At 35.4% G+C, this 72,089-nt stretch overlaps 3 protein-coding genes across 4 annotated transcripts; 1 reads left to right on the top strand and 2 right to left on the bottom strand.

Moving 5' to 3' along the window:
* Positions 1–832: 832 nt before the first annotated feature.
* LOC110736328 lies at positions 833–7,429 on the bottom strand. The gene is made up of 8 exons (XM_021916563.1): positions 6,663–7,429; positions 6,453–6,579; positions 6,283–6,358; positions 5,131–5,203; positions 4,593–4,688; positions 4,309–4,359; positions 1,882–2,256; positions 833–1,159 (listed from the first exon to the last, which is right to left on the bottom strand). Exons 1-8 carry the CDS (start codon positions 6,723–6,725, stop codon positions 833–835), a joined length of 1,188 nt encoding a protein of 395 aa, XP_021772255.1. The 5' UTR covers positions 6,726–7,429.
* A 31,668-nt stretch (positions 7,430–39,097) lies between these two features.
* Positions 39,098–50,461, bottom strand: LOC110720564 (tRNA (adenine(58)-N(1))-methyltransferase non-catalytic subunit trm6-like). Of its 2 annotated transcripts, XM_021899610.1 has the most exons (14): positions 50,177–50,461; positions 49,923–50,053; positions 49,712–49,845; positions 49,024–49,141; positions 47,846–47,927; positions 47,699–47,769; positions 47,551–47,592; positions 44,300–44,424; positions 42,143–42,236; positions 41,913–41,982; positions 41,647–41,831; positions 41,461–41,566; positions 40,174–40,260; positions 39,098–39,577 (listed from the first exon to the last, which is right to left on the bottom strand). In XM_021899610.1, the coding sequence occupies exons 2-14, from the start codon at positions 50,027–50,029 to the stop codon at positions 39,476–39,478; spliced, it is 1,323 nt and encodes a 440-aa protein (XP_021755302.1). In that variant the 5' UTR covers positions 50,030–50,053; positions 50,177–50,461; the 3' UTR covers positions 39,098–39,475. The 2 variants fall into 2 exon arrangements, with proteins under 2 accessions (XP_021755302.1, XP_021755294.1); XM_021899602.1 differs by having other exon boundaries at positions 49,923–50,460.
* A 936-nt stretch (positions 50,462–51,397) lies between these two features.
* On the top strand, positions 51,398–58,216 carry LOC110720553 (HD domain-containing protein 2 homolog). The gene is made up of 8 exons (XM_021899593.1): positions 51,398–52,476; positions 54,023–54,147; positions 54,241–54,278; positions 54,795–54,905; positions 54,989–55,068; positions 55,413–55,449; positions 57,677–57,718; positions 57,815–58,216. The coding sequence occupies exons 1-8, from the start codon at positions 52,207–52,209 to the stop codon at positions 57,898–57,900; spliced, it is 789 nt and encodes a 262-aa protein (XP_021755285.1). The 5' UTR covers positions 51,398–52,206; the 3' UTR covers positions 57,901–58,216.
* The last annotated feature ends 13,873 nt before the right edge of the window (positions 58,217–72,089 follow it).

Genomic DNA, 72,089 nt, shown 5'->3' with positions numbered 1-72,089 from the left:
TGTTTGCTGTGCAGTAAACCTTCGGCCCAACATTCCTTGGACCGAATCAATCTTCATCCGCTTCATTGGACCTTCGACAAGGTCCCATTGTTTTCACCCGAAACAAAAACTAAACTAAATTAAAAGACTCTTACATATACATGACCTATATATGTATAGGATACTTACCTTATGAAACTTACATATGAAAACACATACATATTTACATAGTTACGTTCATGGTTCCTTAGCCATCATCATGCTTTGTTCCTATATTGCTTATCCTATATTGCTCAAGTTCCTTATATTCTGTTCCAAAGATAACTTGTTCTTTCTATGCACAACTTAACAAACACGTTAGATAGATAATCATCATTAGTTTACTATCATCAAAACTTAATTACTCAACACTCTGTATTTTTGAGGATTGACTTAAGACTTGTTAATTGTTGTACTCCCTCCGTATTTTACATTTGCACTATTTCTATTTGCGCGGAGTTTTGGAGAAATAGTACTTTGTTGTCAGTAATAAAATATGATGGAAGTGGTTAATTAAAGAATAAAAAAAAAAAAAAAAAATCTTACAAAACTAAAAAAGTGAGTGTAGGTGAGAAAGAGAGTGAATATGAAAAAGATTATTCAGCTTCTATATACACATTGCTCTTGGAAAATTAGGCATATACCCTAAAGTTCAAGAAGAACGCAAAGCTTCTGGGTGGAAGTCAAAACAAAAGAAGATGAGTATATAAGTGTACATATAAAAAACGGAGATCCATCAGCAAGAGAGAAATAACCGAAACATGAAACAAGAAAACTCGACTCTGTTATAGCACTAGAAATTTGACATTTACATTCATTTCTCAACAACTGAAGAGGATATAGAAAATAAAGATCGATAGTCTTGCCAGAGAGGTAAATGTATTAGTAATTGCTTATGCAACTCGAATGTGTATTCTTTCCATGATTCTATAGCAGCAAAAAAGCAAGCCCAATCAAAATGAAATTCCCTGCTCACGGCAGGATATGAATCACAAAATGTTGTCTTAGTGCTCAAGAAAACAGATCTTAGCTCATGAACGATCTCCTTTTGTTCTGCAGATAATATTACAATATCACTCGTATCCATGGTAACTTCTGATTGTTGCAGGGTAGGCTGTTTCCAGACATAAAATTGTACAGCCTGTTTAGATACAGCAAAGAAAAGCATATAAAGTCAATCAAAGTGTATTGAATTCAGGAACCATAGGCATCGGGCTTATGAAGAGGTACATATAACATGTAAAATAGAGGATAATCAACAAACAAATTAACAATCAATGCCACAATTTATGGAGTTTAAAATTATGGTGACACACCGAGGCATTTGTGATGCAGAATTAAATACCCTAAAGAATCATTTGTGGGGGCTCAACAACAAAAGCATCTCAACAAATACAAGCCCTATATTTACACTGAACTAAACTGATTGAAGCTGAACCGAACTGAACTAAACTAAACTAAACTAAAATGAGCTGAATAGAATATTTTATGAGAGAAGGAAATTAGGAGTTGAACTGAACTGAACTTATTGGAGCTGTACTGAACTGAAGTAAATGTGAATAGGCCTAAGTTAACTACCCGCTATATTGCAAGATCGTAAAAAATAATTTAAAAAAAAAAAAAAAAAAAAAAAAAAATTCCTGTATATAGAAGCCATCAAACCCTAAACTGCCAAAGCTCCACTATTATCAAAGACCCAAAATAGCGCGTAAAGGACCATCCACCATCTCCCTCTCACTACCCAAAGAATGCTAAAACTTCATACCTTAAGTCAAACTGTGTTACTGTGTAGTCATGTCAAATCTTAATTACATTTCATTTCAGTACAAACATATATATTTCGGATTGAGTGGAAAAAGTTACCTGGAGGGCATGCAACAGGTTGGCAAATTCTTGGCAATATAAGCTGTCTCCCCTAACCAGCTTCAATGGTTTCATGAGTACATCAGAGCTCTCTAGCTTATGCTTTTCTGGAATACAAATCCTTCCTTGAGTGGTATAGATATTAAATCCCAAAATGAATAATCTTGCAAAGCATATGTCATAGCCTTGTTGATGACCTGAGCCCCGGTCTAAAGAAAACCAATACATATTGCTAGGTGCCGGTAAGGGAACGCATGGAGCAGGCTCGTTATCTAATATGCTCTGAGTCAAGAGTGAAACGAGTTTAGCATCTTCGTCAAATGAACTATTGCGGCTGAACCAGAGTGTTAATGTAAGTCGTTCTCCATCACTTATCTGCAATAAAGCCTTTTGTCATACACCCAAGCAATATTCAAATCAAAATACAGATAAGATCCCAAGGAATAAGAGGGAAACGTTGAAGGGTTCTAGAAAGATGAAAAAGATCATCACTTTCTAAATCCAGAAGTGCAGGGTATGAAGTTAAACAAACTAATCTTCATCCACCACCAACCAGTAACCAAAACCACAGCCACCCCACCCCAAGAATACACACATCTACACAACAACATTATCAAATCTAGAAACCCAATGGTGAGGTCGGCTGCATAAACCAAGAATTTATCTCTTGCGGTTGTCAGCCAAGACCTCTCTCTCTCCATGCCCTTCTTTCAAGTGCTATCTGCTTCTGTAATCTCATTTATTCGTATCATTCCTAACTCCGATCCCTCCATCCAAGTCATCTTTGGTATGTCTCGACTTCTTCTAAGATCTTCATGCTCCCAACTCTCTACTTCCCATCTTTTGGTCTCCGTCTTACCTGCCCAAACCATCTCAACATGCATTGCAACTCCCTTTTTTCTAAAACAACCCTTCCTAGATCAGTAGATACACACATTCCTGCCCATACAACATCGTTGGTTTAATGCCCACCCTATAAAATCAACATTAATAATTTTTTCTGAAGAGGAAACCATAATGGTTCTCATAGTCTGGTTACTCATTCAAGTCAAATAATCATGCATCTGAGGGTGATCTTACCGACTTGTTACAGAGACAAGATCTGATTTTAACACTAAGTCTCATAGCATCAATAGTAACGCGGAGTATAAAAATTTGAATAGATAGACGTTATGGTAAAGGCTTCACAGCAAAGGGAAGACTTAAGTGTGAATAATACAAAGAAGAGTATTAAAAGCAAAGAGACAGGGAATGAGGGAAGAGATCAAGTCAGTAGAAAGGATGTGAAATGTACAAGAGGACAGAGGATCAACAAGTACATTTTACTTTGATTTTTAGCTTAATTGAGTGGAAAACAATGATAATCATTTCCTCAAAATAATGTTACCAAAAAAATAACTAATGGTATACTGGATTTATGATGTAAAAAAATAAAATAAAAATGCAAGTCCTACCATACCCTAGATGGGCAGTATGTTGGGAGTGATTTGGGAAACAATTCATAATTGAGATACTTCATACTTGTATATAACTTTTTGGTAATATTATTTAGGTATAATATTATTTAGGTATATCATTCAGATAATGTTATTAAAAGAAGTTATGGAAGAATCAGAGTTAGCTTCCCCATAAAACAACCAATTATACCCCCCTTCCCAGGGATGTGGACTTAGCTTTTCAAAGTCTGCCCTGACTAAAACCAAGTGAACCAGTTTTATCCAAGTGCCATGTCTAATCAGATCGTGATGCAAAGATGCAGTGTGTAATATTTGGAATGATACATATTTTCTACATCCATGAAAAATCTTCCTATTACGCTTTTACAGGCATATTAAGAATTTTAGTAGGGTAGGATGAGAGTGTGAGATAAAGAAGTAGCGGAGGGGTCCACTTCACGTGGGTTGAGCAAAAAAGATTTCTGAATAAAGTAACCGGAAAATGTTGTGTACATCCTAAATAAGAATACATGAATATTAAATGTTGATAGGAGTACATTTTAGTTACATGGTGGCTTCCACGTAAATCTTGAAGCAATGCCATTGGCGATCAAGTAATCACACAATGTGCAGAGTTCAAGAAAAAAATTACCCTTATTTCTTGGATACAGTGTTCAAAAGTTTGGAATACAATTGATCCCAAAATATCTGCCACTCAATATATGCCTAAATATTAGTAATAGGGTGATTTTCATCTAAGCCTTGAATTACAGATGAAACAAGAAAATGAAATTGGTCTTACTGAAAAAGTGAAAAGGTTAGCAAATGCTTGCGCAGTAAGGCTACCCGAACAGTAAGGCATAAAACATTTGTGGCCTATAGAGAAATTTCCGAGGATAATAGGATTGAAAACTCGAAAATTTCAGAAAACTAATTATGGTTGTGCTTATGCATATACTAAATGTCTACATCAGATTTTATACTTATATACCTCATCAACACAATGTATGTTGCGGTTGTCAGCAGAGTAAACGACTAGATCCTGAAAGAAACATCAATCAGATGTCAAGATAGAGTACTTTAGGAAGCCAAATACACGAACAGTTTACTGGAAGCAAGACTGAGACTCTGAGAGACATTTTCCAAGATTCGATAAAAATAATCACAAGTATAATGGCTATAGATACTGACAGTGGAAGCAGATTGATATCAAAACCTTGATGCACCAGCACTCAAAATTAATTTAATATAAAGCAATCATGCAGATTGGCTTACCCCAGCCATTGGCAAATAATTTGTTGGCTCCCCATCCTGAAAGTGAAACACGCCACCACTAAAATCCTGCCCGTAGCTGTTTAAATAGCAGACTGCCTTCATAGAAATGAAGTATTGTGTCACTAACTCTTGATAAACATATATTAAATGGGGAAACATCTTAACAGTAACGGAACCAGACTAACCTATTGGAAGGGGATAAAAAGATCAGCAGAAAATTGGGGAAACTGTTTATAAGAATTGAACCTGCACACCCTCTCCTTAGTTTCTACATATATAATACAAAATGATGCATGACTGAATTGGAGTTCAGTGCTGCAGCAGATTCACTCATGACTGATAAGTGATAATCTAAGAACTGCTAGCCAATTTTGTCAGACAAACGCACATTCCCACCAAGACTAGGGTATGGATGAGTTTAAAAATGTCTAACAAAATTTCCCAGATGGCAGGTATCATGCAGATCAACTTCAAAAATACAATGTAGATAGCAACTCAAAACAAGCAATTATCAAGAAACAAAGGATTGCAAACACACCGTATAGTCACGTTGTTCGAGATAAGCTCTGTTATCATCACTATGCCACCCAATACTTGCTCCTTTATTCCAGCTGGCATACAAGAGTTTCATTACTTATACTAAGAAAAGATGCTCATAAAAAATAAAAAATAAAAATAAAAAAAAAAGAAAGAAAAAAATAATCTAGGAAAAGTTATAACTGTTTTCTCAACATTAAAATGATATTGACTGACATATAAGGATGGAGAAGAAACAAGATTAGCTAATTACATCTTGCTTGAGCTTCTGTTATTAGAAATGATTTCAGAATTAACAAATTTATTTCTCAATAAATAAATTTATTAGAAGCATAGAATGCTAAGTGTTCATTTGGTTAAACAAAATAGATTGAAATGGATTGGGATTTCCACAGGCCATACCATGTTAAATTTGTTTAGTTAAGATGGAATGAATGTGTAGGGATTACTGATTAGTATCTCTAATTATAATAAGTTCCTAATTAGCTGAAGATTGGAGTTTTGCAGATGTACAAAAAAAAAAAAAAAAAAAACTTGAGGAAGTACGTGTAAAGTCAAGACAAAATTTTGGGATGATTCAATTTGATCAAATAAGTCATACATGTATATGTTTACAAAATTCCACTCATTGAAGATAAATTACATCAAGTTTACAAAACTACAAAATTGAGTTCCCATATCAAAGAATTTAATAGTCAATGGATGAAACTCTCACATCAAAACCCTTGAGACAAACTTTAACCACAATTCGGGGAAATAGTGTTGGTTTGCTTTAGGCCTACAATTCTGTGAATGAACATACTAGTGCGCCAAGGAATGGCTGCCAAGTCCACACAACAACGAAGAAAACAAAAACAAATTATCAAGATTCAATTCTTAATTCAAATGCTCAAGCCGGTGCAAATTCCTTCCACAGTTCCACCCCAGGAAAGCGCAGAATGACCAACATACAAACCTTATTCCTTTTCCAAACATTCAATCAAACAGTAAAATATAAACGAATACCTACTCCCATTTGAACTCAATCCATACCAATATACCAATCATCCAATATATAACTTACAGAAGGGGGAAAAAAATGTAAGCCAACAAATTAAAATTGATACTTCATGAAAATTACAAGACCACTCAAAAATGCTAGTAAATAGCTCACCTAATCAAACCAGTGAATTCAATAAATAACTCATACTCACAATCAAACACTTCCTCAACCTTTTCCTTCAATTTCTCTGCAAAATAAACAATAACAAAGAAAACCCATCAATCAAATACACAAAAAAGGGGCAAATTAAATAGAAACAAAATCTGGGAACATATCAAAACCTCGAATTGGGATGAAAGGCATAATAAGATGGGCACAATTTGTGGCAATAAGATGAGAGAGAGTAGTAGAGAAGACATTTGGTCTATACCCAACTGTACAATTGCTCTTGTGAATGAATTCCAGCTCCTACAATTATCAATTTCAAGTATTTTGTGTAAATTTTGTGAAAAAAATTGAAGGGAATTGAAGAAAAGGGAATGAGGTGGTACCTTACAAACTTGTATAGGAATAAAATTGCGAATGATTTGGCGTGGATGATCGTTGGAGGCCATTTTTTATTGAGTTCTTAGTCTTCTTACTTGAATGTTCGAATGAATGAGTGCGGTGTTTGACTGTTTGGCGCTTTGGAGCTTCGACTTGGCTATAAGTAGTTGTTGCAAAGGATGAACAGATGTTTAAAGGCAAAAAGGTGGAAATACTAAATTGAAATAAAAACTCCGTAGTAATTACACTTTATTAATTTATTGTTAACTGACGTCTCAAGGTGTTCGTTAGCAACATCCGAATTTAGGGCATGTTCTCATGCGTTGAAATTCAATTCAATTCATATCAGCTCAGTTCAGTTCAGCTCATAATTTCCTTCTCTTATAAAATATTCATTTCAGTTTAGCTCAACTGAGTTCAGTCAATGAAAACAGGCCCTTAGGAGTACATGTTTGAACTTTAAATAGGGTCTGCTAGGTTACTCTCCGTGAAAAACAAGAATGTTTCTCTCACCACCCTACTTCATCTATTTGCAAGCCACGTGTATTATTTAATTTTTTAAACAAAAAGCTAAATTTGTCGTTAAAATAGACGTTTTCAGATCTGCAATTCATTATCGTCATCTTCTTCTCCGTTGCCATCATCTTCATCTCCTTCCTTCTTGCATCATCTTCTTCCTTGTCATCGTCTTCACCCTCCGTAACCATTTTCGGCGGCTTCGCCGCCAAATCAAACCAAAACCCTAAGAACAAAAAGAGAAATGAATGGCATGGTTAACCCTTAATGGTAGAAGTGTTGTCTTCTTCCATTAGATGTCTCCATTGGAGCCTGGTTGTGAGCCCCATTGAAGGAGATGAAAGCATACTCTGTTTATTTGATGTACCATATTTTAAAAGGCAAAAAACTAAATTAACATTTTGTTAGTTGAAACGAACACTACAAAAGGGGAGTGAATTGTAGGTGAGTTCCTAGTGACTACTTTTTGTTAAATATAAAACAGAATATAAGGAACTTTGCAATGCACACAAGATTTTACGAGGAAACCTTCCAGGGCTTAACTGGAAGTAAAACCTAGACCCTTATAATGGATTTCCAAACCAAATCAATTCACTATAATAGGGCAAACACCAAGTTATAATCCTATTATAAAACAAACCTTTACTCACAAGTTCTAAATTGAACTTGCTACACGATAGGACCATATCCTACCCAACCTAAGTTCCACACTTGGATTCACTCGTACTACTACAGTAATACTTCACAACTTTTCCCTCAAAGCTCACACACCTGTATGCAATATAAATTTCACACACACACACCCAATAACCCAACCAATACAGAATATAGAACACCTAGAATATGTTAGGCAAGCAATAATGCACAAAACTCGAAACTAATATGACAAGATTAAAAGCTTGGCAAACTTACACAAATTAAGCTATGAGATTTCTTCACGCATAAAATCATAAAAACCTTATGAAATGTGATCACTACAATTTATACAAGATTAACTCATATGGCAAGTAGGGTTTTTCAAAAGATAAATAAGTTAATTTAACTAAATCACAAAACATAGTTTTATGTAAATCATTTTGAATAAAATCTTTTCGGAAAAATAAGATAAAGAAAGATTTAACAAAAAGAATGATATCTTTTTGTTAAACGGATTTTAAGAAATAAAATCAATTAGAAAATCTTTACTTAAAATCTATCTTTTATCTTTTCCTTTTTAATTAGATTTGCCAAGCAACTTGTCACGCTTCTAATAGGTTTCATGTATATCTACTAAACATATTTAACAATAAATCTAGAAGATAAAATCTTAACTAAATAAATATTGTTGTGCCGTGTTTCTGTAAATGTGGACTACTTGGGCTTCACGCAGACCAGGACACTAAGTTCCTGTTGTCACTTATGCTCCAGTCTTCAACTGGAACTTCGCAGACTAAGTCCTTTCTAGAACTTACTGTCTTCAGCTTGCTATCTCCAAGTTCCTGTTAGGGAACATTCCTGTTAAGGAACTTAGTTCTTGTTAGAGAACTTCTCTTCTATTTTGACTAAATTTTCTTCAAAGGCCTCTTCATGTCTTCTTAGCTTAGGTTACTCTTCCACCACCAAAGTCTACTTCACCTGTACTAATCAAACACTAATACACCTTTATGAGTTGAGTTTGCTTTAGTTTAAGTTCATCATCACCAAAACCTTACTTTAAGCTTCAACAATTTCCCCCTTTTTGATGATGACAATTTTAAGCAAACTCCTTTGAAAAGTTAAAACCAATAGAAGGACGTATTTTTGGATTTTTTGTTTATTAACATAAAGTAAAACACACAACTGAAATTAAAAACAAAAACAAGAAAAACAAGAATAGACTGAACAGAAAATGAAACTAAGTTATCGGCATCATATCAGAAGAAATTTCTGATACTTTCTCAAATGGAACCCAGAAAAACTTCAGCCTCCAAGTTTGCTTCTTCTTTTCCCCCTTTTGACATCATAAAAAAGTCCTGCTTTTTCAAGGTATTAAGCATCTAGCCACAACCCCACAAGCAATTCATCGAGTGTGGGAAACTAAAGGCAGCGCTGCTAACTTCCCTTAAGTTAGTTCCACTTTCCTGCTTTAGATTTTATAATATACACAAACATGTATGCATAGGCAAAGTTCCAAAAGCATTCATTAAAAACCAAGAGATTAACATCCGGCTAGTTAAAAATTATTACAGACCAAAATATATTGTTCAAAAACATAAACTGAAACTGTGAAAATAAGAAAAGGCTAGACTAATTAGGAAGGCTGGTAAGGCAGGTTTGCTGGGTTAATTCTTCGGGAACTCCAGAATCTGTTTGTTGTCTTCCCTCTGATGTGCAGCAAAAGCATCCAGTCTGTCCTCAAGACTCTTAATCTTCTACTAGAACTCTAGCTTTTGTTCCTTTAGAAGTTTGTCTTGCCCCTGCACAGACTTCTCCAACTTCTGAATCCTTCTAGTTTCTTCACTGATTACATTTTCAGGCTTCTCATCTAAGCCCCCATAATTCCCTTTTAAAACCACTCTAAGACTCTCAAAGACTGTAGACAAAATAGCTCCATATCCCACCTTAGTCTATCCAGGGACACAATAATGTGCTAAATGCTGGTACATAAGTGCAGGAAAATTGACCTTCATCTTCCTAGATAGACAGAATATCACAGCCATGTTCATTAGACATGCTTCCCTTTTCTTTGCAGTTCTAGGTAGAATGGTTTTCTTGACAAGGTTGAACAATAACTTGTTCATAGGGCTTAGGTCATTATGACTCATTGTAGTCTTCCCCCTTTTTCCTCCTAAAGCTTCTACAATGTCACCACTCAGGTAATTTCCTACCTTAACACTTGACTTACCCTTAATGTAAGTCTCATACCCCTCAATTGGAGTTTTTCAGAATTTTGCCTAGGGTTTCAACATTAAACTCAATTTTTACCCCATCAATTTCACTAGAAATTACTCCCAACTTTGCTTGAAAATTTTGACAAAACTCGGTCATAGCAATTGGATACATGTAATTATCAAACGCTTTGGACAACAAATATTCCCAGCCTTGGAACTTAATCAAATCAAGAAATTCTAGGAACCTAGCTAGCTTTTCTACACCAAGATAAATCAATTCGATGACCGACAACATATATACCTCCCTGCTTGTGACTCAAGTTCAGCTTGATCAGCGATTTCCTCATCGTCCTCCTTCTCAGAATTTTCTTTCTAGGGATCCTCCAATTTTTGAACAAAATCCTCAACCTCCTTGATGTGTTCTTCAACTGTCTTTCACTTCTCTTTCATCTCTTTCCAGTACTCTTTCAATTTTTGAAGAATTGACTCAGAGTTTAAGTCCTATGTTTCAGCGGGCTTAGGGTTTTGCAAGTTAGAGGATGAGGTGGGTTCGGCTTGTGTTTCTTTGAAGGCTACTATCGGAAGTAAAAGAGACCTCTTCCTGTTCAGGGTGATAGGTGTTTTGAGAGTTTTCAGTAGAGCTGATGGAAGTAATGATGGCCATGGTTATCTCTTGAGGGTTTTAGGAAGATTGTAGAAATTTTTCACAGTGGGTAAATTTGATTTGATAGTGATGATGTAAGGTGGGTGAAGATGCTTTATATATTAAATGAAACGGTGTGAGGAAGTTAAGAGGTTTTCAGTCATTAATTGAACAAGTTCAATTTACTTTCCAAATTCATTTAAACAGGATGTTTTGCCGAAAATCTTTTTCTTTCTAAATTCATTTAATTTCCAAAAAAAATTTCTGAAAATAAAACATGTAATTTGGAACACACTTTCTACACACATGCAATGTACATTACTAATTACTTACGAAATTAAGTGTATAGTGAACTAACCTCTAATGATCAACAATGGTGACACTTCAGCTATGTTTAGCACACCAAGATTGTGCTAAATGCTCTTTTTGCTCTATTTACATTATTTTTGACTTTTCCATATCTTGGAACTTCAAACGCAATCAATTCAGCTTGATCATCCCAAGTTCCAGTCTCAATTTCTCAAATCTTTCTCGGTTCAAGGATTTTGTTAGAATATCTGCAATTTGATTTTTAGTTTGACAAAATTCTAACTTAATATTCCCTTGCTCCACATTGTCTTTTAGGAAGTGATGCCTAATGTGGATGTGTTTTACCTTTGAGTGTTGAACTGGACCTTTAGAAATACATATAGCACTGGAATTATATATCACAGTAAATAGGAACACGTTCAAATATAATTCCAAAATCTCTAACCTGTTGCTTTATTCATAGAACTTGTGAGCAACATGCTGTTGCTGCCACATACTCAGCTTCAGCTGTAGATAATGCAACTGTGTTTTGCTTCTTGGAACCCCAAAAAACTAAGCAAGGTCCTAAAAACTGTACCATACCTGAAGTGCTTTTTCTATTAACCAAATCACCTGTATAGTTAGCATCAGTAAAGCCAAATTTTTGGGAATTGCAAACTTTTATGTCATAAAATTTAGAAAGTTCATAAAATTAACTTGTTATTGTTGGTCATATTTGATTTAAGTGAGTTGCAACTTTTATAAGTTGAGTGAGTAAATTACAACTTTAGTATAAGTTCAGAGAGTTGATTGTATAGTTAACTCTTCCCAAATCACATTGGTCTTATTTTTATAAATTTCTAACAACAAATTCTCATTCCTAATACCAACCTCCATTATCCTAAATTCTACTCCCACCTAACAAACGTTCCGGGGAACTCTGTAGGGACAGCAAAGTGAAAGCAGAGAATGAGCAAATTCTTAGTCATTTATTCCACTTTGTTGTTGAATGTGAGTAGAACTAAACTGCGAAATATCTGATCCCAAATCATTCTTATTTCTCAATCAGCTTTCCTTTCACCAGCTCGGATAGGTCATGTGTCTCCTCTGTTAGGTATGTATTACTTCAGCATGTCCCCAATCTGTTGTTTTTTTTTTTTTTTTTTTGGATTTACTAGCAAAACTATAGTTGCAGAAAATTTGTTTCTGTTACTAGTATTAATTTTGTAATAGAAAATATTTAATATACAAGCAAAGTAATAGAAAATATTTAATATACAAGCAAGAGATAAAACTCCATACCCAATGGAAGAAAATCAGTAATAGATTTTCCCCATTTTTCAAATATTGCTTATTTTAGCTTACTTCTTTTACTACCCAAGAAAAATAGATACTTTGTTTTGTAGCTCATTTGAATGTGTAGATGGTGGGTGGAATTGTACGGGAGAATTGTGGTAGAGTATAAAACATACAAGTATAAGCCATCAACTTAAGCTTTGGTTGAAACAACCCTTTATTAGAGTATCAAGAGCCAATATGTTACAAAGATCACGGGTTCAGTGGCCCTATACTATTAGTTTAACCTTTTGGTTAAGATGGTCCTTTTTACTATTGTGAAAAGCTTTTAAGAGATGAAGGAAATTTTACACGATTTCCCAACATTTGCCATTTTATTGTAACTATAAATCACACAAATTAATCAAATAGGTTGTGTATATAATGTTAATTTTTTTTTTCCAATCTTTAGTTGAAGGTAAATGATGCTATAAGATAACGGTCTTCGATCTTATTTGTTCTAATATTTATATTCATTCATGGCTAAGCTGCCTAAATGTTGTTGGTTATTTCCTAACCCACATTCCATCATTGCTCGGATTCATTGTTACTCCATTAAAAGTTAATTATTTTCATATTTCTCTGTAGCTTGAAAATTTTAGTATGATTTATAACATATTTTATAAAATCTCTTGTAGTGTATGCAAATGTTTACGGTGTGTATGGATTGAAGGAAATGGAGGGAAAGAAAGGGAAGGGAAATGAAGGGGCTGATTATCTTTCATTTGGATAACAAATGAGAAAGGAAGGAAATTGGAAGAGTTGCGAAAAATTCATCTCTCCATTTTGGAAGGAAAACTCATCTTTATTCTCTCCCCTCCCCTAGCTTCCCTTCCCAGCCATCCGCTTATATCTGTAAATGGTTTTACAAAATTTCCAAACATCAAACTGCTTACCAATATTCACGTTTCCTTAATTGCAATTTTCAGGTTGAGTTTGATGCAAAATGAAATCTTATCTAATCGGGGTAATGCAATTTATCTGACTTTGCGTCAGAGGTATTCAAGAAATTTTGGGATTCGATTTTTATCCCCACTAGTTTTATGTAAGATTTTCCTAATATCCCCATTTATTTTTGTAAAACGAATCGTTATAAATATTTGAAAGTAAGTTGAAGAAATAATAAGTTATTTAACATTGAATTATTTAATATGGAAAAAATAATATAAAATTATTATTAATTTATCAATATTAATAATTATATGTGTCAATAATGTCTAATATAATATACACGTAGTTTCATGTAATTTGTTAATCTATAAATAATTATAATATAATTTATTTAATTTTAATTTAATTTAATTTAATTTGAACCCATTGGTATAAAATGCTAGAATCGCCATTGTATGGATGTGACACCGAAAAAGCTAAAAGTATCTATAGAGATTGCCCTAAACCTGTTGCATAAGCAGACAAATCGGTTTGCTATTGTCACAAACCAAACAATCTTATTGAAGTGATTGAGCATGACATCAGGATACTGAAATCATCAATATTATGGAATTGAAATCCATAAATGCACATAGTTTTTCAATAACCACGACGCATGTAATCCCCCATATTTTTCTAATATAATTATTTATTATTTTTACAATATTTTAATTTTAATTTTATAGTATGAATTATTTTGTTGTAAAAATAATAAGATTTTATTATTAGTAAGCTAAACTATAAAGTTTTAATTTAAATCACAAGTCTTTTTAAGTTAGTAGTCTAATGCTTAAATTCTATTTAAGCCCAAACCACACAATTCCTACTCCTAATAAAATTAGGAAACTAAAACCCAAATAAAAATACAAAAACTCTCACCTCTCTTCCTCTCTTTCACGTGAAATTGGAAAAAAAAAAAACAAAAAAACAAAACAAAACCCTCACTTCTTCTTCCTCCCCTTCACGTACTACTCACAAAAGAAAAAAAAAGGGGGGGGGGGGGAGAAGCTTGAATTGCGCAGCACCACCGAAACCACAGCCATCGCCGCCAGCCGCACCTCCGACCACCGTCAGACCAGCCGCCCCCCTGCAGTTCGAACTCGTTCTTCCTCCCTTGTTCTCACTCCTTTTATTTTGTTATTTTGATTTAAAGCTTCAATTTTTAGTTGATTTTAATTCTAAATTATTGTTGTTATGGTTTGATAGTATGTTTAATTTATAAAAGATTATAAATTTATGAGTTTTAGCATGTTTAAATTATTATATAAAATTTCAGATTATATATGTTGTATAATTTAGGGTTTAAACATTTTTTTTTCATGTTTAGGGCTTAAAAACGTACTAATCAAGTTATCTAATTATAATATGTTTAAATTTTGTTAAAGTATAATTATTTTGATCATATATAAATTTTCAGATTATTAAAGTTTCGATTTTTATGAGCAAGTTATGTTAATTTCATGTTTTTATGCTTCTAAGCCTACAAAATAATTATTGTGGGTATTTTATGATTAAAAAAGCTTTAAACTTTAAATTCTAACCTTAAAAATAATTTTTAGATTTCATACTTTTTATTTTGAAGCCTCTAATTGCATTGAATTAATATATTTTTGGGTTTTTAACACACTATCTTGCTATTATTTCAAGTAATTATGCTTATGGGGTTATTTTATATACTTAAACCAAATTTTCAGATTTATTTACTTACTTTAAAGTTGATGTAATTTGATATTAAACACTATATTTTCATAATTTTAACATATAAACTTATAGTTGGGATGTTATATTATTAACTTTGACTATTGGGGACAATTTAAAGGCTTTATTTTGATGATTTAAGAGGTTTTAAAGTAGTTTAGTATTGCTGTAAATTTATTTGCTTGGGTATTGATTTATTTCTCATTGTTTGGTTTAGGAGAGGACTTTGTAGAAGGCGACTTCTAGTTTTAAAGTGGCCAACCGGATTGTTTACACAAGGTACGTACAAGATACAAAACCTTGCTTGTAGGTGCATGTTTAAGGACGGATCAAGAACTTAGTATCATGTATAGGATTGATTGAGTTAAATTGTTTGGTTATACATTGTGAATTTCAAATGATGTGCACTTTTTTATATTGCAAGTATTATTTGTGCTCTAATTATGCAAGGTGCGCTTAGAGGCAAAGGTATGTGATTGGTGTAAAGATTAATTTATTACTCATTCATGATTATGCAAACAGGATGAGTAAAGGAAGAATTCAAGTCTTATAAGACGAGGTTAAGGTTTTGGGGTGCCTTATGCACTCAAGGTGTTTATACACCGAGGTAGTAAAGGAATAATTAATAAATGTTGTTGTCACTAATAAATTAAGAATTTAAATTGGAAACTTGCCTTGTTTGATTGGATTATGTTTGGAATGTTTGTATTGTAATGCATATGAGTCATCACCAAGTCTAAACTTGTAAAACATGTAAAGTGCAAGATGGATGAGCAATAAAACTCTGGATTGGTGCACGTCTGGAGTAATGACAATCAGGGGTTGGGGTACATGGGGTATTAGCCGTGTACTTTTATCGAGGCCGTCTGAACTATGAGTCTCCTATTTCAATTATTATTTTTAAAACTAGGAGTTAGGTGAGTACATACAAGCTGCGAAATAAATTAAGAAAATACCTAACATGCTACTAATAATCGAGCATAAGCATCATTAATTACAGACTCAACTCATGACTCAATTATTTATTTCATTGGATTTAGCAATAGACAAGGTTGTCCAACCCATGTCCCATTTGGAACATCAATAAAAGAAAAACCCCATGCCTCCTTTCGGAAACATCAATAAACATTCAACGACCACGGGCGCGACTCCATGACCGTAGTTAGTATGAGATCTCACCTAACTCCTAGTTTTAAAAATAATAATTGAAATAGGAGACTCGTAGATCAGATGGCCTCGATAAAAGTACACGGCTAATACTCCATGTACCCCAACCCCTGATTGTCATTACTCTAGATGTGCACCAATCCAGAGTTTTATTGCTCATCCATCTTGCACTTTACGTGATTTACAAGTTTAGACTTGGTGACGACTCATATGCATTACAATACAAACATTCCAAACACAATTCAACCAAACATGGCAAATTTCCAATTTAAATTCTTGATTTATTAGTGACAAACAACATTTATTAATTATTCCTTTACTACCTCGGTGTATAAACACCTTGAGTGCATAAGGCACCCCAAAACCTTAACCTCGTCTTACAAGACTTGAATTTCTCCTTTACTCATCCTGGTTGCATAATCATGAATGAGTAATAATTTAATCCTTACACCAATCACATACCTTTGCCTTTAAGCGCACCTTGCATAATTAGAGCACAAATAATACTTGCACTAAAACTAGTGCACATCATTTGAAATTCACAATGTATAACCAAACAATTTAACCTAGTCAATCCTATACATGATACTAAGTTCTCGATCCGTCCTTAAACATGCACCTACAAGCAAGGTTTCGTATCTTGTACGTACCTTGTGTAAACAATCCGGTTGGCCACTTTAAAACTAGAAGTCGCCTTCTACAAAGCCCTCTTCTAAACCAAACAATTAGAAATAAATCAATACCAAAGCAAATAAATTTACAGCAATACTAAACTACTTTAAAACCTCTTAAATCATCAAAATAAAGCCTTTAAATTGTCCCCAATAGTCAAAGTTAATAATATAACATCCCAACTATAAGTTTATATGTTAGAATTATGAAAATATAGTGTTTAATATCACATTACAGCAACTTTAAAGTAATTAAATAAATCTGAAAATTTGTTTTAAGTATATAAAATAACCTCTATAAGCATAATTACTTGAAATAATCATTATATAGCAAGTTAGTGTGTTAAAAACCCAAAAATATATCAATTCAATGCAATTAGAGGCTTCAAAATAAAAAATTATTAAATCTGAAAATTATTTTTAAAAATAGAATTTAAAGTTCAAAGCTTTTTTAATCATAACATACCCACAATAATTATTTTATAGGTTTAGAAGCATAAAAACATGAAACTAACATAACTTGTTCATAAAAATTGAAACTTTAATAATCTGAAAATTTATATATGATCAAAATAGTTATACTTTAACAAAATTTAAGCATAGTATAATTAGATAACTTGATTAGCACGTTTTCAAGCCTAAAACATGAAAAAGTTAAGGTTTAAACCCTAAAATATACAAAATACATAATCTGAAATTTTATTTAATAATTTAGACATACTAAACCCATAAATTTATAATCTTTTGTAATTTAAACATACTATTAAAACCTAATAACAATAACTTTATAATTGAAATCAAACAAAAATTGAAGCTTTAATCAAAATAACAAAAATAAAGGAAGAAAAAACAAGAGGAAGGAGAAGAGAGGAGGGGCGAACTGCTGGGCTGGCTGGCGGTGCAGGGGCGGCGCGGCGGTGGCAGCAAGGGTTTGAGATTTTTTTTTTTTCTCTCTTCTTGTACGTGAAACAGGGAGGAGGAAAAGAGAGAAGAGGGTTTTGTTTTTTTTTTTTTTTTCCAATTTCACGTGAAAGAGAGGAGAATGTATGAGGGTTTTATTTTATTTGGGTTTTACTCTCCTAGTTTTATTAGGAGTGGGTTTTGGGTAGGAATTAAATAATTGGGCCACTAAGTTAAGGAAAGGGTTATAATTTTAATAAAAACTTAGTAGTTTTAATTTGAAAATAATAAAAATCTCATTACTTTACCTCAAAATAATTCATGGTTATAAAATCAAAAATAGAAATATTTGTATAAATAATAAACTAATACATTATAATTATGTTGAAATTATGGGGGATTACATTACCAAAGTAATACCCATGTTCTTGCGAAGTGATTCCCATGGATATTCGAGAGCAGCGAAACAGACAACACATATCATCTATGAATTGGGTAACCGCAAAATCAGATTTTCACGCATTTGAATTCCTCATATAATAAATAATCTCTCTAGGTAAAAAACTTTTCTTCGAGTCAGTTTAGTAAGCATAGATTATATCAAGACACCGAGGAATGTGCAGTTTATCTTTCTTTTGCTCGTGAGTTGTTATTTCTGTTTCGAATTATAGTTCTAAGGCTTTTAAGGATAATCATGAGTTGCTAAATCTTTCTTTTGCTCGATGGTTTTTAATCCCATCTTAATATAATATAGCTTCCCTTTTTATGTTTAAAAAAAAAAAAGAGGAATGTGCAGTTTGAGGTTCAAAGAGATCTCATGGCATTATCTTTCTAAAGAGAAGCAAAACGCCCATCTTCAACAGAAGATGGTCTAGCTTTATTAGGTAGTTTAACATCTTGAGTTAAACATCTCCGTTGCAAGTCAATCAAAACCTTAATCATGACTGTGTAAGGGTAACGTTTTAACTGGTGTGTAGTAGTATCAGAAAGTGGCATGCTTTGAATCTCCCTTACAAGTTTATGATATTAATTTAATTGAAAGTCTTCCAAATTTCCAGATAATGTATCAATCTCGCAGAAGATTTAATAGCTGAACTAATGGTTGGTCAATATTGGTAAAAACAAATATTTGAAGAAATTACGGAATAGTGTATCAAATACTAGATTCGCCACTACATGGATGTGACACCAAGAAACAATGGCGGAGCCACATTAGAACAAGGGGGGACAGTTGTCCCCCCATTTTCGAAAAAAAAGTTTTTTTTTTTTAAAAAAAAAAATCAAGAAAATACAGTAAAAGGCTATAAATATCATATACTTACAGTAAATATCACAATATTGAATATGGTTTGGTGGTTGAGTCCTTAGTAAGGCTGTGCCTTGGTCTTAGGTTTGATTCCCTACTCTACTATTTTTCAGCTTTTTTGTTTTTTTTCCCCTACTTGTTTTTTGATTACTCTAATTTTCAATAGTCTTTTTAATTTTATTTTTCATTTCCTATTTCTTGTTTTAGGATTTTTAATTTTATTATGTGCTTAAACTCTATTTTTTTACATTTCTAATAAATAGATTACTATTAATTAATTGTTTGTAACTGTGTTTTAACTTTTATTAATACATACGAAATACATATGTAATAATATGATTGATTTGAGAAAGTTGAGTTTATTTTTTCTAATGTAACTCAAACCCAGACCCTTCATATCTACCATCAATTTGTTCTAACGATAATTATTTGACTTTATGATAAGGTAATTAATTCGTATATATCAATTATGTGATTACATAACGGGATTTACAAACATAAATTTATTCATTTTTGTTGGATAATTTTCTTAATATACAATAAAACTTTTTTATTCCTCTTTTGCCATATAGAAATAATTGGCATATGTGATTTCAAATAAATATTAAACAATTTAGGTGATCAATTTTTTTCTTGAGATTTTTGCCGAAACTTTAACCTCCAAAATTTGTCCCCCCGAATTATAAATCCTGGCTCCGCCACTGCCAAGAAAGGTAGAAGTATGTACAGAGCATGCTATTGTCTTGAAGCAGACGATCTTATTGAAGTAATTGAGCATGATATCAAGAATATGAAACCCTCAGTATCATCCAACACCTCATTGTGTCATATGTTGATATCACCAAAAAACTAGACCAAGCTTCATAAAATAAATGAACTGCAGAAGAAAATGGTTGGAATAATACTCAAACCAACATATTCATTCACCTTCAATTTTTTGTTAGTAACTCCAACAAACATCTCTAGTTATTAGGGAGGGAACCGAATGTCCAAATCATAATTGAAGAGTTAATCCAGTGGGAAAAATATAGTTATAACTAGGTTAGGTCCCGTGCCATGCACGGTAATTTTCAATAACTATTACTTCCTCCTTTTTATAGTTGCTATACTTTTATTTTCACGGTCTCCTTGACAATTTTTTAAGAGGAGAGAGATAGAGAGAGAAAAAAAAAAGATGGATCCTTGTGGGTAGGAGAGAGATAAAGAGAAAAGAATGTCAAAAATGGAATGTGTTGCAATTAATTAAAAATTTTCAAAATAGGAAAGTGTAGCACCTAAAAAAACAGAGGAAGTATTTTGGGTCTGTTCACTTTAGTTTAATTTCAGTCAAGTTCAGTTCAGCTCCAATCAGTTAAGTTAAGTTTAGTTTAGTTTAGTTCAACTCCTAAATTCCTTCTCTCATAAAATATTCGTTTCAACTTTATTCAGTTTAGTTTAGTTTAGTTTTAATCAGTTTAGTCCAGTTCAGTAAATGTGAACATGCCCTTAATTAATATTATACTTAATTATATACTTCCTCTGTTTCTCTTTAGTTGACACGTTTCTTTAATTGTTGATAAGCAAAAATTATAAAAAGTTGATATTTTGAAAATATATATTGTGACGAATCTAATAAGATTTCACACTACTATATTTTTCATTACGTATAAAACACAAAACACGGTCAAATGAGAGTGTATGAATAGTGCAAAAGCCAAAATATGTCAACTAATAAAAAAAACGGATGTAGTAAAAAAAATATGTCTAGCTAGGTTACTACTACGTATCAGGAATTTATTATGAAAGAGTCTATATTAGCAAAAATAGATATTTTAATATATGCACATATGTAAATTGATGTACAGTATATTTCACCTACAAACTTATATCATTTTTCTTATTATCCAAATGAATATCTAAACAATATGTATTTAACCCGTAAATAGTTTTAAAATCATTGAGTATGTTTCATGACTCCGTATCTCTTATGTAGTAAATTTTTTTCAAACTGACTTAAAATATTATTTTCATTTCTTTCTTACCAAGCTTTTCAAACACAATTACAAAAATCATTATAAAAAATTCTTGTTATAATATGGAAGAGTAGTTTATACTATTATGTTAAGAATTTGATTTTTTTTTTTTTTTTTTTTTTTTTTTTTGTAACTTAAGTTTATGACATCAATATATATTGTGTAAGAATACATTAAATCTTTTTATTCTCTTATTTATGTATACAATTTGAAGGCATGAGAGGGTTGGAAAGACAACACTTGTTGATTACATCCTGAATCACAAGGATGTACAAACCAAGTTCCCTCTTATATTATGAGCTTCCATGTCTGGTAACAATTTCTATGAGAAAGACATGATTTCTAGGCTTGTTGTGGTCTATTCTCAAGAGAGGCTCAATTCTAGGAAGAGAGTTAAGCTCAAAAACTGTGAGATCCATCTCTTGAACTATGATAAGTGGTTAATTATGCTGGACAATCTTGGAGAAGTTTCGTCAACTGTCTGGCGTGACTTTCAAACTTCTTATCTAACAACTGGGAGAAAACTTCTCATCACCACTCTCAGTCCTAGAGTTGGAAGAATGGCTCGAACAATTGTTCATTATTTAAAGACCTTGTAAGAGACACATTGTCAAGACCTGATCTGATATGAATTTATGCTTTCTTGCAACTCTTTCGTACCTTGGCCTTCTATGAGCAGCGACTTGGCTAGTAAATGTTACAGTTTTCCATTAGTTGCCCAATTCTTGGTTTGGTCATTGCCGGGCATTGTAGAGGAGTGTTGAGTCCCTTAGGTTTTGATTGATAGTTTTGAATGATGACAAACAGCTAAGGGAAACAGGTCTTTGAAAGTGTTCAATACAGTTGGGGGAACCAACTAAAATAGAACACTGTTTTCCTAGATAAGTTATTGATTATATGAGTTATCTATTGAACTAACTTATCTATATACAGGAAACAGTTAGATGATAAATGTGCTATGTACTGGTGGGGAACCAGTATGAACCGTTTTCTTGACTACTATGCGGAAAAGCAGTCACATACTCTTTATTGTGCATTAACCATGTTACATGTGCAGTAGTTGAGTTGATTCCAAGACTTGGAGCATAGAAGCCTTTCGAAGATATTTCGAAGAAAGATTGTTTGCTCATAATAGAAGTATTCAAGGAAGATTCAAGTCTTGAAGATTACATGAAGAAAAGACGATTTATGCTTTAATATGTTATCTAGGTTTTCATGTAATATGCTCCGTAGTATGCTTGCATGTTTGGGTTATATAAGTGCTTAAAAGTATATTGAAGTATGATATGAAATCTGGTACAAAGTTGGAACAGGTTTCATAACATGTTTCAATTCAGGGAACCAGGTCGGGGAACCAGGTTCACTGTACGAAATATTCGAGCTGCCGTTTTGGAAAAAGATTTTACAAAAAGATTTTTTCGAAAAGATTATTTTGAAAATATTTTGTGCAGCTGGAAATAAGATGAAATATTCTTGGTTACCTAAAAACTAGGAGTATTTATCTTAATTGATTCTATCTTTGTGATTAAATCAAATAAGATAAATACTTTCCTAAAATTACAATATATCTTATTCTCTAAGATTGTGTGATTTAAGGAAACTAGGTTTTAGGAATCTAAGCTTATATAAACTCATCTTATTTCACATATTTCGTGTGCCTCTCCAGAAATTAAAAAGAGCAATTATTTGAGAGCATATACTTAAGCACTAATCCCATTCATCAAGTCATATACAAGAGCATTCTAGTACAAAAACATTTTCTCTTAATTAGCTTCGTAGAAGTGAGATCAAAGGAGAGTTCTTGATTCTTGTATTGAGTCTTTAACAAAGGGGTTAAAGGCTGGGTGAGTGTTTGTGAGTTCAAACACATTGGGCTTACGAGTGTAAGTCGAGAGCACACTCGGAGTAGAGTGTGGGGTAGACTGGTTCCCGGAGTAGGGAAACAGTAGAGTGTTCTTTGTCTTTGTTTTTCGGAGTAGATTAATAAAGGACTTAGGATAGGAGGACGTAGGCCTGAGTTGGCTGAACCTCGTTAAATTTGTTGTGTTCTTTATTGCTTTGTTTTATTCCGCTGCATAAGGGAACCAGCACAACTGGTTCCTTACACATAATCCGAAAAGAAGCAAAAATCGCTAACGATTACTTAACACTCAATTCACCCCCCCCCCCTCTTGAGTGCCCATTGAACCTTCAATTGGTATCAGAGCCTAAGCTTCTCGAAAGAGTAACATCTAGAGGAGTTAAGAATGAGTACTCAAGAATTAAGTGCAATCGGTTATGACAACAAGTCACCCAAGTTTAATGGAAATAATTATGCTTGGTGGAAGAACAGGATCCAGAATGTTATCATGGGTATTGATTATGAATGCTGGCTCGTAGTTAAAAATGGTCCTAATATCATTCTCAAGACAGATGTTGAGGGGAACCAGGTTCCCAAGAAAGATAGCGAATTGGTCACTGCTGATCACAAGTTGCTGGAGAAGAATGCTAAGGCAATGTCAATACTACAACAAGCAATAGGTGAGACCGAAACAAATCGTATATCTGGCTGCAGTAGTGCTAAGGAGATATGGGACACCCTTGAACTTGCGTTTGAGGGAACCAGTGAGGTAAAACGGTCTAAAATTGATTTAATCATGTCTAAATATGAATTGTTTGCCATGAATAAAAATGAAAAAATCAATGATTGCTTTCGTAGGTTTATGACTATTGTAAATGATCTTAGATCTCTTGGTAAAAATTTATCTGACGAGGATCTTGTGAGAAAATTATTGCGTAGTTTAACAGATGCATGGACAGCCAAGGTAACAGCAGTATACGAAGCAAAGGATCTGTCTACCTTGTCTCTGGAACAGCTGATTGGTTCCCTTATGACTCATGAGATGCTGATTGACTCTAAGTCTGAGAAGGAACCAGCAAGAGGCATGGCGCTTAAGGGAACAGTAGAAGATGATGAAGATGAAATTAGCATGATTGCAAAAAGATTTGAGAGATCTCTTCGAGATCAAAGAAAGAATTTCAAAGGTAAGCATTTTAAAAACTATAAAAAATCTAACTCTAATTCTTCTTCTACAGGATGTTTCAAGTGTGGAGAAAAAGGACATCTTATTCGAGATTGTCCTAAGTGGAATGACAAACAGTCTAAATCCGGAGATAAACAAGCATACAAGAATGCCATGATAGCTTCCATGTGGGGAGACTCTGACTCAGGGTCAGATGAAGAAGAAGGATCACCCAACTCAGATGTTTGCCTAACTGCCTTTACAAACATCAAGGAAAACAACACTGGTCCAGGAACCAGAGGGGGAACCAGTACATTCAACAAATGCTTTATGGCAAAGAAGGATGTACTACATGAACGCAAGGTAAGCTTAGAGCAAATTAGAGAAGATATGCATGAATATGATAGAGAAAATATGCTTGCTTGTATTGGTCCTTACTAGATGAATGCTATAAATTAAGTGAAACATACATAATTTGCAAAAGAGAATTAAAAGAAAAAAGTGGTGAATGTAATATTGCTATTGCTAGCTGTGATCATCTAGAAGGAGTCTGTTATGAACTAAAAAATCAAGTAGCAGAACTAGAGGTTGAATTGGACAAGTGTAAAGTGGAACTAGAAAAGGAAAGATCGTTTGAACCAATTGATGGTGAAGAGGATCTGACCTCCTGGTTCCCTAGAGACTTATCAACCACTAGTGATACTCTTGATTTTTCAGTAGCTATAAGTAAAGCAAATTCATGTACTAGAACTTCCTTGTTGAAGGCCTTTGAAACATTGGCTTACAACCTGGAAAATTCTCACAAGGAAATTGCTTCACTTAAAGCTGCACAGTTCACTGTTTCCCCTACAGGTACCAGTGTAGATGTCAGTAATATGATTGATAAGTATGAAAGTAATATTTGTGATTTGCATGCGGAAATCAATCAACTGAAAAAGGACAAGCAACCAGTGGTTGTTGACATGTCTATTGACTGTATGGTTTCAAAGCTTAATCTACAATTCGAAGCTTTAAAAAGTAACTTTGATTTTCTTAAAGAGAAAAACGAATTGTTGACTAAGACACTTGAAACCAGAGAAAAAGAACTTAATGATAGTCATAGACATGTGGACAAATTATTGAATGCTCAAAAATCCTTAAATTACCTGACTTCATCAAGAGGAAACAGAGGAAAAGTTGGTCTCGGTTATACTAGACAGAGAACCAGGACTAACTGGTCTCCCAGAGAAACCACCTGGATCAAAGAATATCAACGAGGCAAGTATGTCATGACTAAAGAGATGCATGTGTGTTTTCATTGTGGTAAAAATGGACATAAGATACATGAATGTCCAGCTAAGAAAATTAGTGCTAATAAGAACAGCAAGGGTGCAAAGTGTGTTTGGAGAAGAAAGGATCAACAAGTTGTTAATATTGTTGAAAAGGGACCCAAGTATGTTTGGGTTCCTAAATCTAATGTTTGATTTGCTCTTGCAGGCTAGAGTGAAGGGAGACACCTATTGGTATTTGGACAGTGGTTGCTCAAGACACATGTCCGGGGATAAAGATCAATTCCTTTCACTAGTGGCCTTTGATGGAGGAAGTGTCACCTTTGGGGATAACAGCAAGGGAACCATCACTGGTTTAGGTAAGGTTGGTAAGACACTTTCTAACGCAATAGATGATGTTTATTATGTTGAAGGCTTGCAACATAATCTCTTGAGTATTTCTCAATTATGTGACAAAGGTAATAGAGTTGAGTTTCAAGCCAACCTATGTCACATAGTTAACTCACAAACAGGAGAACTTGTATGTGAGGGAACCAGGAAGCATGATGTTTACATCACCTTCTTAGATAAAATCCCTCAAGACAAGTCCATCTGTTTGAGAGCTGTTTCTGACAATAATCAATGGATTTGGCATAAGAGGTTTGGACATGCTAGCCTAACACTTCTAAACAAACTTAAAATACGTGACTTAGTTGTAGGCCTTCCTAACATTAAGTATGAAGCTGATAAAGTTTGTTCTGAATGTGTAAGGGGGAAACAGGTCAAAATTTCTTTTAAGCCTAAAACTATTATGAGTACCAGCAGACCCTTCGAAATTGTACATATTGACTTGTGTGGTCCCATGAGAGTACAAAGTCGAAGAGGTCATAGATATGTCTGTGTTATGGTTGATGATTATTCTAGGTACACTTGGGTAATGATGTTACACACAAAGGATGAAACGTTTGAAGAATGGGTAACATTGGTGAAACAAGTGGAGAACCAACTCACCCACAAGCTGGTCTCGGTAAGATCAGACCATGGTACTGAATTTGATAATGCTAACTTTATTGATTATTGTAGGGAACATGGAGTTAATCACAACTTCTCAGCCCCTAGAACACCTCAACAAAATGGTGTTGTAGAAAGGAAGAATAGAACTCTTGAGGAGATGGCGAGGACGATGCTCATTGAGAGTGGTCTCCCAAAGAGTTTTTGGGGAGAAGATGTTGACACTGCTTGCTATATATTGAATAGAGGTATCATTAGACCAAAGTTAAATAAGACTCCCTATGAACTTCTTAAAGGTCGAAAGCCCAACATCACATACTTTCGTGTCTTTGGATGTAAATGTTATGTGCATAATAATGGGAAGAATCAACTTGATAAGTTTGATCCTAGAAGTGATGAGGGAATCTTTCTTGGATACTCTTCTCACAGCAAAGCATATAGAGTCTTCAATAAAAGGACTCTTTGTGTTGAGGAGAGTGTCCATGTCATTTATGATGAATTTAACATGTCTTCTGAGATTGCGCAGGTACAACCTGATGAAGTGATTAGATTGATGGATTTCACGGGGAACCAGTATACTGGTCCCACGGATGAAGTGCAAGCAGATCTAGGCCTACCAAATACTCCACCAGATGATAATGATGAAGTGCCTAGAGAAGAAAATGAAGATAATGAGGACTCTGAAGGGGAACCAAGTCCTGATGGTTCCTCAAATAATAGACAGGTAATGAGTTCAGGGGGAACAGAAGAAGGTACCACCCCTGAACCTGAGGTAAGTAATGATAGAGGAAACAGCATGAATGTGAATCCTCCTGGCTCCTCAGAAGAAGGAGAGATCCATGAACATGCTGGTTCCCAACTTAATGAGAAAGCACAAAACAGTCTTAATTTTAAAAGTTATAGATATCAATCTTCTCATCCCACTGATCAAATAATTAGTGATATAAATAAGGGGATTCAAACGAGAACAAATGTTTTTCAAAACTTTTGTGCTTTCTATTCTTTCCTGTCTAATGTAGAGCCTACTGACTATAAAATGGCATTGACTGATCCTGATTGGGTACTAGCTATGCAAGATGAGTTAAATCAGTTTCAGAGGAACCAGGTTTGGCACCTGGTTCCCCGTCCCAAGGAAAGATCAGTCATTGGCACTAGATGGGTCTTTAGAAACAAGTTAGATGACCTTGGTACTATAGTCAGAAACAAAGCAAGGCTAGTGGTGCAAGGGTACAATCAACAAGAAGGAATTGACTATGATGAGACGTTTGCACCAGTAGCTAGGCTAGAGGCTATTAGGATTTCAATTGCTTATGCTGCTCACATGAATTTTAAGCTGTTTCAGATGGATGTAAAGACTGCCTTCCTCAATGGATATTTAAAGGAAGAAGTATATGTGGAGCAGCCACCTGGTTTTGAAGATGCACTGTTCCCCCAACATGTGTACAAGTTGGACAAAGCATTATATGGGTTGAAACAAGCTCCGAGGGCTTGGTATGAAAGATTGTCCAATTTCTTGATGGCAAATGGTTACAAGAGGGGAACAGTAGACAAGACCTTGTTCATAAGAACCAGGGGGAAACACTTGATTGTAGTACAAATTTATGTTGATGATATTTTATTTGGTGCTACTAATCAGGTTTTATGTGATGAATTTGCTAATCTTATGCAGAGTGAATTTGAAATGAGCATGATGGGAGAACTAGGATTCTTCCTAGGGCTGCAGATTAAGCAAATGGATGATGGAATAATGATCCATCAACAAAAGTACTTAAAAGAGTTGCTGAAAAAATTCGGCATGGAGAACAGCAAAGCTTATGATACACCTGTTCCCCCATCTACAAAATTAGATGCTGATCTTAAGGGAAAAGATGTTGAAGCTTCTCTTTATAGAGGAATGATAGGTTCTCTACTTTACCTAACAGCTAGTAGACCTGACATTGTGTTTTCTGTTGGTTTGTGTGCTAGGTTTCAAAGCAATCCAAAGGAATCTCACTTGAAGGCTGTTAGAAGGATACTTAGGTATCTTGTAGGAACAACAAATCTGGGATTGTGGTACCCCAAAGGCAGTACCATTGATCTTATTGGATACACAGATGCAGATTATGCTGGTTTCTTAGTTGATAGAAAGAGCACATCAGGTATGGCACACTTTCTTGGCTCTTGTCTAATTTCATGGGGTTCTAAAAAGCAAAATTCAGTGGCCCTATCCACAACAGAGTCTGAATATATAGCTGCAGCTTCATGCTGTTCCCAGCTACTGTGGATAAGGAACCAGCTGAAAGATTTTGGTGTTATTTATAAAAGTGTTCCTATTTTTTGTGATAACACTAGTGCAATCAATATTTCAAAGAATCCTGTGCAACACTCCAAGACAAAACACATTGAAATAAGACACCATTTTTTTAAGAGACAATGTGGAAAAAGGATTGGTGGAGATGTTGTTTTGTAAAAGTGAAGATCAAATTGCTGATATCTTCACAAAGCCTTTGTGTAGAGAGTCTTTTTGTAGGTTAAGAGTCCTTTTAGGTCTAGTTAGATTTTAGGTATTGGCTTCAATTACTTCCTTCAATGATTGGTTAGAATGGTATTCTCTTGTATAGTGTGTGTACATACTTATGTTGATATCTTTCAAGTGTTGTGTAGATGGTTCAAAATCTCAAAAGGATTGAGAATCATTGTTGTAAGAAACAGGTGAAATCAGGCTGAATTGCCAGAAACAGCGTGACATGGTTCTATACAGGTACCAGCAAAGGGAAACAGCAGACCAGCTCTGATATGTCATCCGATAATATCTTTTATTTTCGGAAGATTACTATAAGATATTTCCTTTTGGAAGGAATTTATCTTATTTCAGTTATTTAATCCCATATAAAAGGCAAACATATCATATGCCTTATTTATAGTTGGTTGAGATAATTATGGTAAAAGATAATTACCAAATTTTTGATTTCAATTTAAAAATATCCTTTACAGTTGCTTTTTATTGGCTCAACTAACTCTTTTCTTTCCTTCTTCTCTCTTTGTGCTTCATTGTTAAAAATATACACTAACCCTTTGTGCAGATCATCAATCATCATCACTCGAAATTCTCTTTCTCTCTCTCGTATGCTTTAAATTCATCATTGTTCATTCGGTTACTGTTCACTCAAGGAACCAGCTCAGTCTCAGGGGGAACATCAGAAGGAAGCTCAAATGTCCTTAAGCCCGAAGTTGGAGGAAATTCGGAAAAGTCAGAGTGAAGAGGATGAAATAGAGATTGTTGGTTACAATGAGGAGACACTCATTGTTAAGACCATGGTACGAAGTAGAGTAACTCAATCTTCATTAAAGAAGTTCACTGAGAAGGTGTAGGAGGAACAGTCCATTAATTCTCTTCCGGAAACCAAGAGAAAAAGGGTACCAGCAAGAACCTTTCACACCACAAAAGGGTGGAGGTCTTTGCTTGATTGATGTGATGCTAGTCTTGTACTCGTTATGCAACAAGGAGAACTTTATGAATAAGTGCGGATCTCTCATGATTTATAAAAAAAAAAAAAAAAAAAATAGAGGAACCAGCAGGTCAGGAAGTGGTTTTGAAACAGATTGGGGAATCACAAGAATATGCTTAGTAATATAATGATTTTGGTTTAAGCAGAGCATGGTGACAAGGATGAAGAGGAATCAGATGATAATACAGAAGATGTTGCAAAGTTCGAGGAGGAGGAAGGGAACGAGAATGATGATGAGGAGTGATGCTGTTTCTGTTCTTGTTTCCTCACCCTCATGTTTATTCTAAAATAACTGATTTTGTTGGTCTGTCTACTTCTCTCCATTCCATGAACTTTCTTTTTGGATGGATTTGGGCTTCTTTGGTTGAACTTTGTTGGCTTGTATGAACTACTAACTCTGCTATGGTATGAACTGTTTGACTAATCTCTTTTTGCAGCATAATGCTTGAATGGTGGTTGATGCCATTGTATGGATAAGCACATTAACTTGTGCACATTGCTTTTACTTGTGGATACTTTTTAATGATGCCAAAAGGGGGAAGTAGTTTGAAGTTGAAGCCTAAGGTTTAGCTAGTTTAGATTGAGTCAGTTTGAGGTTTAGCTAGTTTAGATTGAGTCAGTTTGAGTCTTTTTATTTCGTATTTTCTATTTTCTGTTTAGGGGACCAGTTAGCCTAACTGACTTGTTCCAAAGAGTTTTGAGTCCTTGAAGTTTTTGACGGTTTTCTTTTTGAGCATGTCCACAGGTTCAAGAACTTCAAGAGTTTGTCATCATCAAAAAGGGGGAATTTGTTGAGTCCCTTAGGTTTTGATTGATAGTTTTGAATGATGACAAACAGCTAAGGGAAACAGGTCTTTGAAAGTGTTCAATACAGTTGGGGGAACCAACTAAAATAGAACACTGTTTTCCTAGATAAGTTATTGATTATATGAGTTATCTATTGAACTAACTTATCTATATACAGGAAACAGTTAGATGATAAATGTGCTATGTACTGGTGGGGAACCAGTATGAACCGTTTTCTTGACTACTATGCGGAAAAGCAGTCACATACTCTTTATTGTGCATTAACCATGTTACATGTGCAGTAGTTGAGTTGATTCCAAGACTTGGAGCATAGAAGCCTTTCGAAGATATTTCGAAGAAAGATTGTTTGCTCATAATAGAAGTATTCAAGGAAGATTCAAGTCTTGAAGATTACATGAAGAAAAGACGATTTATGCTTTAATATGTTATCTAGGTTTTCATGTAATATGCTCCGTAGTATGCTTGCATGTTTGGGTTATATAAGTGCTTAAAAGTATATTGAAGTATGATATGAAATCTGGTACAAAGTTGGAACAGGTTTCATAACATGTTTCAATTCAGGGAACCAGGTCGGGGAACCAGGTTCACTGTACGAAATATTCGAGCTGCCGTTTTGGAAAAAGATTTTACAAAAAGATTTTTTCGAAAAGATTATTTTGAAAATATTTTGTGCAGCTGGAAATAAGATGAAATATTCTTGGTTACCTAAAAACTAGGAGTATTTATCTTAATTGATTCTATCTTTGTGATTAAATCAAATAAGATAAATACTTTCCTAAAATTACAATATATCTTATTCTCTAAGATTGTGTGATTTAAGGAAACTAGGTTTTAGGAATCTAAGCTTATATAAACTCATCTTATTTCACATATTTCGTGTGCCTCTCCAGAAATTAAAAAGAGCAATTATTTGAGAGCATATACTTAAGCACTAATCCCATTCATCAAGTCATATACAAGAGCATTCTAGTACAAAAACATTTTCTCTTAATTAGCTTCGTAGAAGTGAGATCAAAGGAGAGTTCTTGATTCTTGTATTGAGTCTTTAACAAAGGGGTTAAAGGCTGGGTGAGTGTTTGTGAGTTCAAACACATTGGGCTTACGAGTGTAAGTCGAGAGCACACTCGGAGTAGAGTGTGGGGTAGACTGGTTCCCGGAGTAGGGAAACAGTAGAGTGTTCTTTGTCTTTGTTTTTCGGAGTAGATTAATAAAGGACTTAGGATAGGAGGACGTAGGCCTGAGTTGGCTGAACCTCGTTAAATTTGTTGTGTTCTTTATTGCTTTGTTTTATTCCGCTGCATAAGGGAACCAGCACAACTGGTTCCTTACACATAATCCGAAAAGAAGCAAAAATCGCTAACGATTACTTAACACTCAATTCACCCCCCCCCCCTCTTGAGTGCCCATTGAACCTTCAAGGAGAATCAAAGGTTCCTTCATGAAGACTTGTGGAGTTGGCCGAGATTTGTAAAAGAAATTCTACCGATTTTAAAATCAAGCTTTATGGGTCTTGAATCAAAACTAAGGTGGTGTTTTTTTTAATCTCTCCTTGTTCCCCCACAACTATGCTTTTTATAGGGAGGATTTGATTCATTTATTGATTGGTGAACGGCTAGTTCTACCTCATGCTTTGAGATTTGAGAATAACGGGCAGGCAATTTTCAATGAATTACTGGAAAGATCTATCATTCAACCACAAGCTATTGACAGCCATGGTTTGATGAGGTATGAAATCCATAAATTTTCTCATGACTTTGCCCATATTCCTAGTTCTAAAACATTTGTACGCATTGAAGCTGAATGCCCTTCTAGTCCCTATCAGCGGTATAAGTACACATGTCATTTGTCCTTGTCTTGCAATAAGCAACTCCAGCGTTGAATGGGATGAAATAGGGGAGCAACTTGGGCGCTTAAGGACATTGCTTTTGTTACATGATCACCAACAAAGTGGGCAAATAAGCCATCAACCTGATGATTTTTTCAAGAAAGTGTCGAAACTTAGAGTACTAGCCTTAAATAAAACCAACATCACTGACCTTTCAAGATCTATATATAACTTAAGGCACCTTCGCTTTCTAGACATTTCAGACACAAATATAAAAAAATTACCTGAGAAGTTTGCTAACCTATCCACCCTACAAATTCTTAAGCTAAAAGTTTCCCTGAAATTCCAAAATTACCCATGAACTTCAGCATGTTAACTAACCTTTCGTTTGTTGATTGGAATGGATGTCATATACAAAAAATGGAAGCTATGATACGCCATATTGGGAACCTTGTCAACCTCCAAGACTCTTCCCTCATTCATTGTAGGTAGCAAGAAGAAATATCGTATTCCAAAGCTGAAGAATATGAATTATATCCAAGGATCAATCAAGATAATTAATCTGCAAAATGTCACTGATGAGGCAAAGGCTAGAGAAGCCATGTTATCTCATAAATCATTTCTTCGAAGGTTGGAATTCATATGGACAAAAAAAGCCTCAAATGCAGCATCAGTTCTCTCAGGCCTTCAACCTCATAACCAATTGAATGAATTGAAGTTAGTAGGTTACAATGCTTCCTTATTTCCGCAATGGCTTTCTAATAGTGTCACCAAGCTTCATAAACTCGAGTTAGTGCAATGTCAATTTTGTTGCAATATACCTGTAGTTGGACAACTTCCATATCTTAAGACCCTTCATCTTGAAACATTTAATTCTTCAGTAAACTCACTAGTAGAATAAACGTAATGGCAAGCGGTTCAAACCCCCTAATGGCAAGCGGTTTTGAACCGCATGGGCTTAGGGGGCTTGCCATTTTCCATTTAAATGGCAAGCGGTTCAGAACCGCTTGCCATTACTAGAGAAAGGACAACGGTTTTAATAATTAATAATTAATAATTAATAATTAATAATTAATAATTAATAATTAATAATTAATAATTAATAATTAATAATTAATAATTAATAATTAATAATTAATAATTAATAATTAATAATTAATAATTAATAATTAATAATTAATAATTAATAATTAATAATTAATAATTAATAATTAATAATTAATAATTAATAATTAATAATTAATAATTAATAATTAATAATTAATAATTAATAATTAATAATTAATAATTAATAATTAATAATTAATAATTAATAATTAAATAATTAATAATTAATAATTAATAATTAATAATTAATAATTAATAATTAATAATTAATAATTAATAATTAATAATTAATAATTAATAATTAATAATTAATAATTAATAATTAATAATTAATAATTAATAATTAATAATTAATAATTAATAATTAATAATTAATAATTAATAATTAATAATTAATAATTAATAATTAATAATTAATAATTAATAATTAATAATTAATAATTAATAATTAATAATTAATAATTAATAATTAATAATTCATAATTCATAATTAATAATTAATAATTAATAATTAATAATTAATAATTAATAATTAATAATTAATAATTAATAATTAATAATTAATAATTAACAATTAAAAATTAACAATTAAAAATTAAAAATTAAAAATTAACAATTAAAAATTAACAATTAATAATTAACAATTAACTTAACAATAAAAAATTAAAAATTAATAATTAACAATTAATAATTAAAAATTAATAATTAATAATTATTATTTAATAATTAATAATTAGTATTTAATAATTAATAATTAATTATTATTATTATTATTCAATAATTAGTTTTTGATAATATAATCTAATATATATAAATAAAGTAGGTATTTTTGGAGAGCATTGGGAGCGCCACATAAGAAAAGGTATATTTTTGACCAATTAAAAATTAGATTTCTATTTTATTTTAGAATTAAAAAAATTTGTAATCCCCCATATTTTCAATTTAATAATAATGTATTTATTTAGTATTTATTTTACAAATACTTTTATATTTTTCTTATTTTATAGGTATGAATTTTATTTGAGGTAAAGTATTAAGATTTTAATTATTTTCAAACTAAAACTACTAAGTTGTGATTAGCCCAAACACTTAATTCCTCTTATTCAAGCCTAAAGTGCAAGTTCCTACTCCTAATTCTACTTGGGTTAGAAATTTAGGCCCAACCTTTAAAAAAAAAAAAAAAAAAAAAAAAAACCCACCTTAATCCCCCTACTCCTCTTTCACGTGGGATTAAAGAAAAAAAAAAAAGGAAAACCCTCACTCTCTTCATCCTCCCTCTTCACGATATTCAGCAAGAAGAGAAAAAAAAAACACACACACACACAAACCCCAGCACCGCCGCGCCGCCCAGCAGTCGCCGCCCCTCTGACCGTCGCGCCGCCCAGCAGCCGACCTCCCTCCCTGCAGTTCGCCTTCCTCCCTTCTCCTTCCCCCTATTTCTCTTCCTTTATTCTTGTTATTTTGATTTAAAGATTCAATTTTTATTTGATTTCAATTATAAAATTATTGTTATTAGGCTTTAATAGTATGTATAAATTACAAAAGATTATAAATTTATGGGTTTTAACATGTTTAAATTATTATATTAATTTTCAGATTTGGGTATGTATGAATTTAGGGTTTAAAGTGTTGATTTTTCATTTTTTAAGGCTTAATAACGTACTAAACAAATTACTTAATTATTCTATGTTCAAAGTATGTCAAAGTATGATTATTTTGGTTGTATATTAATTTTCAGATTTTTTTAAAGTTTCAATTTTTATGAACAAGTAGTGTTAATTTCATGTTTTTATGCTTCTAAACCTATAAAATAATTATAGTGAGTATTTTGTGATTGAAAAAGCTTTGAACTTGATATTCTAATTTTAAAAATAATTTTCAGATTTCATACCATTTATTTTGAAGCCTCTAATTGCATTGAATTGATATATTCTTGGGTTTTTAACACACTAACTTGCTATATAATGACTATTTCAAGTAATTATGCTTATGAGGTTATTTTATATATTTAAAACAAAATTCCAGATTTATTTACCCACTTTAAAGTTGCTGTAATTTGATATAAAACACTATATTTTCATAATTCTAACATGTAAACTTAAAGTTAGGATGTTATATTAGTAACTTTGATTTTTGGGGACAATCTAAAGACTTTATTTTGGTGATTTAAGAGGTTTTAAAGTAGTTTAGTATTGCTGTAATTTTAATTGCTTTAGTATTGATTTATTCCTAATTGTTTGGTTTAGGAGAGGACTTTGTAGAAGGCGACTTTTAGTTTTAAAGTGGCCAACCGGATTGTTTACACAAGGTACGTACAAGATACGAAACCTTGCTTGTAGGTGCATGTTTAAGGACGGATCGAGAACTTAGTATCATGTATAGGATTGACTGGGTTAAATTGTCTAGTTATACATTGTGAATTTCAAATGATGTGCACTAGTTTATAATGCAAGTATTATTTGTGCTTTGTTTATGCAAGGTACGCTTAAAGGCAAAGGTATGTGATTGGTGTAAAGATCAAATTATTATTCGTTCAGGATTATGTAAACAGGATGAGTAAAGGAGAAATTCAAGTCTTGTAAGACGAGGTTAAGGTTTTGGGGTGCCTTATGCACTCAAGGTGTTTATACACCGAGGTAGTAATGGAATAATTAATAAATGTTGTTTGTCACTAATAAATTAAGAATCTAAATTGAGAATTTGCCATGTTTGATTGAATTGCTTTTGGGATGTTTGTATTGATATCTATAAGAGTCATCACTGAGTCTAAACCTGTAAATCACGTAAAGTGCAAGATGGATGAGCAATAAAACTCTGCAATGGTGCACATCTGGAGTAATGACAATCAGGAGTTGGGGTACATGGGGTATTAGCCGTGTACTTTTATCGAGGTCGTCTGATCTACGAGTCTCTTCTTTCAAATATTATTTTTCTAAAACTAGGAGTTAGGTGAGATCTCATACTAACTACGGTCACGGAGTCGCGCCGTGGTCGTTGGATGTTTATTGATGTTTCCGAAAAGAGGCATGGGGTTTTTTCTTTATTGATGTTCCAAATGGGACATGGGTTGGACAACCTTGTCTATTGCTAAATCCAATGAAATAAATAAACGAGTCAGTTAATATTAATTAGTGAGGTCTTAATAAATTTGTTAATCGAGTCGTGAATTGAGTCTATATTTAATGATGCTTGTGCTTGAATATTAGTAGCATGTTAGGTATTTTCTCAATTTGCTTTCGCAGCTTGTATGTACTCAGCTTTGCTGACTGCGTGCTTTTGTGTGTGTCTTTCTTTGGTCATGGCCTTCGCCTTTCAATGACCCTATGACGATCCAATTTTTACACTTGTAATATTGGGGAACAGAATAACCACAGGTTCTTACACATGCAGCATTCATCGGGGTTATGGGATGTTGAGTAGAGAGTTGATTGTTTCCATATTATTTATTTTGCAAAGTTTGAATTTATTTTAATTCATTTTTAGTTGACACTAATTCTTTTGAGGTTGAAATTATTGGAACTCTGAATTTAATCATTTACTACTTTTCTTGGGTTTTGAATAAGGGCCTTAATGGTTCCAACTTGTAATACTTATTTTGATTTAATTCCTTTGTTTTGAGGTTTATTTAAAACTGTTTTGGTTTTCCGCTGCTAATTTCTGAGATAGCCTTAAGGTTTGAACACGTAGCGGTAGCACACTAGTAATTCTCTTGAAATTGTTCAGGCTATATACAGGTTTCTCACAAGTTTTTCAGAGAGAATTATTGGGGTGTTACAAAATTACTCGCCACCTAAACAAAAGTAACGAATGAAATTTTAATTTTTTGCCACGTAGGTAAAAACGACGAATAATAATTTATTAGATTTTAATTATTTAAGAACACTAAATTTTAAAAATTATCTTTATATATTAGGATTTATATTATTTAAAAAACTAAAAATTATATATTGATATTTAAAAAATATAAATTATCATTTGATGTTAATGGTTTTATGTAAATATCTGATAATATGATATTTTCATACAAAATTTTAAAACTTATAATGCAAGAAAAAAATTAAGAAATCACCAAATAAATATTTATATACAAAATATATATAAAAATTCGTGCATCGCACGACACATAAGTAAAAGTAATATTTCGACCAATGAAAAATTAGATTTATATATTAATTTAGAATTTTAATTTTTAATCACCATTTAAGGAAAAATAAACAAATGAAATTTGAGAATTGAAAACAAAAAATAGTAATTTAAGATTTAAATTATAAAAAAAAACCAAAAATAATCTTTTATATTATCTTTTACATAAGGATTTATATTATTTTAACAAATAATTAGAAATTAAAAAGTATATTTTGATTTAATGGTTTATCTAACTATCTGATGAATGAGATAATATTTATTTTAATTTATAAATTCAAGTTCTATATATGTTAAATTTGAATAAGAATAATTTAAAACTTAACAAAATATTTTACCTTAAAATAATGTTAAAATAATAGAATAGAAAATAAAAAAAAATATTAAGAAATTACAAAAAAAATATACAAAATGAAATATTTAAAATCCGTGCATCGCATGTGTTGGGCAATCTGGGGGACTGCAAAACAGGGGTCTGTTTGAGCAGCAGTGGGACTATCTGAGTGAGGTTTGGTTGTGTGTGAAAAAACTTATGGGTGAGATGGAATCAGTTAAGCCAATCCCTAAGGTGAGTGGGGCCCTTAGCAGCCATGACAGGTGGATTCCACCTGGGGGAGGGCGCATTAAACTGAACGTGGATGTTAGTTTGCTAGGCGTGGCTGTAATTTAAGATTTAAATTATGAAGAAAAAAAAATCATCTTTTATATTATCTTTTTTTTTTTGAAAGAATCTTTTATATTATCTTTTACATTAGGATTTATATTATTTTAACAAATAATTAGAAATTAAAAAATATATTTTGATTTAATGATTTTATCTAACTATCTGATGAATGAGATTATATTTATTTCAATTTATAAATTCAAATTCTATATACGTAAAATTTGAATAAGAACAATTTAAAAATTAACAAAATATTTTACCTTAAATTAATGTTAAAATAATAGAATAAAAAATAAAAACAAAAAATATTAAGAAATTACAAAAAATATTAAGAAATTACAAAATGAAATATTTAAAAATTGTGCATCACACGGGCTTACATCTAGTTAATTAAAATGGAGTAATATTAGTAAATTATAGTATATTACTATTGATAATTATCAATGTATACCTTATATACAATTATTATTAATTAATAACCAATAATTAATTTGAATTATAACTAATTATTATAAAATTATTGTAAACTTATTGTAAATAATTAATAATTAATTTACAATTACTATTACCAATAATTTATTATTTTAATTGATATTAAAGTACTATATTAGTTCATTAGTGTTGATATTGTTTAACAACAGCTAGCACCCAACCGCCAATTTACCAAACACTACAACTTTAGTCAAACAACCAACTTTAGTCAAACAGGCAGTCATCAACATAAACTATCAAGTGTATTTTATGCTATAAATATAACCATTACTCTTCAAATAATCATTACTTGAATTATAATTCTCCTCTCGTATTAAAATCCTATTGTCTGTGGACCTCTTTAAATCAATATTCTTGTTCATAATAACCCTTATAATTTAAGTACAATTATTGACACCCTCTCTTAGATAAATTAATATTCTTACAAATTTTGTCCAAAACAATTACTGCGTAGACATTTCAAACTTTCACAGCAAAGACCCATTTCAAAATTTCAACAAATTTGAATACACCAAGCAAAGCTCGTTGTAGTAACTACAGATCACTTACAACCACCGTCTAATATAGAAACATATCAAAAATACTCGAGGTTGAGGACTTAGTTCCTGCTTTTTAACCTCGTATGTCAAGTACATTTCCCTACCTAACAGACATTTTTAGCCTCGTATGTCAAGTACATTTCCCTACCTAACAGACATGTTGCCCCTTGTATATGCGTTATTGAGCACCAGACTCACTCGTACAAATCTTAGTCCCACTTAGTATATATCCACCAAATGCACTCATCTGCATATGAGGATGAGTTCTTGATGGAAGTACCTGCGTCATGTCGACAATTGATTTCATTAAGTACTGCTGATACATCCATTAAGATATACTTAGTATAGAACACTTGTTTTTTCCTCCCTCTATACTAATAATTTTATTTTTTTACAAGCCCTCTACCATAATATTAAGGAAATTTTGTCAAAAACTACCAATTAAAGTGCGTGTTTTGAAAACAACTACCTATTAAAAAAAAAATTAAAAAAACTATCATAAAGTTGCAAAAAGTTTAAGTAGCACTACCACTTTAATAATTCCAACTAGAATATTAACTAAATTACCCTTCATAAAGGTAAAAAGTGAGACCCAAATACCGGAGATTTTAGCCAAAATTGTTAAAGTGGTAGTGCTAGTTAAACTTTTTATATCTTTGTGGTAGTTCTTTTTTTAAAAAAAATTAATAGATAGTTGTTTTCAAAACACGTGCTTTAATTGGTAATTATTGACAAAATTTCCTAATATTAATTACATACGGAAAACACCATTTCCCCAAAGAGTGTTATCCAATCCTTTTTATTTTATTTTTTTGACGTGATCTAATTACATGTTTCAATCCAGAAAAAGAAACTAATTCAGAACAGGAAGATAACCTGATATTCTCGGAGCCAAGGTTCTGAAATTTGTAATCCAATTGCTAGTTTCTCACTTTGTAAATTGTGCATGCATTCTGCAAGTGGCTGCATCCAGAAATGAAACGTGTGATTTTTTTTTTGCCATGCAACAATGTTCCATGCAAGTGCAAAGCTTTACTAAATACATAGTATAAATTTGCAAATAATTGAATTGACAAAAGAGGAAAAACTATCTACAGGATAATATTGCAATCTAAATCATGTACAAAACTATTTGTATGAGCAAATGATTCATGCTTTTAACAATGAAAGCTATTCAGAATCTATGATATCATATTCAATATGTGCAATGGACATTACATCACATTCATTACATAAATATACAAATTTACCTTGACTTAAAGAGACTAATAAATAGACATTCGAATAGCTAAGCTTATTCTCATGATACATGAAAACTTTGCAAGAAGAAATTAGAGAGTTTCGAGATTCAAAAAAGACTTTTAAGATAACACAAGTCATAAGTTCTCATTATAATAGTACCCAATGCTCCAGAAACAAAGCTTTTAATTTATTTAAAGATCAAAACCTGTTTCCTTAAACAAGGCTTTGGTGCCTTCAGTGTATAAACTTTTAAGTAGCTCCTAAGTCTTCACGTGTTAAGGTTATAGCTGACTTCAACGCTGACCACATCAGGGATGTAAGATATGTTTACAGATGCAACAATTCTACCAGTTCCACGGAATACTTATAAAAAATCTTTATTATGACATAATTAGAAGCATTTACAACAGAGAGCATGTTACTTCGATTTGTATTGCCTTATTTGTCCGGGCAACTCACTGACTAGATCCGCTTTGGACGTCTCCATTGAAACTCAATAAGATATAGCGGTTCCCTTTTCTATTAAGTGTTAACCATTGCTGAAACTTTTTCAACTTTTTGAAGTGCATAAACACTGAGCAAATATTATGTCACATCAACCATTTTCATTCATCCACATATGTATGCATCTAAAAGGGAATCAAATTCTTCCACATGCTTAAACCAGTGGCTCAAAGATACTGACAAATATTTTTTACCATATGAAATTCTTTTAAAAAAATTTCTCTTTGCATTCTATCCAAATTCAGATATAGAATATGTATTGCAACTACTCCAAGTATGAACATGACCTTTCCAAAAGAAAAAATGGGGAAGCAGATCTCATCTCATCAATATGCATATATAGCGGAGTCATAGAATGCACATGCAACAGTAAGAATATATGTGCAACATGAGACATAAGATTTAATTGCAGGAGACCTGGAGATATTGGTGATAAATTGCAAAAGAGGCCGAGTATGATAAATGAGGTAGTAGCTTTTGCAATATGCCCCATACATCCTGCTCAGGTGCTGCAATTATTAAGCTGCAAAGATCCAAATACAGATATGTAAATTCCTTATGTTTTAAATGACAAAATAATGACTAGGAGCAGTGTTAAAGTACCTAGAAAAACCCTTTTCTTTCCATGAATCAATAAGCTCTTCTGAAGCCACTTCTCCTGCTTTTATTGCTTTGCAAGTTGTGGGATCCCGTTTACCAGTTTTGTTGGAAGTGTCGACTGATGTCTTATTTTCCTCCAGGGAAACATCTTCTTCAGTAACATCTAGTTGATTCCCTGAATCACTTGCCTGCAGATAAAAGGTAATAGATTAGTAAAGAATATATGCAGCTGGAAATAATGCTCTTGGCTTCTGAGCAGAAAAAACTACCATGTTCTCGTTTTGTACGTGGCTTCCATTTTGACCGGGGCATAGATCATTGAGACAACAACGAACAATTCTGAATGTACATGGAATTTAATAAGGTTCAAAGTACTAGAAATGTGCGCATTAATATTACTTCTCAGTCACCCAGCAGAAGTACAACAAATATTTTGATAAAGAAATAGCAGGTGTCAAACCAATTGCAATTTATTATCAAAAAATATAAGAACTATTACCGTTTGCAGGTGTCATTATTGAAATTGAAGATCCTAACTATTTCCAAGGAATGTGGTGTGACACCCAGATGCATGTTGCAAACATACCCAGTACCTGGCCAAAAAGATACACTTTAAGTAACAGCCAACTTACATGATAAGAAACACATATTTTCTTTCCCTTATAAATCCTTCTCCATAGTATAGATGTCGATTAATATATTTCAAGTGACATTTTCTCATTGTGTGCTATTAATGTAGCCAAGAGAACAACATATCTACAATAACATCTCCAGAAAATCTTCACAGCAAAGATGATTTATAAAGGGTTCTTGGGTAGATAAAAGGAGACATGAAATAAAATTTGAAAATAGAACCAAACAATTCACTCCTTATATCCCTACATGATCCATACAAACTCCTTTTTTGATTGACAGGTTATAAATATATTAAAAATAAAAACCTTCACACTTCTACCTTCTACAGTTCGTCAAGTGAACTTTTCCTTCTCTCTTTATCAAATCAACCCTTATCTCTCAAACAAGACACTTTCTCTTAACTTTATCTGTTCACTAAGCACTGCCAAAATATTTATTCTCATTTAAAGCTATCCTACCAAACTCGTATGTGAAAATCATTTCCACAAAGGATTAAGAGCTCTGTAATCTAGCACAAAGCAAGGATTAATTTACTCAAAACATAATTATTTCCACAAAAGATTAAGAAGATGAAACAAAAAGGTCAAAAAGCCCCACTCTTTAAGCCCAAGGATCAAATTTTCAATTCATGATCCAAACTTCTATAGAGATTGAACTAGCCTCTTTTTTTTTTATGCGTAGGCTTTATAAAGCAAAAATAAACCCTAATAAACATTTAAGGCCACTTGAAAATCTTCTTTATTCACAAATAGATTAACTAAGATGATCCAATAAATCATCAAAATAATCATACTAAAATCGAATCATTACCAAGTATAAATGGAGATGCTCTAATCCAATTTAAGCTCATTTATAAAGTGATGCTCATGCATCAGTTTAGAAATGGTTCGCAGGCAATCACTTAGTTATTCGGATAGGTGGTTTACTAAAACCAAAGAAAATGGGAGCTTTAATGTGCAACTAATAGACAAATGAGAGCCTCAAATGCTATGCTTTCAATAAAAAGATTCCCTTTCTCAATAAGCAATAAATTAATGTACACATGTTCTCTCTCAGTCCCATACAGCATGAGTTTTTTTTTTATCCCTATGAACCAACAAGCAAAAGGTTTACTGCAACCAGGAAATACAGTAAGAGTTGTATTTATATAGTTTAGTGGTAAGTTTAACCATTAAAATCCATTCATAGGCAAAGCAAATAATCAAGGCACATACATCCTCTCACACTGCTTAATAAGCATCTGGTACAACTTTTCTGGCAAATCATGGAATATTATTAAAATATAGCAGCGGTGCTTAGCTTTCATTCTACAAGGTAACACAAAGGCTGCAGAGTCAATCTATTCTAAGAAAGTGTAGATACCACCTTATTACTTTATCCAAACTGATGTGATAGTATCTTATGCCATCTTCTTGTAGACTGAACTCTATATGGGCTCCATTGCCCTAGCAATACTAAGGCCATAAAAAGTCAATGTATACTTGGAATCCAGAAATATGTTTTGAACTTTTGCGCAAGTGGATGAAAGATTGCAAAACAAAGAATTCTAGTTAAGCATGTCCCCAGAGACGAGATAATTTCAACTTTACAAGAAACAAGGGTGACTAAGCAATCTGCATGAAGGAGCCATCCTGCCTAGAAAAGGGGAGATAGGTACAACATCATCCCACCATTTCCAAACTCTAATCGCCCTGATAACCAGAGGAGAGCTAGAAGGGAAAGAAAAAAAATGTCCTCAAGATGATGAACCATTCATCTAAAGACTTAAGAAAGGACAAATGATACTTAATAATGAATTGCATGGCTCCCAGTAGGCCAGTACACAGAAGCCTCAAAACAAGAGGCTTCAAAAACCTGAGAGGATTTGGATGAGTACCACTCATTGGCTCATTAAAATGGCATCTACTTCCATGCTCAAGGAAATAGGATAGGGACAAAACGTGACAATGTGCAAAACAAAACATCCATAAAATACAGAAGAAATACAGAGTGGAACGCATTTTACAATCAGAGCAAGTACCTCCTAAACGTTCTGCCACAGCACCAGTAACAATCCCACCAACCATATCTACCACCAAGACATCTGAGTGCGCAGTAACATTGGCCATTGAAAGTAGAAGAGCTAGAGAATCTGATCGTAAGCAACTGTAAATATGAGACAGGATGAGTTAATCTGAAAGATACCTCTTAACTCAAAAGACAAGATAACATAGAGGAGCCTGGATATATAATAATAAATAAATAAATAAATAAATAAAATTAATAATAAAATACTTTAAGTGACAAGTCCTAAACTATAACAAGCAACAAGTCCGTTGCATTTTCTGCTCTACTGCTACATGTCTCCCCCAAGGCCACTATACTGTTAGCCATGCTATGCATAAATTTTGACCATTAGCTTGAAAATCCTTTATTGCCTTCCATGATTCAGTACTATGATTTCAAATAATATCCAACTCAAACACTGCCCAGATTTGAAGTCATAAACAAAATAATGAACTATATTACAGTAAGGTTAATGCCAAGAACCAAACTAACAAGATGTTTTGAATTCTCATCTGAAGCATCAAAATAAAAATTTAAGTGTACGGATGTTTTTTCTTTTTTTTAAAATCCAGTAATTTTTTCAATTAAGCATAATTAGAAGTAACAGCTTCAGGGGCTTCCAAGATTATTCCTTATCTAAATACCTTATATTGATGCCAAAGGCACACAAATGTATAGGAAGAACTCAAAACCTAGCTCGTAAAATATTTCTAGTAACTCCTTATTTTTCTTTAATTAACCCCAATAAATTATAAATTTCACCCCAAATGTGGCTGCATATCCTTAACATTTGCTTGCAATTAATAGTAATTCTCTATTATACTTTACAGCAACATTTGTGTGTACTACACTTTAGTTCAACAATTAGTTCAAATACTGCATTAATGATCATATAATGAATAGCTCAGAAGTTTAATGAAATCATTTCTGATTCATTGTGCATAGAAAAAATTAACAGCTTTTGGTGGTGGTGGTAGAGGGGGGGGGGGGGAGGGGGGATTTAAACTGTTAACTTGATGGGGAAAAGGAAAAGCTAGTTTATCAATCCCAGTGCCAGGTTTGAAAGCTAAAGTGTTAGTGCACACCACTAATTAACACTACCACAATCACACCATCACAAATTTTATGTGATAAGTGACAAGCTCACTAGCTCAGCAAACAAAGAACGGGGTAAATCCAAGGGAAATGAGACATAAGAATGGAAGCAAAGGATACACAAGAAAAGAAAAGGATGCTGGTCTGCTGGATGAAATGATGAAAGTGAAGTAAGTCTTCAAATACCTCCTCATTCAAAGTAAGAGACAAGAGAATGGAAAAGATCAAAGATGAATGAATGAGTGAAAATATTATATTCAGTGGGGACCAAAGCTAGATAACTAGAGTATACTAAGTTCCTCATCAATATTTGTGTGCCCTTATCCATTTTTATATTTAAAAATAAGTAAAATAGTATAAAAATCATCTGTAGTAAGATGTATAAAACAAAGAGGACAAGTTGTTTGCTAAACTAAATTACACTTCTTAACCCAGTTTTCTAAACAACTCCGAATGGGTGATTCCTAGCTTTCTATCTGTAAGATGTTTTCCTAGCTTTTGTTACAGTTTCCAAGGCTTTAGATTCCATTATTATGTTTACATCAATCCAGTGTTCCCCTGGGAAACAGTGTAAATTCAAAGCTCTATTGGGAGCAAATCCAAAAGCTTCATATCAAGTGATGCTTCGCTTTAAGCATTTAATGCATATTAGTCGTTAAAACTTTACAAATATTGTGTCATCACACTTTTTTTAACACCCAAACTTACTAGACGCTATCAAGCCCCAATCATACGTACTCCATCACCAATAAATAGGAGTGCCCTCGAGACACCCGCTTGTGTTGCTTTGTTGCTCACAAGCCCTATTTCCACACAAAGCTTGCAACCTTCCCAACAAATAGGCAAGAGCGCACATCACGATCCGATGTCAAAGCACTTACACTTAAACTATAAAGAAGCTAAATAAGTGACTTGGTTTCATAATAATTAAAAAGATAAAGTGATCTCAACTCCTCTCTAGCCACCCACAGTCCCACACCACATGATTGCCATATAAGCATTGAGACATGACAGTTGCTTCTCCTTAAACTTACCAAACCCTTGAAATCTAAACCGTAGCCAGTACACAATCTCAAAAGGGATATCCAAGATTCCTTGGAATCCTGTCATGTCACAATGTAGAAATACATATGAACAAACTCACTAGCAGCTCGACAAAGGATACAAAAATATGGCTTACTAACCAAACAGCTTTTGAAATAAGTTCTTATTATTCATCCAGCTCGACAAATGATACAAAAATCCAGGTAACTAACCAAACAGCTTCTAAAGCAAGTCAATAGTATTAATCCTATCCAATGTCAATCCACACAAAGCCCTCACTTTAAGAAGAATGCTCACCTTCCCAATAGTTTGCTGCTGGAAAGCTAGAAACTAAGGGAGTTACGTCAAACAACAAAGAGATGATTTGAAAGTAAAACGCCCAAACAAGTCCCCTATCCACACCCTCTTTGATGCTTAAGCAATCTTTGTCAAGTCCGACGAGGTGTTGACCATCGCTGCTACCCAAGTTTCGAGTTAGGGTTTTCTTCAAATAGTGGACTTTGATATTTAGGGTTTTTCTCCCAAATTGGAGATTTCGATTTATGGTTGAAGTAAAGACAATTTATGCAATTAACCAAAGTACCTTGCCCAATAGCCTTGATTATTGTACTTCATAAGCCCACAAACATTTATTTTGAAAAGTTTGATTTTTCCAAAAATTCAAAAGAATACCACACAGCGTCAAAGGCGCTCTGCTTTACGCCATGAAAAAAGCGGCAAGAGCGAGGTTTCTAGAATGTATTGCGTCCGGGAAGGTGGATGCGCTATGGCTTGCGCCTTGGGCATGCCTTTTAAAACTATAATCTAGGAGTAAAAAACATTGAAAGCTTCTCAATATTCGGCCACGAAAATTTTGATAATCGTAAGGGAAAGAAATTTAATACATCATAATTCAGACCAAAGAAAGGATGCACAACACACAATTTGAGATGCACCATAAAAGATAGGATAGTAATACAGGTTTAACTGATAATGCTCCAGCAAGCACAAATTTATAATTGTCAGATGACTTATTAGCACATAGTAAAGCATGAAGTAAAAAATTGCTCATAATAAAACGAAAAGAAGGTAAAATAATGACATTACCCAATTCTTGCAGGATATTTCCTGAAGTATGCATCACATATGCTGAAAGCAGAGAACCAAGACAGAGTTAAAACTTGAATTGAAAGACCCAAAATTAACATCTCTGACAAATTGGAGTAGATCAAAGTAGCACAACTTTGATGCCTACCTTCGAACAAAAGGACGCCTAACAAGTACTTTGGGAGCATATTTTTTTTGCTTACGAAGCCTGTACTTCTCCTGCAATTGACAAATAATCAACACGCTAATCTTGGGAAACATTTTTCTATTATAACTTTGATATTCATAAAAGAACCTGTGAGAAAGATGTCTTATTCTCAAAAGTTGTGCTATTGGCAATTAAAGCTTCTACAATCTGTTCACCTGTTGCACCTTGTCTGTACAAGATCAATGGTTTTACAGACATCATCAGCATAAACAAAACTTAAGAAGAATTACTGCTAGAACTAGAAACTATATTGGAAGTCTATAACATATAAAGGTAGCAATTAGCATATTAAAGTTGTTTGCTGGAATAAACCAATAAGGGGCTGTTTGGTTAGGAGAAATCAAGAGAGTAAAAGGCTCTTATTTTTTCTAATTAACTGATGGCTTTTTGTATTTTAACATCTCCCTCCTCCAAAGCATTCTACTCCAAGTCTATCCCCCTCCCCCCCCACAAAACCCTCAAACTCCTCAACGCCATCACCCTAGTTGACCATCACCCTTGAGTCCTTGACTAGCTGCCAACAGCCACATCACCACCCCCACACCCACCTCATGATCAGCCATAATGAAAGTTCCGTCATCAACCACACTTGCATCTAACAACCAGCTACCAAAATCTAATCCCAATATCCTACACCCATTCTATTAAAACTTGGCCGCCTCACAACCACATCAGAGATTTATAAGCATTCCCACAACCACCAGCGCAATGTTTCAATGTGACAAAGGGAAGATAATACAGAGAGAAGTTGGAGCATTTATGTCTGAATTTGACCGCATAAACGTTCATCAATGGAGGTAAAGCTTAGAACTTGACATTTCTTCTCTCTCTATATTATCTTGCTCTCTTCAAACTTAGTGATTGTAGAGAGAAATTTCATCCTTTTTGTTTGTTTATTTCTTTTTTTTCCTCATAAACAAAAACCAAAAATATTATCTTGGAAGGTGAAAATATTTTCTAAAAATTGAAGCTTGATGATTAAATATTAGTGGTGGTGAATATGGAGGATGAAGATGAAAGTAATGGCGGTTGAAGAGGAATAAACATGGTTGCTTTTGCTTTTGCTTTTGCTTTTGATAAACAAGTTATCGCCAATCCATCAAATACTTCCTCTTGTATGTGTATGATTGCTGACAGCTCACTCATGTTAAAACTTAAAAACACCCATATCCAGAAACCATCTTAAAGATCAAACAAGAAAGAACAGTGAGGTTCGCTACTAAAATCAAATTGTCTCAGGTTAGAGAAAAGCGAAATCATCTAACCTTCGCATTTCATCTATGTCCTCTCCAGTAAGACTTTGAGCAGTATTGTTATCAACTAGAGCTCTATTATCTCTCAATTCTTCACCTGTCACATTTTCTTCCTCTTGAACATTATTACCTGGAATGAGAAGAAGAAAAGAAACAAAAGATATTATCTAGTGCAAGATTAGCAGATACGACTCATACAAGCTCCAAACCTATAAAAGAAGCTCTTTGGTTGAATGCAAATCAAGCACACTAAATGACATCACTGAGGTCTAAGATCTCACAAGAACAACATTCAAATTTATTTAGCATAATCATTCATTTTCCGACAACAAGACCCAAATCCCAGTGTCATGGACTCACGGTACAGTCAAACAACCACGAAGACAACAATGAATTCAACAATTTACATACAAACACAAGCCGCAATTAGTGTTACAAATATTTCACTTTTTGATATTTTGATCAGAAAAGGCAATAAATATTTCACTAACAATCTTTCAAAGTCCTAAATTGACTAGAACTTCAAAAGCTATTAGTCACCATTATCCTAATTGAGGTTACAATGATGCTATACACCATGTAATTTTTGTAACAAATATACACACATCAGTTTCAGCACACAACTAAATAAAAAATTTTAAGACCATTCAAACAAATATATTAATGAAAAAACAACAGCATTAGAGCAAAGAAAAGACACCTCCTTCCTCTTCTGAAGGTACAACACGAGATAAATACGGCCCGTCTTTCCCATTATCAACACGAAACGACGAACCAAACGGGCAACCAACAATAGGCTGCAATGAAAAATTCTTCTTGCCAATCTTCAAAGTCCTGCAAAATAACAAAATCATTCAAATTCAATGCATCAAAGTAGAGAAATCGATTCAATGAATAACCATAAGACTTACGCAGCAGGAGAAAGGCGGGCGAAAACAAGGCGTTCACCATCATTAATATCAAGCAAAACACTGCAACCTTCCCATGTCAATCTTGAGGTTTGATTTGATTCTCCCATTATAATTGAATAAGCTTGATTATGCTGTGATTTTGACAATGATTATTTAATGGATGCAAAATTAGGGATTTGTGTTTCAAATATTACAAGAGAGATTATGAATTAGAAATGTATGATTGTGTAATGTTTGAGATATGGAGGCTAAACCTTTGGTGTGTACGGCAAGGAGAGAGGGAATGGTGCGGCGGGTGATGGTGGCGGTGGTGGTGGTGGTGGGCGGCGACAATGGCTGTGGTGGGCGGCTGAGTGGTGAAATGGTGATGGCACGGCGAGGTAGAAGGGAAGGCGAAAGCGGGGCAGGTTGAGTGAGAAGAGAGTAGGAGATTGAGGTTTAACTGTTTTGGGGTTTTCAGAAATTTAAGGTTTATGGCTATATTCGGCAAAATTAGTTGTTGTACTTGAATGTTACTTAGGACTCTTAGGAAAACCTCAAAATTTATAGAAATTGTTTTATATACCCAGGTATACGGTGTATGTAAGAGTATTTATTGCTCATTTTGATGATTTTTACTCATTTTATCATCAAATGAGCAAACATATATCATTAGGTGTACCGTACACTCGGGTGTATATAACAATCTCTCAAGAAGTTATGAGTGGTTAACTTTACCTTATTTTTGCTCAATTAAATTATTTTTAATTAACTTGAATTATTTTTAATAAATTTAAATGATTTTTAATAAACTTCTCATTAAAAAAAATAAACTTAATATATTTTTACTCAATTAAAATTAACTTATTACACTAAAATAAATTTATTTCCTATTATATTTCTTCTTTAAAGTTCCCGATTTTTATTGAATTTGTAATTTCTTTTTCTAACTAAGGGTCTGTTCACTTTAGTTTAATTTCGATTCAGTTCAGTTCCTAATTTCTTTCTCTCAGTTTAGTTCAATTTAGCTCAATTTAATTCATTTCAGTTCAGTTCAGCTCTGCTCTGATCAGTTCAGTTCAGTTCTGATTAGTTCAGCAAATATGAAGAGGCCCTAAATTTATCTTTAGTGCATTGTCAAACCAAAATACCCAACAAGCCTTAGCTCCCCTTGGAAAGAGGTGATCCAGCCGCACCTTTCAGCATGGCTAGGATTTGACCCTCCTATTCCAGTTGAGGATAACAAGACATTCGATAGGGAGATTCTGAAATTGTGGAGTTTTCTACACGGTATTTAAATGAAATACAGTACTACTAAGGTTATGTTCTTTTCCCCTTAAAAATACTAAACTAAAATTAGATTTACTAAATTGAATTTAATTTGTTTTTCAGCTGGATTCGGGCTTAGCTTGGCATAAAACAACCGACGATTGAGCAAGAGAGTCTGAATCAGCAATAGACTATTTGTTGAGGCGTCAGCAAGCAATTCAACACATTTTCTTCGATCTTTTTTTTTTTTTGTGGTGATGTGAAGTTGTGAACCCCCTCGAGGGTGGCCGAAATAAACTAAATTGAAATTATTTTTAATTGAACTAAAATTATTTTACTAAATTTTATTTCAAAGTTGAAAAGAATTAGCAAATGAGTACTTTAAATGTTTTATTTTTGGCATTTTTTCCAAAAATATTGGTACTTATAGCTTCAACAAATTATTAGGTTTAAATTGTCTATGATTAAGGATTACTTTTTTTTTTTTTTTAAATGCATCACTTGAGATTTTACACAATTCATTTGTTACCTTTGACTTAATTTTTTTAACTACTACGGAGTATAAAATTTGAGTGTGAGGGATAACTCACGTGGTTAGAGTTCCCCTCCCGATTTCAGGTGATACTACGGAGTATAAAATTTACAAACATATTAAGGTAATATATTGTTGTATTTATTACAATGTCTAAATTCATAAACAATTAATCTTGAAGAACATATTTTTTTTGAGCGAGCTTCATAATTATGCGACACATTCTTTATTAACAACTTAACGCTAAATCGCCGCTAATAGGGATTTTAGACCCCAACCATAACAACAAGCTTCGATCATACACCAACCACACGAACCGCACTTCACTTCCTACAGTTCAACAAGTGGACAGCTACCGTAAACCACAACTTCACCACCAAAACACAAAAACGAACAACAATTCTGAAAAAAAAAACTTGCACTGGTACTCAACAACCTTGTTTTTTCTGTCATATACTTTTGTTTTGCCTAAAAATTTCTTCACCACATTACAAACTCGATCAAATGTCGTCTGCAACTGCGAATCCATCGCTCTCTTCTCCTGCAGTTTCTCACTCCTCTTTCCCTTCCTATTACTCTCTTTCTCGCCGCCAATTTTCTCTCTCCTTTACACCATCGTTTTCATCGAAGAATTTCAGTGGAGGTCTCAAATTGGTCTCACTTTGTTGTCGATCTCCTAATTTTAATTCCACTTCTACTGTTTCTGCCATGTCCAATTCTTCGCCTTCGCCTTTGTCCGCCATTGATTTTCTTACATTGTGTCATCGCCTTAAGGTACTGGGTTCTTCGTTTTTTTTTTTTTTGTTTTTTTTTGGGGTGAAATTAGGTGTTCTAGATTATACTTAAGGTCCATTTGGTAGGTGGGAATGAATTTAATTATATCTTCGCAACGATTTTAGTGTGACACTAGATATTTATTACCTCTACCAAATGTGCTATAAAGGGTGATGAAATGGGGAGTTATTTGATGGGGATTTGGACAAGAGTTGATAGAATTTGACTGCAAATTACAAGTATTATTTATGTTTGTGTTGGTGTGTGTAATGTTGGGGCTTGGTGGACTATAATGTTGGTGTTGAGTGTTGAATATGATTGGTTTCAAAGACTAATTTAATTTGACATTTGGAAGAGGATTCTGTGATGCTTCATCTCAATGTGGGTGAATTTGATTTTCTGAGGCTTGGGCTGAAGTTGCTGTGGGTTTATGGAAGTGTTGCATGATCATCAAATGGGTTCTTTTTGTAGAATTTTGATCATATGTGTGTTTTATTGTGTTGGGTAGTGGACTACTGGATATGAGTTTCCCCATGCATTTGCTTTTCATTTTTTCAACTTACAAAAATACTTCTTGTTTGTGAATTTTGTGTCCTTACATCTGTATAAATGGGGACACCGCCCGGGAGGGGTGGGGGGAGGGGGAGGGGAGGAGGAGGTTGGATTGGGTTAGGATTTAGAGGTTGTTGCTATTTAACAATAAACAATGTAAGTGAAAGCTGAGGCTTTGTAGACATTGTGGTTGCAATGACTTATGCTTGCAAAGCGGGTTTTAAGATGTGTTGGTCGAGACTTGAGAGTGATTGCTAAATTGCTTAGAGCTAATAGGCATGAGCAGCATGACTATGATGAAGGTATCAGACTCTCAGAAAGAGCAATTGTGCAAATCATTGTCCAATATGTTTTAGCTTTAGTTGGAAGTTTCAATATGTTCATGTGTATATGGTGGGGAGTTGGATAGCACATCATCTTGCAAAACTTGCCTCCACTTATAGATAGGATAGAGTTGGGTTGGAGCCGTAGTGGAATGCCCCTCGATTCTATGTCTTCTGTAATTCTGTGTTGCTGGACCAAATTTCAGTTAAGGGAAATGAAGCTGAGATTTGTCTTGTGAAAGAATAAAGGAAAATAATAAATTTATGGGGGGATGAGAATGCTAAAATCGCTCAGCTTTACCCTCTTAAGATGTTATTTTTTGCCTTACCTCCTTTCATTACTTCCATCTTTCTCTAGGATCTACTTTTCAGTTTTCATCTTATGCTTAACTCTTGCTTTAAGATATACTACAATGCCAAACTCACCATTTTACTTAGAGGTTCTCTGCTACTCTCAACTCTAATCAAGATTTAGGTTACATTTTTTTTTAGTAATGACATGCATTAATGTGTTATTACTTTGGTTCTGTACGATGTATTTCATGTTATTAGACCAACTTGAGTATAATAACTTTGTAATTTGAGAACTTTGTAACTGGACAAGATGGAGTATATCTTGTTTTTCATTCAACCGTTCTGTTATATATCTGCCTGTGAACTTATCTTGCCAGACCACAAAAAGGAAGGGATGGATTAATCATCGGATAAAGGGCCCTGAATCCATTGCTGATCATATGTATCGAATGGCGTTGATGGGTTTGATTGCTGGGGACATTCCGGGTGTGAACAGGGAGAGGTTGGATGTTAACCAATTATGCTTGTTTTGGACATATCGGTATTTCCTTTGCTGATGAGCTGTATTATATTCTTTTGACAATGCTTTGCACAGATGTATCAAGATGGCAGTAGTTCATGATATTGCTGAAGGTATACTCTTTTTTTTTTTATATATATATCTTATAATCTCATGGTATTTTAAGTTGTTGGTATTCTTTGTGACAAGAATCAGCTTGCCTATATTGTTTATTTCTTCACTGCATTAGGACTCTTTGGCTTTTGTATAAGCCAAAATAGTGTAATTATCACATATTCATCTGTTACAAACTAAATATCAATTTGGGTTTTTGAAGTCGCTAGAATTTGACTACTTAGGAATAGTATCTACTTAATCCTTGTGGTGCCTTCTTAGGTGAAAGATAGTTTTTTAGTTTTATGCTAATATGCAGCATTGAAAGATTAATGTCAGGTTCATATTTGTTTATGCACCACTAATCCTACGTTATCCTATTATCTTGTTTGTGCTAGATTTTCAAATCACTGTGGATTATGAGTGAACATCGTTTGTATCTTCACATTATTGCACTGTGTTGAGTTCTATTTTTCCTACATTGCTGATTTCTGACTCTTGTCATTATCCTCTTGATGACCTTGGAATACTACTAGCTATTGTTGGAGATATAACACCCTCTGATGGCATACCAAAAGAAGAAAAGAGCAGAATGGAGCAGGAAGCATTGAATGAAATGTGTGAAGTTCTTGGTGGTGGGATGAGAGGTTGGCAATAGCTGCCTTCTTTAATATTTTGCATACCTTTTTTGTAAGTATGGAATCTTGCTCATATTTTCTTGTGATTGCAGCTGACGAGATCAAAGAACTCTGGACTGAGTATGAAAATAATTCTTCTTTGGAAGCTAATCTGGTGAAGGATTTTGATAAAGTATGTTACTTCTAGCATATTCAGTATTTTATACGTTGTAACTTGAATGACACATATTCAACGTGATATGGATTCCTTTTAATGCCTTTGTGTTGTATGTATTATATATGCCTTTGCAATTTTAGCATTTTATGTGGACATTCTTGTTGACTTAGCTTTCACAGGGCTTTGAAAGACACATACAAAAGCCCAGGAAAAAAAATATGGTTGCTGGCATAATTTTTTTAGTTATAATAATCATGTACTGTATCTGCTTTTTATTAAATCAGAATTCTGGATTCCATTTACCTGTTTTCCAACTTATTGGTCTACCAATTTTCTAATAAGTTATGACTTCTATCCAGGTCGAAATGATTCTTCAGGCGTTAGAGTATGAAACTGGTAAGGCTTATACTTAAATGCTGAATAGTAAAAACTTGCTATTTTGACAATTAATTTCATGTATTAACTCTGTCACCACCCTTTATTCTCTACTACTCATTGTTAAATGCTCATTTTTACTTGGTTCGGTGGTGGCTAACTGGCTACTGGCCTGGCTCTTCTATTCTGGACAATGGCTCTTACACTACTTATAGTGTGGTATCACAATCGTTGTTCAGGTTGTAATTAAGCACTGCTTTTTAAATTTTTAATAAATATGGTGTTAAGATTTTAACTTCTGGTGTTTTTCTAAACCTCTTCTGCATTTCAATCATAGCTTCATATTGTGCTCTCCTGGTTTTCATTTGAAATTGAATTGACAGGCATTCACACCTTGACTCATTTGCAAAAAGCTTTCAAGAGAGGCTATGCTGTTCGGTTATCTGTTGATATCTATGATCATGGATATCCTTCCCCTCACTGAAATTTGTCTCTTTCTTCCCTTGAACATTAGAGTATCTTTTTTGGTATTTATATGCAACATGTCTAAGTTCTAACTAAAAAATAAGTTTCTGTGACATCCCTCTTTCACAAATGAAAGTTAAGAGGCGAGTAATAAATGACACCTCCTTATTCCTTGCATGTAACAAGGGATTGAATTAAGGGGTTTATCTGATGATTTCAAGGGCACAGTGGGATTCAATTAGAGACTTATTGAATGAGTGTTGGGAAGGTGAAGATGTTGGTTGATTGGGGGATTTGATCAGAGGAAGAAAAAGAAGGGAGGTAAGGAAGGAATCATTACTCTAGACAGAGAAAGAGGATTAGTCTTCTGTGGAATGCTTATTACTTTCTCTAATGTATTCCAGCCATAATAAATACTCTCCTGTTATAACTTTCTTGATAGATTTTACTCCCTAGTCAAGAATCGTAAGGGATGGAGGAGGAAGATTTTGGTCCATGACTACACGGAATAATCAAATTTGGTTCATGTAGCCGACCCTACTTATGGGATTAACACTTTGTTTGGATAGGAAGAAATGGAAGGAAAAGAAGAGAAGAGAAATGGAGGGTGACAAAATCTCTTGTTTGGGTAAAAGATTGGGGGAAGGGAGGGGAAGGAGAGGGAGGGATCCATTTTCCCTCTCTCTTTAATAACCATAATCTCTCCAAAATTGGAGAGATTTGGAGGGAAAATGGAGCTCACCTCCCCCTCCCTTTCTTTTCCCTTCCCTTCCTCCATTTTCCCTCCCCTTCTTTTCCTTCCTTTTTTGCTATCCAAACAAAGCGTAAGGCTTTGATTGATTGATTTACTCCCTAGTTGACTCCCATCTTCTCTAGTGTGGCCTTCAATTAACTTAATTTAAGATAGAATCAACTTTATTTTTGACAAAAGAACAGGTGTTATTGATGTTTGTTGCACCCCTTCCCCCTTCCAATTGATACCATTCATATATCTTTAGTTCTGAACCAACATGTTCGTACCGGCTCACATCTCTTGAGACTTTAATAATGTTTTTCAGTCGTGTTGTCGTTCCTAGCAGGCATCACGTGTAGTGCCATGGGCATATTTACTGATGATTATGTTTTCTCTTGGCATCCCTCTTGGGCTCTTGGCAATTATGAATAATAAAGAACTATTTGATTTTATTTCAACCCACGTGACCATGCCCAGTCTTTCCTATGTGAGATTAATCACTACTAAGAAATGCTTTTGGATTAGATATTGTGGGATTTACGTGTCAGCATTCTATCATGTTTCTGCTTCCTCTCCTGTCATAGAATCAAGCATCCTTGACAGCATGTGCTGCCTGCCTGCAGTGAAGAATATGAAATGTTTGACTGTATAGCAATGCATCTTGACACACTAAGCTGTAAGATTGGTGCTTGACCTACTTGTGGCTGCTAAATTACTTGGGCCGTAGCTTTGGACAAAATGGATGTGGCTCCTGACGTGATGGTGCTGCATTGATCTTTTAAGAGACCTGTACATTATTGTAATTAAATTTGCTTTCTAATTTAGACAAGCACAAGCATATTTTAATAGTGTCAATGTTTGCTCATGGGAACACATTTAAATTTACCAATGCAGTAAGGGTTTGTATAATCCGGGGGCCAGGGTTTACATGGTTACTTGCATTGTGGCTTAATATCATGTTTTCGTACCTGTTTGATTTTTAGCACAAATATGGAGATTTTAATTTGGCTGCATTGAGGTCTGATGTTTGCTTTCTTATTTATTTGACAGAGCATGGGATGGTTCTTGACGAGTTCTTCTTGTCAACAGCTGGTGAGCTCGGCTTTCTGTCATGAAATGTTGTACTCTAACCTTTTGCTCCATAACCTCATATTGCTGATATCCAATGTTACTTTATACAATTTTCAGGAAAGTTTCAGACTGAATTAGGAAAAAGCTGGGCTGCTGAGGTTATATCTAGAAGGAAATCCACCTTGGCTAGTAAAGGAAAATAAGCAGCAAACTAACCGTAGTCTTGATCTTTACTGAAGGAGCTGATGGCTACTCAAAAACTGGAGTAGCTTCATCGTGATTGATCAGTCCAGCGAATTGATGGTTTTACACCGTTGCTCGTAATTTTGTATGCTGATTACATATAAGCAGGCATTTGTGGTACTTTTTTATGCAGATTGAGGCGTATAGGGGTTTAGCTCGTAGTTCACCCAGATTCTATAGTTTTTACTCCTAAGATCAGAAAATGTTTCCCGTGTTTCATGCTCGCTTAACGATTAGCATAATAAATCGACGTTTTTGCACCATGATTAACAATGATGATCGTGACCAATTTTTGCTGATTTATTGTCTTGTATTGAAGTGTATAAAGTCTGTCTTCTTTAAGTCCCTTCCAGTCTTCCACAGTTGAACCACCCAAAGTAACTTTTTTTTCAGAGCTAATATATGGAAACATAAGTGAAATTCTTAAGCTTTACCCCAATTGATGTGTGTTTTTTTTCGTGCATTCTCAAATTAATTCAATGTCAAGTGAAATGCTTATATGTAACCCTTAAGGTTGTACTTTTTTTTTTTTTTTGAAAGAAACAGGAGCGGGATTATATTAAATCAAGTTCCGCCAAAGTTGTGAGGCTTTGGGGAAAAGGTCCAAAACAAACAAACTCATCACAACCTCTAGTGTCCCATCTAGCAACTAAATGAGCTAGAGTATTCCCCGTCCGTTTTACATGAGAACAATAAAAGAAATCAAAAGACAAAGACTTAGTAACAATATCATCTAGTATAAGGAAGAAGGGAGTACATGTGTCAAAGCATATAATAGATGCATAATATCTGCAACTCATGAGCATCTTGCAGCCTTTCACTAACTTTCTCCCTTTCAGGCTCAGCAAATAAGCTTATCAATTGCCCAGAATCTCTTACAACATCCATTGAAATTTTATCGAAATACATCTATAAAAATGCAAAAAGGGTGATTAGTGGTCCACATATTTACTACGGGGCACTTAAATTACATGCTTAACTGAACATTAACAAGAAATACAAGAGGGCCCAGGATATGAAACAAAGAATGGGCTTTGTAACATGTTACTAAAGTTAACCACTAGGTCCAATTTTTTTTTTTTTTTTTTTTTTTTTTTTTTTTTTTTTTTTTGGTTGTTGGTGGTACATAATGTGGTGATCGGGGCTGCACTTGATAGGGAGAAAGTGTTCGATCTCTTGCAACAACAATGAGAGGGGACTGAAATTTAACCATCTAAAATTGAGCCTCAAATCCAAATTAACCTAAATGATGAATCGGGTGAAACACCAAAAAAAAATATATTAATTAATTTATTTATCTGTAGTATCTATAGTATTATATAAAGAGAAAGGACATCTTGGTTGATAAATTTGACTTTTCCCAAAATGTCGTCAATCTATTATTTTCTTTTTAAAAAACTACCATCTTTTTTTAAATAAATGATAACCACCTTCTTTATAAAATAAATAAATAAATAAATAAACACCATCCTTATTTTCTTTATTTCTTTTCTTTTTGAGGGTAGTCATATTTTGTACTGTTAGCTCCATGACTTTGGATCTGTTCACATTTACTGAACTGAGCTGAACTAAACTGAACTGAAATGAATATTTTATGAGAGAAGAAAATTAGGAGTTGAATTGAACTTAACTGATTGGAGCTGAACTGAACTGAACTGAACCGAACTGATTGAAGCTGAACTGAAATTAAGCTGAAGTGAACAGGCCCTTCATCAATCTTTTAACCCGCTATTTTTTTTTATTTATTTACTAGAGTAAAGTACAAAAAGGAGAATCAAGCCGTTTCTTACACTGCACACACATTGTACGTGTGTCTCCTAGCTTGTCTATTTAGCTATAAAACGTATAGAAGATACTACTCCCTCCGTTTTTAAATACTTGCTCCATTTATCCTGGACACGCATGTCAATGCTAATTTTTTTATTACTAATATCATTATCAATTAGTATAAATTCTAACAATTGAAAATTAATAATCTATTCATTGAGATGATTTCAACAAGTACCTACAAGACTATATTTTTTCTTATGTATAAATTACAAACATTAGTTAAAGTAGGAGAAATAAATAGTACAAAAAATAGAAATTGAGCAAGTATTTAAAAATGAAGGGAGTACCTATTTAGGGTACCCATTCAATCATAAAATGAAAAGGGTTATTAATCGATTACAAAATGTTGACTTGGCACATCACCATTGAATTGGAAAAAGTTTCATTCCCGCGGTCCTGGACATGCATGCAAATAACTTGGATATGAAGTATTGAAATTGAATATTTGACTAACATTTTTTTGTTTTTAAGTCACTTCAAATAATATGGCTTTATTTAGACCATAATAAAAGTGAAGTTTATGTTACTCAAAATTAAACTAAAACGACTTTCTTTATTTCATTCATTTAAATAGAGAACTAGAATAGAATTGATTTATTAAGTGAAAACATAATCAAACAATCTCAGTGACTGGCATATTGTAATACATATTGTGATGAGCTTATTATATCCCTTAATCAATGTTCTAATATATGTGATTATCCAAATCAAACAATTCAAGTTGCACCTATTACATAAAACTTTGAATAGCAACAAGGCCAATAATGTGATAAATGACATTTCCTTTAAAAGTTTACATGATTAGACGTTAATTGTCTCATAAAAATAAATTTAAAGACTTAAGTAAAACTAAAAGAACTTATAGAGATAAAGAGAGTACAGTAGAATTGCAAATTGAGCTTGGTTAGTTTAATCATCACAAGAAACACAAAAATAAAGGAAAAGGGAAATAGGAAAGTGCAATGTAATCCTCATGCAAGCAAGTACTACACATAGAGTTATTTAAGTCGTGGACAAAACACATGCAAGTAATGCAAGATCCTCTCTCTACTTCCAAGGAGTTAACGTTGACTTGAAAAGTCTTACCTCAACCCCAACTAACGTTACATCTTAGAATAATACTACTAGTTGAAAGAATCAAATAATAATTTATTACAAATTATAAATACAGGTGTGAAACATTGACTCTAATTAGCTTTAAAGATGCCTGAAAAACAGGTTTTGTACGACTTTGTTAGTTGCTAGAATACAATATACTGTAGAGATTGATCGAACATTAATAATGCTTGTAATCAAGGTTGTAAGCTTTCGAGGTCATTTATACATACATGTCTCAGTAACTCGATCCGAGTTACTGTATAATTGCCTGAAAGATGTACTAGATGGCACTAAAATAGATGTAATGCGTGTAAGTCACCCAACAAGAATGTCATACATGTATATGTCATACATGTATTGCAATTGGGGCTTGCGCACATCATTCATTGACGTGTGCTAGCCAAGCCATTATGTATGGTAGACTGATTGTATCATCGTAAGAGCTACTTTTATGTTAGAAACTTCGCTTCTTTGTTTCTACTAAAAGTTATTTCATTTTACTTTATAAATAAATGTATATGAAAAAATTAATATTTGTTTAATTCTTAGCTTTTTTGATGTCAACTTTCTGTTATATACACACACGCAATTCTCCTTATCAAGTACTACCCTATTCAAGTGCATCCCCAATAATAGTAATGATTATAAAGTATATATATACCACTCCTGGCCTGTATGATAGTAATATGTGATTATAAAAATATACTTCGTATGTAATAATACTAATGTAAAGAATATGTTCGGGTGTTCAAATCAAGTTTAATTTGATTCAATTGGTGTATTAAATTTTGACTTTATGAGACGATAAATTAGACTTTAAATTATAGAGGGATCTCGATATCCAAGTGTAAGAAATTTCAAGGGTATTTTGAAAATACGAGGATCAAAAGTAACCGAGCATGACTTTGGACATGATAAAATTGTTCACGGCTCTAATAACCTCTTAGGCTCTTAAGATGTCAATATATACGTAGTACAATGATGGAATAGGCTTTACTAGGGTAGGGGGGCCAAAACTAAGCAAGTAACTGCTCAAGATTGCCGCAACTTTAGGAGTATCATAGAAATTAGAATAAACAAATAGTACTTGTCATTGTTGAGCGTAAACGCAAAGCATTTTGTGTAGCACTATGGTTTGATGAGTAGTAGGAGCAAGCGTCGTTTACATGGCCTAGCTGTATCAAAATTGGTGCACCAAATTTGGGCCTAAACTATATATTATAATTTTTATACGTCTAATAAAGATGCACCAAAAAACGACATAATAAGGTGCGTAACCATTTGCTGAATATGATGTGTATAATATAGTATAATATAATAGTTTTATAGTCAACATATCTCATGATTGGGGTTCGTGGGTTTGTGTAATCAAAGTTAAAATTGGTAGAATTGTATGATTTTATTAATATGAAAATGTGAAAGATACTAACATGTGTTAGCCTGAGATCTTGCTACATTAGTGTGGGACAAAGATGTGTAGGTCCATTTTCTTGGTAGTGCTACTTAGAATGTGTCATCAACTCATTTTAGTATGTTTAGACTTTAGTATCTTCCACCGACATTGATCTTTAAGTGTGCGCCTCTTACATTTTTCTGCACTTTGGGTACTGTTTCGGGTGAAAACAATGGGACCTTGCCGAAGGTCCAAGGTAGTGGATGAAGACTGGGCTCGGTCCAAATGATGTTGGGTCGAGGGTTTCCTGCACAGCAGACACACGTAAACTAGCCTCGGGGGGTTGCCGAGGAAGGCCCCTCCGATGCTAAAGTCAGTACAATGTGTAGAGAGAGAAAGTTATGCAAGAGAATTAATTGCTTGAGGCTTTGTGTATATCTTACAAATGTGATATTGATGGCTTTTATACCTTTGCACATATGGGAGAAGTGGGCCTTGGCCCAATTGACTTGCTCTGTGGACTAACCTTGACTTTAGCACAATTGGAGAGTTGAACCTTGACCTTGGGCTTTTAATTGGATCATTTGATGACTTGGCCTAATTGGATTAAATTGGACCCAAACAACTTGCCCCCCAGACCCGACTTGGAAGTATGACGGATCGGGTTTGATTAATCAGAAAATGGAGGGAAGTAAATGATTTAATTAACCCAAAAAATTTGAATTTAAACCGCAATTAATGAAATAACGGCGACTGGATGGATAATTATGGAAGTTGGACGGATAATGGGAGGTTAATCGTGGGAACGTGTGTTTAACGGTTACTTAGTGGGGTGTTTAAGAGAAATTAAAGCGCGGACTCCCAGAATTCCCATTTCTGGAGATATAATCAAAGAGGCACCTCATCTCTCCTAACTTCTTCACCGACACAAACCCAAAATTCTTGAGAAACCCAAGAACCCGCGTCAAAACTTCGCAAATTTCCCGAGTATTAAGCTTAGAAACTGAAATTCGTCACTACCAGCTCGTAGATCGGCAAATTCCGCTTCGGATTAAGGTAATTTCCTTTGATGTTGGTTTATTTTTCTTCGAATTTGAACTCTTTCCCCCTTTCTTTTTTCGACTTTTTCTTCGAAACTCAACCATGGTGAGAGGAGTTAGAGGTAGGGCCCGTGCTCCAAGAAGAGCAAGGCAGAATCCCGATCCTAGGAATAGGACTGGGACATGGAATGGACAAAGAGTGGGGTCTGATCCTGCTGAAGGGATCAGGGCGACTCCAATTTCTTCGGCGCCTCCTGAGGGAACGGAGGGGCCAAGCGTTTCTAGGCGGGACGAAGAAGTTCCCGCCATCCTTTGGGATATCCTCCCTGGATTTACAGAGTGAAAGGATGCCGAAGTAGCTTCGGCCATGATAAAGAACCGCCCCTACTCATGGTGGGTAGGGAATGCCGAAGAATATCGGTTTGCCGAGCAGATTGAATTGTATTACGGCATCCTTGAAGCTGATGGGTATTGGTGTCGAATGCCTGTGGCATCCGATAGAATCCATCGTCCGCCCCCGGGGTATGTGGGGGTGTACACAAGACAACTTCAGTATGGGCTGAGGTTCCCTTTGGACGTGTTCGTCCGAGACTTGCTGATCCACTATAATGTTTCCTTGTGTCAGCTAACTCCTGTCAGCATCCGAAGGGTGATGACATACTTGTGGGTTTGTAAGTTCTTCAGATATGTGCCGAACCTGCACTGCTTCAAGAAACTCCATCGGCTAGTGCCGAACACTCAGAGTGGGCACGGAGATCATGGTCCTGGGTGGTACCGGATTGAGTCTCGGCCCCAGTATCTAACCATGTGGCCGAACGACTCTTCAGACAAGGACTGGAGGGGTCAATGGATTTGGGTCAGAGCGCCCGCGGACCCGAACCACCCTTACGTCTTCAGCACTCCCAGGTATCTTGCCGAGCCTGATCTCGAAATGGGAAGCTTAGGTCCCCCCGAAGATAACGGCCCAGATCTGAACCTTAATCAACAGAATATCTTCGGCAAGCTGCCGAACCGAGGGGGCAGCGGCCGAATGAAGCATATCCCGGAGACTTGGCTCCCAGATACGCATTACGTCTTCCAAGAGAACATGTTAGCAGCTGTCGGCCTCAGCCGAAAGTTTAGGGATGGTAAGCTTCTTCGGCTGGGGCCGAGGCCTTTTAATTATTTCTTTTTCTCTGTTTGTGCTTCGAACTTTTCTGCTGAGCCGATCCAGCCTCCTCTCTTTTGCTGAACTAATCTTTGCTCTTTTTCTCTTCTCTTTTTTTTTTTTCAGAGCGAGACGAGACCAACGTCGGCATTAACTACAATCGTCTCGGCGTCAACCGCGAAAGAGTTGTAATTGACCGGGCCCCTTCTATCACCGATTCGAAGCACATGGAAGTTCATCTAGATCATTCCCATTTCCAAATTGAGGTTGTTGCTCTATATCAGAAGTAGAAGCCCTGGTGGAAGAAGAGAGATCCCTGGTTTCAGTTGTTAGACGAAGAAGTTGAAGCTGCCCGTACATCCGAAGAGGTTGCACGGGTTATTGAAGCTTGTGAAGGAGGAGAAGGGTCCTCCAAGGCTGCTGAAGAAGAAGCAGCGGCCAGGGCAGCTGAAGAAGACGAGGCTTTGCTGGAAACCTCGGTGAGTTTTTAGTCTTAGTTTTTTAGCTTCTCTTCTCTGCTTTTTTTTTTTTATTACTCACATCGTTTATGCCCCCCCCTGTCCTTTGCAGTCTGAAGAGAGCAAAGGGAAAAGAGAAGGGAAAGCCCCTGCTCGTCCCGAAGATCAAATACAAGAAGAATCCGAAGAGTCGGACATGGACGAGCAGCCTCTTCACAAAAGAAGACGAAGGATGGCCATCATCGGCCCCCACGACTTCCAGACGAGGCCGAGGACCGTCGGCATCGAAATAAGGGAACCTGAGGAAGGCGGTGGATCGCCGAGGGTTCCCCAGCCACCACCTCAGTCACCACCGAAGACCCCTTCAACACCTCCTGAGATGGAGGTGGATCTGAAAACTCCCGATCCTAAGGGAGGGGTCCAAGTGGAGGTTCAAGAGAGTGCTGTCGAGCACGATGCTGAGGATGCTGTGAAGCCCGATGCTGAGGGTTTCACAGCTAATATTGCAAGGGAGGTTGAGGCTTTCGTCCTCACACCTGAAGAAGAGGAAGAGGTCATAATAATTGACTCTGCTGAGAAGGAGGCAATTGAGCCATCTAAGACTCAGGAGGCTCCATCGTCATCTTTTCCTTCTTTCTAGACGCTGCAGTCTGGAGAAATGGGCTTCTCGGCCCCCCGAATGCCAATTCCAGATCACATCTGGGACCTTATATGGGGTCAGAACCGAGAAGGTGCTGCAGCCTACTTCGGCAATTTTGCTGGTCTGTCCGAAGTAGATAGGGCGAGGATCTGGTCGCTGAAGGCCACTGCTGGGATGGGCGAATCCAGCAAATCAGTTCCAGACCCAGCAAGGTCTAACCAACTGTTGATGATGCAGGTAAATCTTCTTCCTTGCCTTTATCTCCTTTTCAATTCGGCTCTTCAGTTCCAGTTTTTTTTTTTTTACTGACTTGTGCCTCTGTTTCCAGTTTGTGCACAATCAGACTCTCACTGTAGAGCTGATAGATACCCTACAAGATAGGGTTGATGTCGCTGAGTACGACAAGAAAGTGGCAGAGGAGGAGCTGAAACTTGCAAAACTGAAACAAGCAGCGGCGGAAGAGAAGCAGCAAAAGGGTGAAGAGTATGAGAAAAAAGCTGTTGAGGCCCTTTAGACCTTCTGCGCTGCTATGGAAAAGGAATTTTTTCCCCCGCTGATAGAAGGGGAGAAATTCCTTCAGGAGCACATGGGGGTGGACATCTCCAAATTCAAGGCTGTCATTGAGAGCCGAGCCCGAGAAGAAGCTGCTGCACAAGTTGAAGTGCAACAAAAACTGGAAGCTCTTGAGGCCAGTAGAATGGCTGCTGAAGAGGTGCTCCAAGCTCAAAATGTCCAACTCTCAGAGGCTGCTACTGCTGCTGAAGCTCAGAGAGCTAAGCTCCAAGAGGTTGAGGATCAGCTGAGGGCCAAAAAAGATGAACTGACCCAGACTCAGACTGAAGCATCCCAAGTTCAGCAGGAGCTGAACGAGCAGAAAGATTCCTCCTCCAAGCTCGTTGATGAGCTGAAGAAATCCAAGGAAGACTTGGAGGAGACAAAGAAGAAGTTGGCTGATGTTGAAGCTCTACTCAAGGTCCGTATCTACACCCAAGAAGAGTATGAAATGGGTTTCAGAAACGGGTTCAGAGTGTGCCGAAGAGTCTGCCTACATGCTGAGCCGAAGCTGGACTGGTCCAAATGTGCTGAATGGATCCAGGATCCCGAAGACCCTCACATGAAGTATGCGACTCCAATCGAAGCTGAAATCCTTGCGGCTGAAGAAGCCGAAGAAGAAGCTGAGAGAAAAGAGTTGGAGGCTGAACGAAAGGAAAGGGAGGCTCAGCAGAGTGCAAAGCCTGCTTCTTCTGCTGCTGGGACTGAGGCCACCATGGGACCCAGTAATGCTGATCAGTCTGATCCTCAGGCTGAAGCATAGGAACTCGGGCAGTCGTCTTCAGAATCTTGCGGTTCATCGTGCGCTCAACTTTAGACTTGCCGCTTTTTGAATTTTTTGCCTTGTTTTTTGCTTCAGCTTGCCTTGATGTACAAACTGCTTTCTTGTTTTTGTATGTACCTCGGCAGCTGTAATTTTCCGCTTGTGGGCGGCTGCCGATGCTTTATTATGCTCTTTGAACATTTGAACTTGTAGCTCACTTTCTGAGCCTTACTCTCATTAATCTGATGCTTTTTCTTCAATTGCTTTGTCTCATTCTGAATGCTCTATTGTTTCTGAACAAAAATTTTGCTAAGTACAAAGCTTTCAGCTTGAAGATAACTTGCACTGAACAAAAAATTTCTAACAATAGTTGTTATCCTTGATTTCCTGTCTATCTTTCAAAATGGATATCTGAAACACAGGGCCAACTGAAGGCAATGTTTCAGATAATGGCTTTTTGGGATACGAAGCTCAGTTAAGGCAATATCCCAGACTTGTCCATGGACTCATGTCTTTGGAGAACAAGTCTTACTGAAGTTTGACTTCAGCTGAAAGACCAGAGTTCTTTAAAAAGACAAGTTTGTCAGCAATCTGAAACCCAGTCACCCAAAGGCGAAGGTTTCAGACGAGGCTGAATAAAAACCCTTAAAGAGTAGATAGAATAAAGAAAATTTGAAAGAATAAAGGGTTGCAAATAATTATAGAAATGGTGGCTCTAAGACCTTTCATTAATGATTCAAAGTGTACTTACAAAGATTGTTCTGCCCCGAAGGGTTTACACATGATATTTCTTAAGCACATCAGCATTCCAGTGATTTTTCAGCTCAGTTCCATCTAACTGACGAAGTCGGTATGTCCCTGGCTGAAGCTCATCATAAATTTCATAGGGTCCCTCCCATGCAGCTAAGAGTTTCCCATGGATTCGGCCTTTCTGAACTGCAGCAGCATTTCGAAGGACAAGGTCTCCAATTTTGAGAGGCCTTGCCTGGACCCTTCGGTTGTAAAATTTGCTGATTCTCTGCTTATAAGCAGCCATTCTGTATCGGGCTGAGTCCCTTACTTCATCGAGGAAATCGAGAGATTCCTTCATAAATTGCTCATTCTCAGCCGAGAAGTGGTGCACTTGTAAACTTTCAGAGCCGATTTCCACTGGAAGAACGGCTCGGCACCATACACCAACTCAAAAGGTGAATAGCCCGTTGCCTCTTTTTCATTCGTCCGAAGCGACCAGAGGGTTCCTGGGAGCTCCTCTATCCACTTGGACTTTTGATCTTCAACCCTTTTCTTCAAAGCGTTGAGGATTTGTTTATTTACAGCTTTGGCTTGGCCATTACTTTGTGGATGACACACTGCTGAATATGCCAATTTGATGCCGAATTGATCTGTGTACCGCCTCAGCGGTAGATTATCAAATTGCCTCCCATGATCGAAGACAAAGACTTTCGGAATACCGAAGCGGGTAATAATGTTCTGCCAGATAAATTTCCTGACAGTTTGTTTTGTGATATTCGAAGCTGCTTCAGCCTCAATCCATTTGCTGAAATAGTCGATGCCGACTATTAACCATCGTTTTTGGTAAGGTGCATCTGGAAAGGGTCCCAAAATATCCAGCCCCCATTGGGCAAATGGAAGTGGATTAAGGATCGGCTGAAGGTTTCTAGCTGGCTGATGGATGACAGGTGCAAATTTTTGGCATTTTTCACATTTTCGGACCAGCTCCTTAGCATCTGAGATCATGGTGGGCCAGTAATAACCGACCCTCAATGCCTTGTGGGCTAAGGTCCTTCCCCCAATGTGGTTCTCGCAGATACCGAGGTGAATCTCCCAAAGGATGTAATCTGCATCTGTTGGTCCCACGCATTTCAGCAATGGGGCTGAGAAGGAATTTTTCAGAAGCTCCCCTCTGAAGACGATGAACCTCAAGCTGGTTCTCTTCAGCTTGGAGGCCAAAATTCTATCTTCGGGAATTTCTCCTCGAAGCTTGAAAGCTAGGATGGGATCCATCCAGCTGGGCTCTGAGTTAGCGCAGCACACTTCAGGTGCTTCGTCAACACTTCTGCCTCGGCGCACTTCCACATACACAGATCTGTTCAGCTTAGTGAGAGTTGAACTGGCAAGTTTGGAGAGTGCATCGGCTTGAGCATTCTGACCCCTTGGGATCAGCTAAACTTCAAAAGTTCTCAGCTTTGCAATGACTGATTTGATCTTGGCAAGATAGGCTATCATGGAGGGCTCTTTGGCCTCGTAGCTGCCACCGATCTGATATGCAACTAGCTGAGAGTCTGTTTTCAGGCAGACATGTTCGGCTTCTAGAGTGATGCACAATTCTAGGCCAGCGATTGCTGCCTCGTACTCAGCTTCGTTGTTCGAAGCCTTAAAAGAAAACTTTAGTGCATACTCGAAGGATTTGCCTTCGGGAGAGGTTATCACTACCCCTGCCCCCGAACCATTTATGGTGGAGGATCCATCCGTAAACACGGTCCAGATTTTCTTTTCATCGTCTAGCGTCTCTTGGTACGAGCATTCGGCCAAGAAGACTGCTAGAGCTTGAGCCTTGATGGTTGCTCTCGGCTGGTAGCTGATGCTGAATTCGGTGAGCTCAAAAGCCCACTTGGCCAGCCTACCAGATTTTTCAACTTTGCCGAGAACCTTTTCCAGCGGCTGATCAGTTAAGACCACTATCTGATGGCAATCAAAATAGGGTCTCAGCTTCCGAGCGGCTACCACTACTGCAAAGGCGACTTTCTCGAGTAGAGGGTAGCGAGTCTCGGCATCCGTCAGAGTGTGACTGACAAAGTAGATCGGTTGCTGAATTTTATTTTCTTCCTTCAGCAGCACTGCACTGATGGTGGCTGGGCTGACAGACACGTACATATACAAAATTTCTCCCTCTGCTGGGCTAGCCAGTGTTGGGAGTTGAGCCAAATGCTCCCGAAGCTGCTTGAAAGCTTCTTTTTGCTCTTCTTCCCAAACGAGCTCTTTTGTTTTTGGGAGTTTCAGGGCTTTGAAGAAAGGTAACCCCTTGTCCGAAGCTCTAGAAATGAACCTCAAGAGGGTTGCCATTCTTCCGGTGAGCCGCTGAACATCCCTCTTTGTTTTCGGCTCAGGAAGATCGAGCGCTGCTTTGACTTTGGAGGGATTGGCATCAATCCCCCTCTTGCTGACCATGAACCCTAGGAATTTCCCTGACTTCACGCCGAAGACACACTTCTTCGGATTCAGCTTCATTTGATGTTTTCTTAAGGTGGCGAAGGTTCCAGCCAGGTCCTTAACATGGTGTTCAGATTTTTTGCTTTTGACGATTGAATCGTCAACATAAACTTCCATGTTTCGGCCTTTTTGATCGGCAAAAACTTGATCCACCAACCTTTGATAAGTTGCCCCCGCATTTTTCAATCCGAAGGGCATCATTTTATAATTGTACACCCCGGCGTTCGTGACGAATGTCGTCTTTGCTCGGTCGTCGGGGTGCATGAAGATCTGATGATACCCCGAGAATGCGTCCATGAAACTAAGCAAGGCATGGCCACTTGTCGAGTCGACTAGCTGATCGATCCTCGGCAAGGGATAGAAATCCTTCGGACAAGCCTTATTTAGGTCCGTGAAGTCAACACACGTTCTCCAGGTACCATTGGCCTTCTGAACCATCACCACATTTGCCAGCCATTCTGGATATTGACAAGGCTCGATGAAGCCTGAATCCAGAAGCTTTTTGACCTCGGCTGCGATGTCTCGGTTCTTATTTGCGGAATAATTCCGCTTCTTTTGCTTAACTGGCCGACACATTGGGTCGACGTTAAGCTTATGGGAGATTAGGTCTGGACTTATCCCAGGCATGTCAGCTGCCGAGAAAGCAAGCACATCTCTGTTGTCCCGAAGGAGTTAAATAAGTTCACAACGGGTGCTCGGATCAAGGTCCATCCCGATTGTTAACTCAACCATTTCAGTCTGCTGGTCCAGGTCCATTGTTGATGGGCTGGATTCTTCACAATCTGGTCTGCTGTCTATGTCAGAAGGCGTCTCAGACTTCTTCTTCTTCGGCTGGCTCCCTGAGTCTTTCGGCTCAGATGAAGAGCTAGCCCTTTCTTTTTCTGGCTCTTTTTCTTTGGGCACAGAACCTTGGGCCGAAGCACTTAAACCTTTCGTCTTTTTTGTACTCGGATCTCTTTCTTTTTCTTTCTCCTCCTCATCCTCATCGTCGTCATCTGGACGACTAGTGGATGGCTTGAGGTAGTTGCACCTTCGGGACTCCTTTTGGCTGCCCTGGATCCTTTCGGGGAAGCCGGCGTCTGAAACGTAGATCATCAGCTGATGATATGTTAAAACGACCCCTTGGATCTCGTGAATTATGGGTCTCCCCAAGATCACGTTGTACACTGAAGGAGCGTCGATGACCAAAAATTCAGTCATGACGTTCCTAGCTGCTTCATCGCAGCCGATGGTGACAGGAAGCAGAATCTTCCCATCAGGATAAGTTGAAGCCCCATTGAATCCGGATACTGGGTAGGATACCGGCGTGAGCTGCTTAGGCTTCAGCTTGATTTGATTATAGGCTACGGCTGGCAAACCCTGACCCGACACGAAAACCCGACCCAAAGTTACTGAGAGAGACCCGAACCCGAACAACCCGAATTCGACCCGATTTGACCCAAATTTCATATTTCGTAATAATATTAAGTTTTACACTATTTTTAATAGTTTCTAAGCATAACCCGAAATCGACCTGAAATCTGACCCGAACCCGACCTGCTGACCCGAATTGCCACCCCTATTATAGGCCTTTCGGAACAAAATATTTGCTCCGCTACCACCGTCAATTAGAACTTTGCTGACGTCGTGGTTGGCCACCGTGGCGATGATCACCAACGGGTCCTCATGAGGGAACGTTACCCCCCGGCAGTCGGCGGCTGTGAACGTCATGTTCGGCACCGGCGACTGAGGAGGTTGCATGCTAGTGTTGTTCTCCTGGTGGGTCAGAGCCCTAAGGTGCCGCTTGTGTTCCCTCCGAGAACATATTCCTCCCGAGATAACATTGATTGGAGGGAATTTTCCCTCCGCATTTTTACTGTTCTTCCGGGGGAATTCAAGGTCCTGCCGAGAGTCTTTTTCAGACTTCTCGGCCTCTTTTTTCTCGCGGTGATCCGCGATGTATTTTTTCAAGTATCCCTTCCGGACCATGTCTTCGATCTGGTCCTTCAGCTGGATACACTCTTCAGTGTTGTGTCTCG

The sequence above is a fragment of the Chenopodium quinoa genome, unplaced genomic scaffold, assembly GCF_001683475.1.
Source record: "Chenopodium quinoa cultivar QQ74 unplaced genomic scaffold, ASM168347v1, whole genome shotgun sequence".
Lineage (NCBI taxonomy): Eukaryota > Viridiplantae > Streptophyta > Magnoliopsida > Caryophyllales > Amaranthaceae > Chenopodium > Chenopodium quinoa.
This window is presented reverse-complemented; position numbering and strand designations above follow the sequence as displayed.

Bases quoted from the DNA above. Each gene is read 5' to 3' on its own strand.
- LOC110720553 (XM_021899593.1), top strand. From the start codon at position 52,207: ATGTCGTCTGCAACTGCGAATCCATCGCTCTCTTCTCCTGCAGTTTCT. The intron at 54,279-54,794 runs GTATACTCTTTT...GAATACTACTAG, and splicing joins AGTTCATGATATTGCTGAAG to CTATTGTTGGAGATATAACA. The intron at 54,906-54,988 runs GTTGGCAATAGC...TTGTGATTGCAG, and splicing joins TCTTGGTGGTGGGATGAGAG to CTGACGAGATCAAAGAACTC.
- LOC110736328 (XM_021916563.1), bottom strand. From the start codon at position 6,725: ATGGCCTCCAACGATCATCCACGCCAAATCATTCGCAATTTTATTCCT. The intron at 4,689-5,130 runs GTGTGTTTGCAA...ATTTCTATGAAG, and splicing joins TCGAACAACGTGACTATACG to GCAGTCTGCTATTTAAACAG. The intron at 1,160-1,881 runs GTAACTTTTTCC...GTATCTAAACAG, and splicing joins ACCTGTTGCATGCCCTCCAG to GCTGTACAATTTTATGTCTG.
- LOC110720564 (XM_021899610.1), bottom strand. From the start codon at position 50,029: ATGGGAGAATCAAATCAAACCTCAAGATTGACATGGGAAGGTTGCAGT. The intron at 47,593-47,698 runs GTAGGCATCAAA...CTCTGCTTTCAG, and splicing joins AGGCGTCCTTTTGTTCGAAG to CATATGTGATGCATACTTCA. The intron at 42,237-44,299 runs GTACTTGCTCTG...CTTTTTGGCCAG, and splicing joins TGTGGCAGAACGTTTAGGAG to GTACTGGGTATGTTTGCAAC.